At 43.6% G+C, this 72,089-nt stretch overlaps 2 protein-coding genes across 2 annotated transcripts; one reads left to right on the forward strand and one right to left on the reverse strand.

Annotated features, from left to right (window-relative positions):
• Positions 1-11,954: 11,954 nt before the first annotated feature.
• Positions 11,955-14,395, forward strand: LOC123728746 (negative elongation factor A). Its single transcript, XM_045701422.1, has 4 exons — positions 11,955-11,986; positions 12,184-12,500; positions 12,774-12,873; positions 13,612-14,395. The coding sequence occupies exons 2-4, from the start codon at positions 12,303-12,305 to the stop codon at positions 13,794-13,796; spliced, it is 483 nt and encodes a 160-aa protein (XP_045557378.1). The 5' UTR covers positions 11,955-11,986; positions 12,184-12,302; the 3' UTR covers positions 13,797-14,395.
• A 3,738-nt stretch (positions 14,396-18,133) lies between these two features.
• On the reverse strand, positions 18,134-53,495 carry LOC106577820 (cytosolic phospholipase A2 gamma-like). The gene is made up of 16 exons (XM_045701423.1): positions 53,380-53,495; positions 52,852-52,907; positions 48,555-48,662; positions 48,120-48,262; positions 47,728-47,923; positions 47,412-47,511; positions 47,171-47,311; positions 47,001-47,078; positions 42,797-42,838; positions 38,940-39,107; positions 38,679-38,837; positions 36,914-36,994; positions 36,545-36,628; positions 36,098-36,252; positions 34,627-34,801; positions 18,134-18,883 (listed from the first exon to the last, which is right to left on the reverse strand). Exons 2-16 carry the CDS (start codon positions 52,894-52,896, stop codon positions 18,681-18,683), a joined length of 1,878 nt encoding a protein of 625 aa, XP_045557379.1. The 5' UTR covers positions 52,897-52,907; positions 53,380-53,495; the 3' UTR covers positions 18,134-18,680.
• Positions 53,496-72,089: the final 18,594 nt, after the last annotated feature.

Raw genomic sequence — 72,089 nt, forward strand, 5'->3', positions numbered from 1 at the left:
CGGTGATGGATGTCTGATTTCTGATGGTCTTAATTCACCACCACAAATAAACTGAATTTCTCAGTAATTATTTTCTCCACCTTACACTGTAAGTCAACTAAGTCCGTTTTTTTACTCTATTGTAAGTGATTATAGTTCCTCACAGCATTTGACAAATCTTTCCAACAGTCCCCCCTTCAATAATCACCAGGCCTAAATGTCATGCTCTGAGGATCCCATATATCCAGTGGAAATTTCATAAAACACCTGAACACATTTCCCTTTGCCAAATCAGCTGTATGTCTCTAGCTCACTGGCACAGGAAACTCGGAGGATCCTGTCTCTCTTAGTTCCATGCGCTCATTTCTTTAGCTGCCAATGGCTCACGGTGAATCAACGTGCCCATATGGCAGAGGCTGGTGGTCTCCCATCAGTGTGATTTTAACTCTAGGATTTGTATCATTTTAATTCCGATTTGTACTATTAACCACGTGACAATGATTTTGAGAAACGAAAACGTTATTATTGAAATTAAACTGTTTCACGAAATTTCGCAATATGAAAATAATAACTGGCAAACAGATTGGTAGAGATGGTAGGATAAATTGTAAGCTCCCCAAACTTAACTCACGTGCTGCCTAGGAATAGACAGTTGTGAACCGAGCGCACATTTCTTTGTACTGTGTAACTACAAAGGATGTGTATGTGAGAGAGAGATAACAAGAGGGGTGTTGTCACTAAGACTGTGCCTATTAAAACTGAGCACAAATGGACATCTATGCGATCCATTGCGGAGAAAAGCGTTCACCTCAATCCAGCACAAGGGGGCGAGAAGAGAAGAGGAGAGAGGGAGAGAGACCCGACTTAACTCAACCTAAACTCTATACAGCAAGAGAATCTCAGACTCCAAACTCCCACAACTGAATACATAAAAGAATATCATGATCAAAACATGTTCATGTATATCAGTAATGCAACAGAAAATAGTTATTAATAGCAACACAAATTCTTTGTTTTACCATCTCATCAACAGGGGGTACTGGAGCATCTTCAGCACCCGTACTTCCCGCGGCTGTGTTGAATACGTAATAAGAATATGTAATGTAATGCAAGTAAACCACCAAAAGCAAATACATGTACAAGGTAGTAGACAACCAATCATTATATTGGCACATCGCACGCTCACAAATCACCGATCACTGCATTTACAAAAATCCTTTCCTGAATGCAATCCACGATGTCATTCCTACGTTGTGCCACAAGGTGGCAGTATTGCTATACGTAAAAACACTGCGCAACCAACTGTCATACAATCAGAGGGGTTTGTTTATTTATTTCATTTCACCTTTATTTAACCAGGTAGGCCAGTTGAGAACAAGTTCTCATTTACATCTGCGACCTGGCCAAGATAAAGAAAAACAGTGCGACAAAACCAAACAACACAGAGTTACACAGAAACAAACGTGCAGTCAATAACACAATAGAAAAAAATCTATGTACAGTGTGTGCAAATGTAGAAGAGAAGGGAGGTAGGCAATAAATAGGCCATAGAGGCGAAATAATGACAATTTAGCATTAACACTGGAGTGATGGATGTGCAAATGATGATGTGCAATTTGAGATACTGGGGTGCAAAAGAGCAAGAGGGTAAGTAATAATATGGGGATGAGGTAGTTGGGTGTGCTATTTACAGATTGGCTAGGTACAGGTACAGTGATCGGTAAGCTGCTCTGACAGCTGATGCTTAAAGTTAGAGAGGGAGATATGACTCCAGCTTCAGTGATTTTTGCAATTCGTTCCAGTCATTGGCAGCAGAGAACTGTAAGGAAAGGCGGCCAAAGGAAGTGTTGGCTTTGGGGATGACCAGTGAAATGTACCTGCTATAGCGCGTGCTATGGGTGGGTGTTGCTATGGTGACCAGTGAGCTGAGATAAGGCAGGGCTTTACCTAGCATAGACTTATAGATGACCTGGAGCCAGTGGGTTTGGTGACAAATATGTAGTGAGGGCCAGCCGACGAGAGCGTACAGGTCGCAGTGGTGGGTAGTATATGGGGCTTCAGTATCAAAACGGATGGCACTGTGATAGACTCCATCCAATTTGCTGAGTAGAGTGTTGGAGGCTATTTTGTAGATGACATCGCTGAAGTCAAGGATCGGTAGGATAGTCAATTTTACGAGGGTATGTTTGGCAGCGTGAGTGGAGGCTTTGTTGCAAAATAGGAAGCTGATTCTAGATTTAATTTTGGATTGGATATGCTTAATGTGAGTCTAGAAGGAGAGTTTACAGTCTAACCAGACACCTAGGTATTTGTAGATGTCCACATATTCTATGTCAGAACCGTCCAGAGTAGTGATGCTAGTCGGGCGGGAGGGTGCGGGCAGCAATCGGTTGAAGAGCATGCACTTAGTTTTACTAGCATTTAAAAGCAGTTGGAAGCCTCGGAAGGAGAGTTGTATGGCATTGAAGCTCGTTTGGAGGTTTATTAGCACAGTGTCCGAAGAAGGGCCAGAGGTATACAGAATGGTGTCGTCTGCGTAGCGGTGGATAGGAGAATCACCAGCAGCAAGAGCGACATCATTGATATATACAGGGGTATTCAGAGGGGTGGGGGAAACACCATCCGCAATGCAGGTCAGTGGTTAGGACAGGGTCCCCCGTTTTAGTTTTTACCCTAGCACTACACAGCTGATTAAAATAATCAAAGCGTGATGATGAGTTGGTTATTTGAATCAGCTGTGTAGTGCTAGGGCAAGAACCATGCAGGATAAACCATGTAGGGTACATTTTTATGCCTCTGACTGCAATCTGTTCACTTTGCTGCCTCTATTGCTGGACATTTTCTTATAGGCTACATTTGGCTAAATTGCATAGGCCACAAATCTTTTAAGGTATGAAAAACGATGTTTTAATTCCTGTTTAACTAGGCCAAATCCATCTCTCATCTAGCCTGTTTAAAGGGACAATGCAAGTAACATAAATGTTGCTGCATTTTCAATAATGCAGATTGTTTTATTGTAGTCCTATGCCTATATTATCTATGGACAGTCAGTCACCCCTGTAAAACCTACTGTCTTGCAACATAATACAAAGACAAATGAAATTCAACATCAACAATAACCAAAGTAATTCTTAGACCTGTTTAATTTATTGGAAATGCAACAATTTAGCATCACAACAACCCCCCCCCCCACACACACACAGTCTTATGAGGATTTATGGGTCAAATTATCTCCCCAATATTTACAATATCAATAGGATTTAATCCAAACATAGAAACCTGAGGAGAGATTAGGTCTCTACCTCTCCTGTAAAGCGAGAACCACCCACCTAACCCACACTCTCTGTTGTAGGGTAGGTAGAGAAGTAACGATTTGGGGCATGTAGAGACAGGAAAGAGTGAGAGCAGCAGGTGGGAGGTCTTAAAACTGCTAATTGACTGTGTTTGTGTCTCTCCAGTCTCTACGACCCACTGTCCCTGATTATCAACAGCCCACATGCAGGATAGACAATAGAAATAGAAGCTGTAGAAGGGGATGCCTGTTCTACTCATTCTGATTCTGTGAATAGAACACTGTAGTTTTCTCATTACAAACGTTGAGTTTGAGATCCATAGAGTGCAGTTGAGCTCTACCACAGTTTCATGTTTGATGTGTGTTTCATACGTTTTTGCTGACATGAGCACTCAGGGTAAAATGATACTGGTCTCTCTCTCTCTCACACACACACACACACACACACACACACACACACACACACACACACACACACACCCCGACACACACACACACCTCGACACACACACACACACACACACACACACACAATAATAATACGTCTCAAGGGGCCCATTCTATTGATTTCTCTTTTAATCTTTAATCATTTAGACTATAATGGATGGAAACCAGGGCAACTCATCCCATCTCATTATATTGAGGAGTCTTTTCATTGTACTTCAATATCAAACACATGTCCATTTCTAAATATACCCCACTGAATAGACTGCCTTATAAGGTATTATTACAGTAATACGACACTATACTTTCTGCATAATGTTCACAGGAATTTGTCAATTTTAGTAATTATCTTCCATGAGAGCACACACACTGCATTATGATCTGCTTTCCTGCCACTTTATTGTACAATAATGACTGGTCCTAGTGCCCTGTCTCTCCTCCAGGATGTACCACTAACCACCGTGTCCCCTCTAGTGACTGGTCCTAGTGCCCTGTCTCTCCTCCAGGATGTACCACTAACCACCGTGTCCCCTCTAGTGACTGGCCCTAGTGCCCTGTCTCTCCTCCAGGATGTACCACTAACCACCGTGTCCCCTCTAGTGACTGGTCCTAGTGCCCTGTCTCTCCTCCAGGATGTACCACTAACCACCGTGTCCCCTCTAGTGACTGGTCCTAGTGCCCTGTCTCTCCTCCAGGATGTACCACTAACCACCGTGTCCCCTCTAGTGACTGGCCCTAGTGCCCTGTCTCTCCTCCAGGATGTACCACTAACCACCGTGTCCCCTCTAGTGACTGGTCCTAGTGCCCTGTCTCTCCTCCAGGATGTACCACTAACCACCGTGTCCCCTCTAGTGACTGGCCCTAGTGCCCTGTCTCTCCTCCAGGATGTACCACTAACCACCGTGTCCCCTCTAGTGACTGGTCCTAGTGCCCTGTCTCTCCTCCAGGATGTACCACTAACCACCGTGTCCCCTCTAGTGACTGACCCTAGTGCCCTGTCTCTCCTCCAGGATGTACCACTAACCACCGTGTCCCCTCTAGTGACTGACCCTAGTGCCCTGTCTCTCCTCCAGGATGTACCACTAACCACCATGTCCCCTCTAGTGACTGGTCCTAGTACCCTGTCTCTCCTCCAGGATGTACCACTAACCACCGTGTCCCCTCTAGTGACTGGCCCTAGTGCCCTGTCTCTCCTCCAGGATGTACCACTAACCACCGTGTCCCCTCTAGTGACTGGTCCTAGTGCCCTGTCTCTCCTCCAGGATGTACCACTAACCACCGTGTCCCCTCTAGTGACTGACCCTAGTGTCCTGTCTCTCCTCCAGGATGTACCACTAACCACCGTGTCCCCTCCAGTGACTGACCCTAGTGTCCTGTCTCTCCTCCAGGGTGTACCACTAACCACCGTGTCCCCTCTAGTGACTGACCCTAGTGCCCTGTCTCTCCTCCAGGATGTACCACTAACCACCGTGTCCCCTCTAGTGACTGGTCCTAGTGCCCTGTCTCTCCTCCAGGATGTACCACTAACCACCGTGTCCCCTCTAGTGACTGGTCCTAGTGTCCTGTCTCTCCTCCAGGATGTACCACTAACCACCGTGTCCCCTCTAGTGACTGGTCCTAGTGCCCTGTCTCTCCTCCAGGATGTACCACTAACCACCGTGTCCCCTCCAGTGACTGGTCCTAGTGCCCTGTCTCTCCTCCAGGATGTACCACTAACCACCGTGTCCCCTCTAGTGACTGGTCCTAGTGCCCTGTCTCTCCTCCAGGATGTACCACTAACCACCGTGTCCCCTCCAGTGACTGGTCCTAGTGCCCTGTCTCTCCTCCAGGATGTACCACTAACCACCGTGTCCCCTCTAGTGACTGGCCCTAGTGCCCTGTCGCTCCTCCAGGATGTACAACGTGTAGCCTCCACGTTTTGTGATCTTGTAGGAAGCAGTCACTCCCCGTTGCTGACCTATACTTATCTAGAACTGGGCTAATAACTCGCTAACTAGAAAAGAATATCAGCAAATGTGCACATGCAGCTCTGATCTGAACTGATCTGAAAAGCGCGCTCACTCACAGGTGATTGAAAGACCTATTATGGGCTACCCCGGCCAACAGAATTATACTCTGTTACGATTTGGCTCTGCCTACAACAAAATCAGACTCAATCTTGCAAAGTTAGATTTGTTTCGGTTTGTTGCATTGGAAAGGAATGATATAATGTTGATTCGATCACAGAAAAAACGTTGATGTATATAGTGCTAACTAATGGGGGGAACTCAGTGACGTTCAGTCTCTTGTGTCTCTGCGCGGCCTGGCATGTCTTCTGCGCGGCAGTCCTGGAGGAGGTGCGTGGCTGCGCACACACTCAAAATTTACATAGTGGACGCTAGCTAAATGCTAACATGAGCAAGCGAACATAAACTAATTGCAATGACAGATATTCCAGCTCATAAAGTTCTACAACTATCTCAAAAGGCTACTCACAATTTTCTGCATGCACAAAACAAATATTAGACAGCAAGGCTCTTGTTCCAGGAGAGGATTGATTGGCTATGCCATAACCGAGAGGCTTGATCTTGCCGTCTAGCCACTTAGCTAGCAAGTTAGCAAACCAGATACATAGCTGGAGTGCTGAGCTGGAGATCATTTATTTGTCACATCTTAGATAACTTCTAGCTAGTTATAAACAATGGCGTAGCACGTACCCCCGCAGCCCCTGTTGTTCTACAAGACATGACGAGGGGCGTGATTCGGCACAAGGCAAAACCAAGCTCCTTTACCAAGTACTAACTTCAACATTATGAAGCTTGGGCCCAATTCCTAATGGCACCCTATTCCCTATATAGTGCATTACCTTTGACCAGGGCTCATTGTGCTCTGGTCAAAATTAGTACACTATGTAGGGAATAGGGTGCCATTTGGGACTCACTCAACCTTGCTCTCTACAGTGAAGGTATCTAGTCTGCTCCACACAGTACATAGGTAGATGGGCCAAGGTGACTCAACAGTTACAGCCACCTGATTCCTGGGCCCCAGGGCAGTGATAAGAGCGACCTAATGGGTTGTTGTCCTCATATCTCAGTCTGGGTCAGAGCCTGTCCCATACCGGGTCCTGCCTAGACAGAGCAGTCTACTTACACATCCCAAATGACACACTAGTCCCTATATAGTGCACTACTTTTGACCAGAGCCTTACTGGCTACTATGTAGGGAATAGAGTGCCATTTGGGACGCCGTCTACTTGTCTGTTAGCCACTATTCACTTCCCTGCTAATGACAGTGATCTCATTCTGTTCTGGGGGGTTAGTGGGTGCAGATACTTCACTACTATCACTCACTGTACCTGCTGCTTATTATAGCTTTGCTGAGAGAGATACAGAGACAGAGACAGAAGCAGTCAGAGAGACAGTGACAGAGGCAGTCAGAGAGACAGTCAGAGAGACAGTGACAGAGGCAGTCAGAGAGACAGTGACAGAGGCAGTCAGAGAGACAGTGACAGAGGCAGTCAGAGAGACAGTGACAGAGGCAGTCAGAGAGGCAGTCAGAGAGGCAGTGACAGAGGCAGTGACAGAGGCAGTCAGACAGAGGCAGTCAGACAGAGGCAGTCAGACAGAGGCAGTCAGACAGAGGCAGTCAGACAGAGTCAGTCAGACAGATGCAGGCAGAGTCAGACAGAGGCAGAGTGTGTCAGACTTAGGCAGAGTGTGTCAGACAGAGGCAGAGTGTGTCAGACAGAGGCAGAGTGTGTCAGACAGAGGCAGAGTGTGTCAGACAGAGGCAGAGTGTGTCAGACAGAGGCAGAGTGTGTCAGACAAAGAGAGAGAGAAAGATGGCAAGGTAGAAAATGGAAGCATTTGATCGGGATATGGGGGAAGGTTTGCTCCACGTAGGGTCTCCCTTGGGAACTCTCTCTAGCTCGTCAGCTGAGGAAGCTCGCTATACACACAGTAGATAAACGTTCCTTCCATCCTTCCGCTCCCTCTCTTTATTGTTGAGGAAGTCACAGTAGCTGTGGAGAGCTGGGTTAGACATCACCTGGAGAGAGAGAGTAAGAAAGAAAGAAAGATAGATAGAAAGAGAAAGAAAGATAAAGAGAGAGAGAAAGAAAGAAAGAAAGAAAGAAAGAAAGAAGGAGAAAGACAGATAGATGGATAGAAAGAGAAAGAAAGATAAAGAAAGAGATAAAGAAAGAGAGAGAGAAAAAGTTTAATTCCAGTTCTAGTACATTCTTGATTGTCCATTCGAGAGGGGTATCAATCTAACTAGATGTCACTGAGTTTAATCTCTACTAACTTCATAGCAAATTTCAGTAAGTGGCTTATTCATTGTTCAATGACACACCCCAAAAATATGTGAACTGCAAAAGCGCTTCTCAAAAAAATGGTTTTTAATCGATACTGGTAAAGAGCAATGGACCCAACAAGAGGCAAAATGAGATGTTAAAAACATTATTGTTTCTAAAACACTTTACTCCCAGGTGACCAATCATATGATCCGATCTTGGGTAACCAATCATGTGGTCTGATCTTTATGAGTGAGTGGGTGAGACACAGAAAAAAGCACATCTTCCTCTGCCTCACAACATCTTAGACGTTAACAGAGGGTTTTGGTTAGTGATTTACAGAAGAGGAGGGGAAGGGATTTTTTACGAAACCTCCAACTGTAGCAGTGAGAGGACCCGAGTTGTGCATGTACACACACACACACACACACACACACACACACACACACACACACACACACACACACACACACACACACACACACACACACGCAGGCACGCTTAACCCTAACAAAGGGATGATCTGTATCAAGTGTGAACACACACTAAAGCGGACACAAGCTGTTAATGAGCTTTTGTTTAATCTTACACACACACACACACACACACACACACACACACACACACATACACACACACAGCAAGGTTGTGCACTGTCTAGACTAAATGCCTATCAACTGAATTACCTTCATAGGTTTCATCTGAATGGATAGGCAATAATCTTGTTAAGCACAATAAAAAGGGTTATGGAGGGAGGGTGGGTCATATCATAACATCACACCATATTCTCCTACCAATGCACGCCCACGGCAGGAAGCATATTCTTTTCCTATACCAGTTAGAATAAAAAAATCTGTCACATTAAAATCCTGAGGAAAAAATCTTTCCAAATGAAATAGTGTTTAAAGCTTTTGTAATAGCTCTCTCCTCCTTCGATTCCTCCTTACTGCCCTGGTAGAGTCCTCTCCACTTCCTTCAAACCCGGGCTATGATACCCTCACACCCTACTGTCTACTCCCATCCCCATCTACCAGGGTCCTATGACCCCCCTCTCTAGTCAAGCTAGCTCCTAGTTCTCCATGTCTGACTCTTAACCAGCTGATCCCTTCTTCTCAGAGCCAATGTTTCTCAAAGGAGGAGGAGGAGAATAGGGAGGAGGAGGAGAATAGGGAGGAGGAGGAGAATAGGGAGGAGGAGGAGAATAGGGAGGGGGAGAAGGAGGAGAATAGGGAGGAGGAGGAGAATAGGGAGGGGGGAGAAGGAGGAGAATAGGGAGGGGGGGAGAAGGAGGAGAATAGGGAGGAGGAGGAGAATAGGGAGGAGGGAGAAGTTGAGGCTCTCGCTTCAGTTTTTCCAACCCCCTGCCAGCTAGAATGCTAGACTCCACCACCTGTCTCACACAGGTGAGCCAATGGGTACTCTCTCTTCTCCTCCAACACCCCCCCTCTGTCTTGTCTCTCTGTCTTCTCTCCTCCTTTCTCTGATCCTAGCCTATCAAATCAAATTGTATTCGTCACATGCTTTGTAAACAACATGTGTAGACTAAGAGTGATATGCTTACGGGCCCTTCCCAACAATGCAGAGAGAGGAAAAAAGAGAACATAGAAAAATAATAACATGAGGAATAAATATACAATGCGTAACGAGAATGTGGCTGAATGCACAGGAGACCAGTCCGAGTCAATGTGCAGAGGTACAAGGTCGTTGAGGTAGACATGTACATATAGGTAGGGATAAAGTGACTAGGCAACAGGATAGATAATAAACAGTAGCAGCAACGTACTGTATGTGACGAGTCAAAAGAGTTAGTGCAAAAAGGGTCAATGCAAATAGTTAAATAGTTAACCAATAGCTAACCTGACTAATTATTTTGCGATCTTATGGCTTGGGAGTAGAAGTTGTTCAGGGTCATGTTAGTACCGCTTGCTGTGCGATAGCAGAGAGAACAGTCTATGACTTGGGTAGCTGGAGTCTTTGACCATTTTTAGGCCCTACATCTGACATTTCCTGGTTTGGAGTTCCTGGATGGCAAAGATGGGCTGTACGCAGATGCCAAACAGTTGCCATACCAAGCGGTGATGCCGCCAGTCAAGATGCTCTCAATGGTGCAGTTGTAAATGTTTTTGAGGATCTGAGGGGCCTGTGCCAAATCTTTTCAGCCTCCTGAGGGGGAAGAGGCATTGTTAAGCCTTCTTCATGACTGTGTTGGTGTGTGGACCACGATAGTTTCTTAGTGATGTGGACACTGAGGAACTCAACCCGCTCCACTACAGCCCCGTCGATGTGGAGGGGGGGCGTGCTCGAGCCCTTCATTTCCTGTAGTCCACGATCAGCTCTTCTGTCTTGATGACGTTGGGGGTTGATGTCCTGGTACCACACTACCAGGTCACAGACATCCTCCTTATAGGCTGTCTCATCGTCGTGTCGCCAGCAAACTTAAGGATGGTGTTGGAGTCGTGCGCAGCCACACTGTTGTGGGTGAACAGGGAGTAGAGGAGGGGACTAAGCACGCACCCCTGAGGGGCCTCCGTGTTGTGGGTCAGTGTGGCAGATGCCTACCCTCACCACCTGGACGTGGTGCCTCAGGAAGTCCAGGATCCAGTTGCAGAGGGAGTTCAGTCCCAGAGTCCTGAGCTTAGTGATGAGCTTGGAGGGCACAATGGTGTTGAACGCTGAGCTGTAGTCAATGAACAGCATTCTCACTTAGGTGTTCCTCTTGTCCAGGTGGGAGAGAGCAGTGTGGAGTGCAATATACATTGCATCATCTGTGGATCTGTTGGGGCGGTATGCGAATTGGAGTGGGTTGATGTGAGCCATGACCAGCCTTTCAAAGCATTTCATGGCTACAGATGTGGGTGCTACGTGTAGTCATGCGATAGTTATTTAGACAGGTTACCTTGGCGTTCTTGTCCACATGGTCTATGGTGGTCTGCTTGAAACGTAGGTATTACACACTGGGTAAAGAAGAGTTTGAAAATGTCAGTTGCCTCTTTCTTTCATCCTATCTGAAGTTAGTGACCCCCGTACAGAGATAATTACAGCTAAGTGGTATTTAGCTTCTCTAAATCGAATAAATTGAATCGGAATGAAGTCAAATAAACGGGATGGCGCTTCTTGAACCATGGAACCAGCAGCTTAGGAATTAATACTGTGGGATCCCTCTGAGCTTTTACCAGAGACCAAGGCTGTGTCTCAAATGGAACCCTGTGGGCCCTGGTCAAAAGTAGTGCACTATATAAGGAATAGGGTGCGATTTGGGATGCATGACATTAATCGCTAATAAAGATGCACTCCAGGATCTTAAAGCACAACAAATTGTATTCGTAACATATCATGCAAAAATATATAACGATTATGATAATAATAATTTGCAGGACGTAATATATCATACAAACTGGATGACATAGTACACAATTTAATGGCTTAGTATACAAAAAACGGGGACCACTTTTGGCTCATGAGCACCACTTTCAAAACTACTAGCTGAAATTATACAATGGTTTGAGAGTGCATCTTTAGCAGAATCATCTTGAATATGTATAATCTATTAATATCTAATATTCTATTCACATTTGAACTATTACTAATCTATTAATAAAATGTTTGATCTGTAGTTACAGCAACACTAAAGTGGTGTGTATCTTACACACATCACATCACACACGGCCTGGGCTGGCGTGCCTGGTTGTCCCGTCCTGTCTGTTGGCACACTCTCTGTTCTGACAGATGGTGGCGAGGGCTTCAGCTTCCCCGTACCTCTTCCTTCCTACCTGTCCCTTCCTATCTCCCCCCTTTCTCTTAGTATCTCCCCTCTTACTTCCCCCCTTCCTCTTAGTACCCCCCTCCTCTCCGGCCCCTCCTACCTCCCACTTCCTCTGAGTACCCCCATCTAAATAATAATAATAATTATTATTATTGGTTGTCCCATCCTGTCCTAAATAGGTTTGCAAAATACCGGGAATAAGCAGCAATCCTTCCCAGTTCAGAGACACAGCCAGGTGAGACACCTACAGAGCTGTTACTCAGATCTCAGGGTAACCCTCCATTTGGCTAGCCTGGGTATCAGTCGGTTTGTGCTAACATTCCACTCCTTGCACTCCAGACAAGTTTTCTGTAGTTACTCCTATCCAATCTTCTCAGATTGGCAGAGTGATATAGCGATAGTCTCATGTCGATAACTGGTACTTCATTCTAGCGAACGCAGGTGGTTTGGGACGTGACGCCCTGCAGTCGGGTCGCCAGCCTGAGGAGTCAGCCACGCCCGGCGCTGCCGCCACCAGCACCCTCCCGGGCCAGTTCAAACAGAGGACGCCCATGTACAACGCCAGCAACACTGCCACCAGCCCCACCGCCCCCGCCTCGCCCAGCACGCCAGCCAGCACCCCCGCCAGCAGCAACGGACCCCCGGCTGCCGCCACCGCCACGCAGCCCGAGACCCCCACCACACAGCCCCCCCAGCCCCCGACGCCCACGCCCCAGCAGCCCCAGCCCAAGAAGAACCTCTCGCTCACAGTGAGTTGGCTCAAGGCATCATTGGGACTTCCAATATCCACACTAGTATTCTACTTAGAATAACCATTATATTGGGCGAGCGTTCTAATCTGTACTACTTACTATGTGAGACTGCTATGCTTACATACAAACATTGACTGTAGAGATTGTAGTACGGTATGTGGAATGGTGGTTTACTTGCAATGGCTGATGTGTGGTTGTTTTACCTACCTTAGTGGTGTGTAACCTCTGTGCCGCTGTGTGTAACCTCTGTGCCGCTGTGTGTAACCTCAGAGAGACCAGATGTATGCTGCTCAGGAAATGTTCAAGACGGCCAACAAGGTTACCAGACCAGAGAAAGCGCTCATCCTTGGCTTCATGGCCGGATCCAGAGGTACTGTACTGCTTTCTGCAAAATACTCCCTCATTTTAGTAAAAAGTAATAGCTTTTTGCAATGGATTAGAAATATTCCCTGGAGTATGTCCACCTAGTCGTATACTGTGAGTTTAACATACTAGTAATGTTTTTGTAATGTGGATATGTGCAAGCCCTCTGGTGGGGGTCAAATCTAAGTCTAACTGGCTATTTACTCACATGTACATGTGTACACAAACACACCTAACACTCTTACCCTCACTGCTAGTTGAAAATGTCTGACTTCTACCATATCACCACACAACATCTCTAACTGATCTATCCCCTCCTCCTCCAGAGAACCCTTCTACCCTAACACTCTAGAACGTCTGACTGATCTATCCCCTCCTCCTCCTCCTCCAGAGAACCCTTCTACCCTAACACTCTAGAACATCTAACTGATCTATCCCCTCCTCCTCCAGAGAACCCTTCTACCCTAACACTCTAGAACATCTAACTGATCTATCCCCTCCTCCTCCAGAGAACCCTTCTACCCTAACACTCTAGAACATCTAACTGATCTATCCCCTCCTCCAGAGAACCCTTCTACCCTAACACTCTAGAACATCTAACTGATCTATCCCCTCCTCCTCCTCCAGAGAACCCTTCTACCCTAACACTCTAGAACGTCTAACTGATCTATCCCCTCCTCCTCCTCCTCCAGAGAACCCTTCTACCCTAACACTCTAGAACATCTAACTGATCTATCTCCTCCAGAGAACCCATGTCCGGAGCAGGGGGACATTATCCAGATAAAGCTGAGTGAACACACAGAGATCCTTCCCAAGGCGGATGGCACGGGCAGCACCACCATGCTGGTGGACACAGTGTTTGAGATGAACTACTCCACAGGACAGTGGACCCGCCTCAAGAAGTACAAACCAATCACCAACGCCTCCTGAGGAGGCTGCTGGCCTGCCTGTCGGGACTATACATACATACATACATACATACATACATACATACATACATACATACATACATACATACATACATACATACATACATACATACATACATACATACATACATACATTTGCATGCGCAAGCATCAACACACAGACCAAATCCTCCTCTGGTGGACAGGGACTTGTCACACACACACTTGTGCATACACACATGGGCCAAATTCAGTGTGTGAGGGGCTAGGGAGGGTTAAGTGGGAGGGATAGGAGGGTACAGGTTAAGGGGGTATGGCTCCCTCTTTCAAAGTTCCTGCATTGCCAGGCAGGGGGGATACTCAACTTTATTCCCCCCATTGGTTTGTTTTTCTGTTCCCTCAGATTCCTGAATGTTTGGTAAGGGGAGGGGTACAAAGTTATACCTTATTTTGATAAGACAACTTAACACTTGCTTTACTATTAAAGGTACAAGCATGCCACACTATGTCAAGAGAAAGTCGTTATTACAACTGTCTGTGTTTTTCATTGTGAGAAGGTAAATAATGGGACGTTTGCAGCTTACCAAGAAGGGAAGAAAATAAAGTGAAAACATGTTCAGATTCCAGAGTGTTTAACATAAGTCCTTCAGAACATCTCTCTCTAAGATCATGATGATTAGGGTAAAGGTGGTCTATGGTAAAGACGCACTGTTGACAGCTTCGTCCACACTGATCTGTCGGATTACTCTTCAAGACAGGAAGTTCAGGCAACGGGGGTTGCACTAGCATGACGACACCTGTCGTAAGACAATGCAGTCTCACTGGTATTCAGTGGCGGCTTGTCCATTAGCGTGTTGGGGGCGGCACCCTATAGTCCAAAATAAAGTATGTTTAAAACACTCATAAGTGCTGTAGCCTTTACATTTTACGGTTTAAATACACTGCTCAAAAAAATAAAGGGAACACTAAAATAACACATCCTAGATCTGAATGAATGAAATAATCTTATTAAATACTTTTTTCTTTACATAGTTCAATGTGCTGACAACAAAATCACACAAAAATAATCAATGGAAATCCAATTTATCAACCCATGGAGGTCTGGATTTGGAGTCACACTCAAAAATTAAAGTGGAAAACCACACTACAGGCTGATCCAACGTTGATGTAATGTCCTTAAAACAAGTCAAAATGAGGCTCAGTAGTGTGTGTGGCCTCCACGTGCCTGTATGACCTCCCTACAACGCCTGGGCATGCTCCTGATGAGGCCAACTCCTGGACAGTCTGTGGTGCAACGTGGCGTTGGTGGATGGAGCGAGACATGATGTCCCAGATGTGCTCAATTGGATTCAGGTGTGGGGAACGGGCGGGCCAGTCCATAGCGTCAATGCCTTCCTCTTGCAGGAACTGCTGACACACTCCAGCCACATGAGCTCTAGCATTGTCTTGCATTAGGAGGAATCCTGGGCCAACCGCACCAGCATATGGTCTCACAAGGGGTCTGAGGATCTCATCTCGGTACCTAATGGCAGTCAGGCTACCTCTGGCGAGCACATGGAGGGCTGTGCGGCCCCCCAAAGAAATGCCACCACACCATGACTGACCCACCGCCAAACCGGTCATGCTGGAGGATGTTGCAGGCAGCAGAACGTTCTCCACGGCGTCTCCAGACTCTGTCATGTCTTTCACATGTGCTCAGTGTGAACCTGCTTTCATCTGTGAAGAGCCGTGGAGAACGTGGAGAACGAATTTGCCAATCTTGGTGTTCTCTGGCAAATGCAAAACGTCCTGCACGGTGTTGGGCTGTAAGCACAACCCCCACCTGTGGACGTCGGGCCCTCATACCACCCTCATGGAGTCTGTTTCTGACCGTTTGAGCAGACACATGCACATTTGTGGCCTGCTGGAGGTCATTTTGCAGGGCTCTGGCAGTGCTCCTCCTTGCACAAAGGCGGAGGTAGCGGTCATGCTGCTGGGTTGTTGCCCTCCTACGGCCTCCTCCACGTCTCCTGATGTACTGGCCTGTCTCCTGGTAGCGCCTCCATGCTCTGGACACTATGTTGACAGACACAGCAAACTTTCTTGCCACAGCTCGCATTGATGTGCCATCCTGGATGAGCTGCACTACCTGAGCCACTTGTGTGGGTTGTAGACTCCGTCTCATGCTACCACTAGAGTGAAAGCACCGCCAGCATTCAAAAGTGACCAAAACATCAGCCAGGAAGCATAGAAACTGAGAAGTGGTCTGTGGTCCCCACCTGCCGAACCACTCCTTTATTGGGGGTGTCTTGCTAATTGCCTATAATTTCCACCTGTTGTCTATTCCATTTGCACAACAGCATGTGAAATGTATTGTCAATCAGTTTTGCTTCCTAAGTGGACAGTTTGATTTCACAGAAGTGTGATTGACTTGGAGTTACATTGTGTTGTTTAAGTGTTCCCTTTATTTTTTTGAGCAGTATATGTTCCAAACTATTTCAGTTGGCTTCATTGCTCTGAGGGGGGCATGTTTTACCATCCAGGACCGCTACATTAGATTACATTGACAGCTAGCGGTTCTGAGAAGAAATGCACTGCTGCTTCAAGTCTATTGCACCACTTGGGTCGTGGAGCTTTGAACGCCCTAACCACTCTGATCTAACTCCATTCCAACAGCAGGCAGTAATCATGGTCAACAAATGTGAAAACGAATGGGATTTTGGCGCCAACAGGCAGCATCTCGTGGTGGGATGAGCGGCTGTGAGTATACTGTATATGTCATTACAATCTGAAATCAGGAATAAAGTAACCCATAATCAATACAGCACTGACTTTGTGTGGCACCTGACCTTCGGATTGACTGTCATGCTCATGACAGAGGTTTAGGCTACAAGATGAAAGGTTGGTGGAATTCATTTCCAGATTAGCCAACACAGCTTGAATGTTCATTGCTTGCTACTTGATGAGGCCCAATCCTTCAGTAGACTCAGACTGGCGCTTTGCTTTGGTGTATGGCCCTGAATGTTTACCATTTGTATGTCCCAAAATTGTATTCTTATTCACTAATGGAGGAGAGGATAAGGATTTTATTTTTTGCAAGGCAATATAGTTGACAATTAAGCTTTTCTCTGCAATTTCAGTTATGCTGGAACTGTGTTTTTGATCTGCAGTCATTTCTGATTTCTATCAGGACTGGTGGTATTCTGTTATGTCAATCCAGTCAGGCTTTTTAATTAACACATGATTTGGGGCATTTAGTTGAATTTATGGATCTCGCAGCACTGGACCTGTTGAAAAACCCTATTTTCTTGGCGAACTGTTGATTTTCACTGGTTTAATTAACTATAGGCTAAGGTAATGAAATGCATTTCTGTCCAAACATTTCAGCAGGCCGTCCGCCTCAGTCAATCACGAGCAGCCACTCATATGAATGTCCCTAAGACTGATTGGACTGTACCAGAGTAAGTGCTCCTCTGCAAGGCCCGCCTTAAAATGTAAGCAAATTACAAGGCTAAGATTTGTCTCTATCCTTTACTCAAAACAAGTCACTAGAAATGAGCATTTCACCCCCCAAAAACATTTTTTTTCAAATAAATCTTACCTGCTGGGATACAAAACCAGACCATGGGCATGAAGCTTGACCACCAGTTTCAACATAGTTCTGAAACACCCTTTTGTGCTTTCCTGATGGCAGTGAAATTATATACAATCGAAGATGAGTATGTCCATGCATGCTTATTTCAATAATGTAATGGTGCTGAAATGATTGTAACATGGAAAAACCCTCTCTGCACAATTTAATTTTTTATGAATATAGCTATATAAATGTAGATTCCACCTAAATAGACATAACTGTGGGCTCAGTGATAATTCTAATGTAAAGTGTAACAGGAAATTAATAGGTACAGGATAGCAACAACAACTGCCCGAGTTCCACCAGGAACGCACAATCCCTCCATCAGTGCTCAGCCTCTCCGCAATAGGCTGAGAGGCTGGACTGAGGGCTTGCAGGCCTGTTGTAAGGCAGGTCCTCACCAGACATCACTGGCAACAACGTTGCCTATGGGCACAAACCCACCGTCGCTGGACCAGACAGGACTGGCAAAAAGTACTTAATGCAGCTGGCAGCCACACCAGATACTGACTTTTGATTTTGACCCGCCCCCCATATTTGCTCAGGGACACATTCAATTTCTGTTAGTCACATGTCTGTGGAACTTGTTAAGTTTGCTGAAAATAAATGCAGTTGACAGTGAGGACATTTTTTTTTTTTTGCTCAGTTTAGAAAATGACTCAAGTTTAAATCACCCAGTGAAATACTTGAGTAAAGTATATTTTAAACTAAATAATTTAAGTATAAATAATTTCACATTACTTAAATTAGAAATCCAGACGGCACCATTTTATTTTTCAAAGACAGCCAGGGGCACACTCCAACATCAAAAGAAGCATTTGTGTTTAGTGAGTTCTAATCAAGAGGACAATCAAGCATTCCCAGAAGCTTGGTTTGTGCGTAAAAACCGCAAATTCAGACGAAGGGTGTGATGTGTCTGCACTCAAAAATAAAATCAAGGTTTTTAATGCATTAGGGATGGTATACACAGACGGTTCAGCTTTCTCCAGTGTGTAGGTACACATCGTTTTAAATCAGCATTTGTTGGGAACACAGATGAGCAGCACGTGCTTCTAATCAGTCCACCAGATCAGAGGCAGTAGGGACTAACAGGTAGGGATGTTCTCTTGATAAATGCGTGAATTATACATTTTCTGTCCTGCTAAGCGTTCAAAATGTAACAAGTAGGCTACTTTTGTGTGTCAGGGAGAGTGTATGGGGTAAGAAATATATACTTTTCTTTAGGAATGTAGTGAAGTAAAAGTTGTCAAATAAATAGTAAAGTGAAGATACTCCCAAAAATACTGTAGTACTTTACACCACAGATACAGGCCATCGAACCACTGACTTGCGATTCTTTCTGCGTTGGATAGCCATAATGATCTGTACCAGGATCCTGTATTTGTTGTTCTTCAAGTTGTTCTTGGCCTTCTTCAGGAGGTGTTCGATCTCAGGCTCACCGTAGTGCTGGTGCAACGTTGTGTACTTCTCCCTCTCCTTCTTAATCTCCTCCTCGCCTAGGAAGAGAACAGAGAACCTTACAACACAACTTTGAACACAGAGGGTTCTATTTACAGCTGGGGTGTTAAGGTGACGCTAGTGTCAAATACACATACGTTTGCAATTTCGTCATGTAAAAACTGGCATTTTTACAGTAGGCCTAGCCCCACTGGCATTTTCTCGGCAATTGACCTGTCTTATATCAGCTCGCTTGCGCTCAGATGGGAGGAGTGGAAATATTTGAGGTGTGTCGTTAAAAACATGATCCAAAGCGCTAATTTCAGCAACCGCTGATTGGGATATTTAAGACCAACCAAAAGCTGTTTGGGGTGACACACTTCCCATATGCGCATGGAACAAGAGCAATCGCGAAGTAGTCAATAATGTCGATAAAGGGTTTGACTCCTGAGACAGCTTGGAAATAAATCTTAAAATCACCAAAACGTTATTAAAATATTAAGTTTCATAGGAATAAAACGGTGAACTGACATTCCCTTTGTATCTATGAATTGTAGGCAGGCCCACATTTATTTTAGCCATGAGGTCCTGTTTTGGACGTGCGCAAAAACCTACGTGTCCATTCCCATCATGAAACGAGAGATGAGAACCTCGGCGAACACTGGTAAACCTCATATTTAGAAGTTATCTGTAACACCTGCATGTTTTCCGTTTTCATAGTGTCTTTTTTTTATCCTACCGATTACATTTTACATGTATTTAAAAAAAGATTGTTTTTCGTTTAATTGTATTACAACCAATCTTATTAGAATGATTCACCTTCCTGGTTTTATGGTTACAATGTCTGTGCCGCGCATGCAATACATCTTCTGGAGATGTGTGAATGCGATCTGATCTGTAAAATGGTTCCGATTTATGTTCATAAAACATACAGTAGGCCTATTTGGGAGCAGTGTATAATGGTGAGTGGACATTCTCCCTTTATAGTGGATATTTGTCCTGCTACTGTGAAAAGTTTGGATGTGCTGCGTTGTTTTAATATTATATGCCCACTGGGAGAAATTATGGTACCTGTAAGTGTGACAGCCTATTTAAAATGAGTTTTGTTTAGAATTAGTCGTTCTCTTTTTAGGCCTTATCAATAATTAATTGCATTTTGCTTATTGACAATGTTTGGCATGTCCATGCTCAGCCATAATGCAATTTACAGTAGGCCTAGCCCCTATATCAGTGTGAATCCTATTGAAGCCAACCATGTAATTACTTTGAACAATGTGGACAGCAAATGGGTTCAAGTTAATTTATTTAGCAAAGATAGGTTATATTTTGTTTATGTAAGCCATTTAATATACTATAACGGACTAATATTGGAATTGACGTCAGGGCAATACATAAAATACCTTAAATACACAAATGGAAGAAACCACATTTTGCCGTGGAGCACGTTCTGATTGGCCAGTGAGAGGCCAAGCCTCGTCATACCCACAACTTGTTTATTCATCAAAACCCAGTCCTTTTGCGCCAGCAGTGCACTGATACTTTTTGGTTGTGGAAATAGCTAAAATATTTCTTAAACAACCCCAAACCTAAAACGCAGGGGTACTCAAGTACTATTTGAGAAGGTCCGGTCATATAATTTCCTAGCAGTGGCTTGTAGTCATGGATGCCAAGGGAAGCTAGGCTTCCCCAAATATTTGACCAATAAAACATTTTCAATTATGAAATAATTTATGTAATCTCTCTGTGTTTTTATAATGTTTAAGTCAATTTGCAAGTGGCTGAGTCTCACTGGCGAAATCATCCGAGCAGGGGAAACACTGCCCCACTGTCTCAGTATGTGTTGCCCATGTAGTAGCCTATATGTAGCTCACGTTAACTAGCTAGCAAACTTAGCTGGTTCATTGTTGCCCATGTGATGAAGTTAAGCTACTTAGTTAAAATACTTGCTAGCCTATGACAACAAAAAATAAAAGTGTACTGTATGTCAGAGCCATAGACCGTTTTGCCAAAATGAAAGAGAGGAGGATGGAATTGGCGTTGAACTAGTCTACAAGTAGGAGTACACCTGTCGACAACTTCCGGTGAAATTGGAGGGTGCGCAATTCAAATAAATAATCATGAAAATGATGGATATTAAACATTTAGGTACAGACAAGTGTCTTATATCGGTTAAAAGCGTGTTCATCTAACGGCATTGTCCGATATACAATAGGCTTTACAGCGAAAGCATGCCATGCGATTGTTTGAGAACGGCGCCCCACATCAAAATATTTTTCAACCAGCACAGGCTTCATAAAATCATAAATAGTGATTAAATATTAACTTATTTTGAAAATCTTCCTCTGATTTGCAATACAAAGGGTCCCAGCTACAACATGCATGGTCGTTTTGTTAGATAATTCCTTTTTTATATCAAAAAGTCAGTTTAGTTGGCGCCATCGATTTGAGTAATCCACTCGTTCAACCTGCAGACAAAGGAATCCAAAAAGCTACCGCTAAAGTTTGTTAAAAGAAGTCAAAATGTTTCTATTTAATCCTCAGGTACCCTAAAATGTAATTAAACTATAATATTTCATACGGAAGGAAGTATGTTCAATAGGAAAGCAAAATTAGCAGGTACGAGTCCTCTTCGTCGCACAGACTGATTTCCTACTCTGACTCCCAGTACTAAAACTCAAAATTCTTTCTTGTTTGGGAAGAAACAAGCCTGAAACCTTGAACAAAGACTGTTGACATCTAGTGGAAGCCATAGGAATTGCAATCTGGGAGCTGGATTTGGATATGACCCTATACGTTCCATTGGAAGAGCATGGGCTCTCAAAAAAATAATTTTCCGGTTGGTTCCGGTTTTCTTCTACCATATCAATTGTGTTATAGTCTCATACGATATTTTAGCATTTCTACAAACTTCAAAGTGTTTTCTATCCAATGGTACCAATTATATGCATATCCTGGCTTCTGGGCACGTCAGTCAGACAGTAAGTGGAGAAAAATAGACCCTGCTCCTGTTGTCTTTGTGATGACTGACTTGCTGTAACTATGGTTCTAAATAAGTAGTTTAGTAAATTGTCGAAAACATTAACTTGTTTGACCTTGCTGTAGGTGATAACTGGATGGATATCGTCAATTATCTGCACAGTAACAAACCCCCACCTCACAACCCAATCGACCCAAAACTGTTTACACACCTGTTGTTGGCGGAGAGAACATTTTGAAGTTTTAAAGCTAATTTCTACACATTTGTCCATGTCTTATGTGTGTTTATGATACCTGGGATCAAAGCCTGACTGAGTAAAACAAGTTTTGTAAGTATCTGTATTCTAATTCTCTGGGCTCTATTTTTAACAAACCTAACGCCATGGTAAATCTAAGCGTTAGTGGTAGCACTATAGCAGCCATACTCAAATGCGGTCCGGATCCAGACCCATAACAGGGTCTATACGCACCGCGGGTCCGAGTGTGACAACCTCCCACTCTGTCTGCCAAATTCTTTTTCTTTGCTCTTGTTTTCCTTAATAGGATGTCGGTGGGTGGAGCCGGGATGGTTGTCAGGGAAATGGGACACACCTGGGCTTGGGTGTGTCCCGAGGATAAATTCACCTTTCCCCTGTTCATTGAGGAGACTCACTCCATGCAGACACACTGTTATTTTTGGTTGTGGCATTTTGTGGGTTGTTTGTTTTGGCACCTTTCAACGGCCCTCATTATCACCATCTATGTACGCAACTACTCCCTTACATAAGACCACACACACACCCCATAGTTAATTGTATATAGTTTACCTCAGTTAATAAATATATTTTGTTATTCTATGATCTCTGCGTTGTCTCCCTTTTTGTTACGGGCTACGAGCCGGTTCGTGACAAGTGGGGGCTCATCCAGGATTATAAGGTTGGTTCCTAGACATTTTTGCGTATAGTATTTTGTTGCATTATAAGGGATTAATGCTAATTGGGATGCGTTTTGGTTGGTATTCATTGCATTGTCTTATAAGTGTTCGGTATAGTGCCTTAGACGTATCAGTGATTTTGGTTGTCCGGTGATGTCATCAAATGGTGCGTTGAATGGAAAAGTATGCCAATAGGCCTAATTCTAGTGTCGTTAAGCTAACTGGTAAGTGTATTTTGTTTGGGAGAAAATATGGAGTTAGTGTTTGATAAACTCTGTAGGTGCTTTGTTTGCATCTTTTGGTACAGCTGTTTTGAGTTGCGCTGTTTGGTAGGACCAGTGTTGGTTGCCTTTGTTAAACTTGCCACTGCAGTGGATAATTGGTTATGTGCTGCGTTGGAGAGAGTAACATTGGTTAGTTTCCAGGCCCCTGCCCAGGCTGGGAATTCTTGCTCCTCTCGCTGTTGGGACATTGGTTTGAGGAGCAGAGTTCAACCTGCTGTGTACCTCCAATGAGAGATTTAGGTAGGGTAGTGCCACCTGCTACCTGGAGGTATAGCCTTTCTTTTTCCCTGTTAGGCTTAGTGACATGTTCCACTTTGAAATATGTTGGGCATGTTTTTTTTTGTGTGGTGTCTGTGGACGGAGCAGTTGTCCCGGGGGCACATCCGTGCAGTTTTTTCCCCCCCTGCCAGCGGGCTACAGTGCGTAATTACACACCGCAAATCCGCATGAAGACTAGGGTTGAGTTATTGTAGGATTTGGGGAAGCTCCTTATGCATCTCATCTCTATCCTGTGGTACCCAGTGTGATTTGCGTTTCTCTTGTTGTGGTCTGGTGTGCTCAGCAGAGGGGTAGAGCAAGATTATTTTTAGTAGTTACTTGTGACTATGGCGTCTAATGTAGATGAGTTCATTCGCGTTCCATCAGAGGAACTGTTAGAATTATGTACTAAAGAACAGCTGTTGAAGATCACTAATCACTACCAGGTTGAAATAAGTGATAAACGTCAAATTCTGTTAGGTTGATATTGAAGGCCAATCTGATGCAAAGTGGTATAATCAACATTACCACTGTGGCAGCCTCTGACAAGGATTCGCCACCGCCCCAGCAGTCTCCCTGTTTTGTTACAATGGCCTCTCCGTCTGTTAGCCCTAGTAGTCTTCCTTTTGAACAGCAGAAAGAACTGCTTCTGTTACAGCTAGAGCAAGAACAAGCTAAACTGGAGCATGATCGTGTTAAGTATGAAAAGGAATTGGAATTTAAACCGGATTTGGCGTGTGCTAAAATCAAGCTGCAACAAGAGCGGCTAGAATTAGTTAGGGAAGGAAAGATTCCGGGGGAGAGTTTGCTTTGTGAAAGTGACCCTGATTTACCTAGCGGTTGTTCCTCGCTCGGTCGTGCCACGGACACATTTGATACTGTTGAAAACGTACGGCTGTTGCCAAAATGTAAAATTTAATGAGAAGGACCCAGAGACTTTTTTTTTCGTTGTTTGAGGGTGTTGCTGACGCTAGGAGCTGGCCTGATTCTGATCACAGTTTAATGTTGCAGTGTGTGTTGACTGGTAAAGCGTAGGAAGCATATTCAGCTCTTGGTGTAGTCGACAGTGTCAGGTTAAAATGGCTGTGTTACAGATTTACGAATTGATTCCTGAGGCTTACCGCCAACGATTTAGAACTTTAAAAAAGGCTGATAAACAGACTCATGTTGAGTTTGCACGAGAGGTATCTTCACCGTTTAATCGCTGGTGTTTCCAGGGGCTGTGTGATCTGATTTATGCTAGAGCAATTTAAGGACACAATCCCTGATTGTCTAGCCGCATACATTAACAAATGAAAGTGAAGATTCTCTGAAGCTGCGGTTTTGGCAGGTGAGTATGTTTTGACTCAGTGGTTTTGCAGAGCCCCGTATTTGGAGTGAGTGGGGGCGTTCGAAGAGATTGGTTCTCGCCCACTGAGACACTTTGGTTTACGGGCAGAGTTTCATTCATCTAGGGTTGACCCTGGCTCCCGTGGTAAAGCTGACTTTAGTCAAGAGTGTCACTACTGTCAGGGTTCAGGTCATTGGAAAAACGAATGTCCTGTTCTCAGGGCTAAGGGTAAATGCAGTACTTGCGCTAACGGTAAACCTTAGCCTAAGGTGTTAGCAGCGCCTGTCCATCAGTTCGCTCTTTTCACTCCATCTCATGCCCAGGGGCATGTGAAAGTCCCACTTGACCCAGATTATTTACCTTTCATTACGGAGAGTTTTGTTTCTCTGTTAGGAAGTAACAACCCAGTGACGATCCTGAGGGACACAGGTGCCTCTGAGTCATTTGTTAGCCTGTGTTACTCTTCTCTGCTGTGACTGATTCAGGGAATAGTATTTTAATGAGGAGAATCGGGTTGAACATTGTCAATTCCATTGCATAAACTGATGTTGGATTCTGAACTGGTGAAAGGCGAGGTTGTGGTAGGGGTGTGTTCTTCGTTGCCTATTGAGGGTATCAACGTTATCCTTGGGAATAACTTTGCATGTGAGCGTGTATGGCCTGTCGTGTCTCCATCTCTAGTGGTTTCTGCTAAGCCATCGTTTGTAGGGATTCCCGATGAGAGCGCACAGAGTTCCCCAGAGGTGTTCTCTGCATGCGCGGTGACTCGTTCCATGAGCCGTGGCGATCTGGTCACTGCGCAGACTGATGATAATGTTATAAATCTGTCACTACTTTCCATGTGATCCCGTTATCTGTCCCTCGCTCCAATCTCATCAAGGAGCAATGGGCTGACCCCACATTAGAAGAGTTGCGTGACCAAATTGTGCCTGTGAAACCATTGGGAGATGTCGCCCATGTCCTGATGAGAAAGTGGATGCCTCATAGTAGTTGTTTTGTGGGGGAGGCTATTAGTCAGGTTGTTGTACCAGTTAAGTTTTGGGAGTTGGTGTTGAAAACTTCCCACAACGATGTTGCTGGACATCTGAGCGTGAGGCAAAGCTACAATCGCATACCGAGACATTTATTTTTGACCTAGGTTAAAGAGGGATGTTTCTGCGTTCATCAAAACCTTTCACACCTGTCAATTAACTGGTAAACCTAATTAACTTTTTAGTGATAGGGGGCAGTATTTGGAAATTCAGGATGAATGATGTGCCCAAATTAAACTGCCTGCTACTCCGGCCCAGAAGGTAGGATATGCATATCATTAGTAGATTTGGATAGAAAACACTGACGTTTCTAAAACTGTTTGAATGATGTCTGTGAGTATAACAGAACTCATATGGCAGGCAAAAACCTGAGAAAAATCCAACCAGGAAGTGGGAAATCTGAGGCTTGTGGTCTTCAAGTCATTGCCTATCTAACACACAGTGACGGAAAGGGGTTCATTTTGCACTTCCTAAGGCTTCCACTAGATGTCAACAGTCTTTAGAACCTTGTTTCAGGCTTTTGCAGTGAACAGAGAGCGAACAAGAGGACCTGGAAGTTGGTGAGTCAGAAAAGGATATGAGTTCAGTGGCGCGCATTCATGTGAGAGGTAGCTGTGTTCCATAACGTTTTTGAAGACATTGGAATCGTCCGGTTGGAATATTATGGAAGATTTATGTTAAAAAGGCCCTAAAGATTGATGCTATACATCGTTTGACATGTTCCTACGAACGTAAATAAAACCTTTTTTGACTTTTCGTCGTGAAATTTTCAGCGTGCTTCCTACATTTGGAGTAGCTTACTGAACGTGCTAACAACAAGGAGGTATTTGGACATAAATGATGGACTTTATCGAACAAAACAACATTTATTGTGGACCTGGGATTCCTGAGAGTGCATTCTGATGAAGATCATCAAAGGTAAGTGAATATTTATAATGCTATTTATGATTTTAGATGACTCCAAAATGGCGGGTATCTGTATTGCCTGATGTTTTTTTCTGAGCGCCGTACTCATATTATTGCAAAGGTGTGCTTTCCCCGTGAAGCTTTTTTGAAATCTGTCACAGCGGTTGCATTAAGGAGATGTTGATCTATAATTCTTTGAATAACAGTTTAATATTTTATCAATGTTTATGATGAGTATTTTTGTAAATTGTTGTGCTCATTCACCGGAAGTTTTGGAGGCAAAATACTTTCTGAACATCACGCGCCAATGTAAAATGGATATCGATCAAAACATACATGTATTGTGTAACATGAAGTCCTATGAGTGTCATCTGATGAAGATCGTCAAAGGTTAGTGCTTAATTTTATCTGTATTTCTGGTTTTTGTGACGCCTCTCCTGAAAATGGCTGTGTGGTTTTTCTTGTGTTGGCGCAGTCCTAACATAATCTAATGTTATGCTTTTGCCATAAAGCCTTTTTGAAATCGGACAATGTGGTTGGATTAAGGAGAAGTGTATCTTTAAAATGGTGTAAAATATACTGCTCAAAAAAATAAAGGGAACACTTAACCTGTTGGGTCTAGGGGGCAGCATTTGCACGTCTGGATAAAAAAAATGTACCCGATTTAATCTGGTTACTAATCCTACCCAGTAACTAGAATATGCATATACTTATTATATATGGATAGAAAACACTCTAAAGTTTCTAAAACTGTTTGAATGGTGTCTGTGAGTATAACAGAACTCATTTGGCAGGCAAAACCCTGAGACATTTTCTGACAGGAAGTGGATACCTGATGTGTTGTATTGACTTTAAACCTATCCCATTGAAAAGCACAGGGGCTTAGGAATATTTTGGCACTTCCTATTGCTTCCACTAGATGTCACCAGCCTTTACAAAGTGTTTTGAGTCTTCTGGAGGGAGATCTGACCGAACAAGAGCCATGGAACGATGATGTCCCATTAGACACCTGGCGCGTGAGTTCATGTTGGGTACCCTCGTTCCAATACGTTATAAAAGAGTATGCATTCGTCTACCTTGAATATTATTCATGTTCTGGTTAAAAAAGGCCCTAATGATTTATGCTATACAACGTTTGACATGTTTGAACGAACGGAAATATATTTTTTCCCCTCGTTCATGACGAGAAGTCCGGCTGGCTTACATCATGTGCTAACGAGACGGAGATTTTTGGACATAAATGATGAGCTTTTTTGAACAAAACTACATTCGTTATGGACCTGTGATACCTGGAAGTGACATCTGATGAAGAGAATCAAAGGTAATGGATTATTTCCATAGTATTTTCGATTTTAGATCTCCCCAACATGACGTCTAGTCTGTATGGCAACGCGTATTTTTCTGGGCGCAGTGCTCAGATTATTGCAAAGTGTGATTTCCCAGTAAGGTTATTTTTAAATCTGGCAAGTTGATTGCGTTCAAGAGATGTAAATCTATAATTCTTTAAATGACAATATAATATTTTACCAATGTTTTCTAATTTTAATTATTTAATTTGTGGTGTTGACTTGACTGCCGGTTATTGGAGGGAAACGATTTCCTCAACATCAATGCCATAGTAAAACGCTGTTTTTGGATATAAATATGAACTTGATAGAACTAAAAATGCATGCATTGTCTAACATAATGTCCTAGGAGTGTCATCTGATGGAGATTGTAAAAGGTTAGTGCATCATTTTAGCTGGTTTTATGGTTTTGGTGACCCTGTCTTTGACTTGACAAAACATTACACACAACTCTTGTAAATGTACTGTCCTAACATACTCTAAATTTATGCTTTCGCCGTAAAACCTTTTTGAAATCATAAAACGTGGTTAGATTAAGGAGATGTTTATCTTTCAAATGGTGTAAAATAGTTGTATTTTTGAAAAATTTGAATTTTGACATTTATTTGGATTCAAATTTGCCGCTCTTGAAATGCACCTGCTGTTGATGGAGTGCACCACGGGTGGCACGCTAGCGTCCCACCTAGCCCCAAGAGGTTAAACAACACATCCTAGATCTGAATGAAAGAAATAATCTTATTAAATAATTTTTTCTTTACATAGTTGAATGTGCTGACAACAAAACCACACAAAAAGAATCAATGGAAATCCAATTTATCAACCCATGGAGGTCTGGATTTGGAGTCACACTCAAAATTAAAGTGGAAAATCACACTACAGGCTGATCCAACTTTGATGTAATGTCCTTAAAACAAGTCAAAATGAGGCTCAGTAGTGTGTGTGGCCTCCACGTGCCTGTATGACCTCCCTACAACGCCTGGGCATGCTCCTGATGAGGTGGCGGATGGTCTCCTGAGGGATCTCCTCCCAGACCTGGACTAAAGCATCCGCCAACTCCTGGACAGTCTGTGGTGCAACGTGGCGTTGGTGGATGGAGCGAGACATGATGTCCCAGATGTGCTCAATTGGATTCAGGTCTGGGAAATGGGCGTGCCAGTCCATAGCATCAATGCCTTCCTCTTGCAGGAACTGCTGACACACTCCAGCCACATGAGGTCTAGCATTGTCTTGCATTAGGAGGAATCCTGGGCCAACCGCACCAGCATATGGTCTCACAAGGGGTCTGAGGATCTCATCTCGGTACCTAATGGCAGTCAGGCTACCTCTGGCGAGCACATGGAGGGCTGTGCGGCCCCCCAAAGAAATGCCACCCCACACCATGGCTGACCCACCGCCAAACCGGTCATGCTGGAGGATGTTGCAGGCAGCAGAACGTTCTCCACGGCATCTCCAGACTCTGTCACGTGCTCAGTGTGAACCTGCTTTCATCTGTGAAGAGCACAGGGCGCCAGTGGCGAATTTGCCAATCTTGGTGTTCTCTGGCAAATGCAAAACGTCCTGCACGGTGTTGGGCTGTAAGCACAACCCCCACCTGTGGACGTCGGGCCCTCATACCACCCTCATGGAGTCTGTTTCTGACCGTTTGAGCAGACACATGCACATTTGTGGCCTGCTGGAGGTCATTTTGCAGGGCTCGGGCAGTGCTTCTCCTGCTCCTCCTTGCACAAAGGCGGAGGTAGCGGTCCTGCTGCTGGGTTGTTGCCCTCCTACGGCCTCCTCCACGTCTCCTGATGTACTGGCCTGTCTCCTGGTAGCGCCTCCATGCTCTGGACACTACGCTGACAGACACAGCAAACCTTCTTGCCACAGCTCGCATTGATGTGCCATCCTGGATGAGCTGCACTACCTGAGCCACTTGTGTGGGTTGTAGACTCCGTCTCATGCTACCACTAAAGTGAAAGCACCGCCAGCATTCAAAAATGACCAAAGCATCAGCCAGGAAGCATAGGAACTGAGAAGTGGTCTGTGGTCCCCACCTGCAGAACCACTCCTTTATTGGGGGTGTCTTGCTAATTGCCTATAATTTCCACCTGTTGTCTATTCCATTTGCACAACAGCATGTGAAATTTATTGTCAATCAGTGTTGCTTCCTAAGTGGACAGTTTGATTTCACAGAAGTGTGATTGACTTGGAGTTACATTGTGTTGTTTAAGTGTTCCCTTTATTTTTTTGAGCAGTGTAGTTGTATATTTGAGAAATTTGAACTATGATATTTTTTTGTTTTGAATTTGCCGCCCTGATATTTCACTGGCTGTTGAATAGTGTGAACCGTGAGTGTGACAGTAGCGTCCCACGTAGCCCAGAGAAGTTAACCTTTTAGGGCTAGGGGGCGGTATTTACACGGCCGGATAAAAAACGTACCCGATTTAATCTGGTTATTACTACTGCCCAGAAACTAGAATATGCATATAATTATTGGCTTTGGATAGAAAACACCCTAAAGTTTCTAAAACTGTTTGAATGGTGTCTGTGAGTATAACAGAACTCATGGCAGGCAAAAACCTGAGAAGACTCTGTACAGGAAGTACCCTCTCTGACCAACTTTGAAAATTTAGGATCTTTGCTCTAACGTGACACTTCCTACGGCTCCCATAGGCTCTCAGAACCCGGGAAAAAGCTGAATGATGTAATTCCAGCCGCTGGCTGAAAAACTTTAGCGCCTTGGGTAAGTGGCCGATCAGAGGACCATCAGACTGAGGCTCGTGCACGAGGGGATCCCATGTTTTTATTTTCTCTCTCTTTGAACGTAAACACGCTTTCCCGGTCGGAATATTATCGCTTTATTACGAGAAAAAATGGCATAAAAATTGATTTTAAACAGCGGTTGACATGCTTCGAAGTACGGTAATGGAATATTTAGAATTTTTTTGGTCACGAAATGCGTCGTGCGCATCACCCTTCTTTACACTTCGGATAGTGTCTTGAACGCACTAACAAAACAGAGGATATTTGAACATAACTATGGATTATTTTTAACCAAACCAACATTTGTTATTGAAGTAGAAGTCCTGGGAGTGCATTCTGACGAAGAACAGCAAAGGTAATAACATTTTTCTTATAGTAAATCTGACTTTGGTGAGGGCTAAACTTGGTGGGTGTCTAAATAGCTAGCCCTGTGATGCCGGGCTATCTACTTAGAATATTGCAAAATGTGCTTTCACCGAAGAGCTATTTTAAAATCGGACATGGCGAGTGCATAGAGGAGTTCTGTATCTATAATTCTTAAAATAATTGTTATGCTTTTTGTGAACGTTTATCGTGAGTAATTTAGTAAATTCACCGGAAGTTTGCGGGGGTATGCTAGTTCTGAACGTCACATGCTAATGTAAAAAGCTGGTTTTTGATATAAATATGAACTTGATTGAACAAAACATGCATGTATTGTATAACATAATGTCCTAGGTGTGTCATCTGATGAAGATCATCAAAGGTTAGTGCTGCATTTAGCTGTGGTTTGGGTTTATGTGACATTATATGCTAGCTTGAAAAATGGGTGTCTGATTATTTCTGGCTGGGTACTCTGCTGACATAATCTAATGTTTTGCTTTCGTTGTAAAGCCTTTTTGAAATTGGACAGTGTGGTTAGATTAACGAGAGTCTTGTCTTTAAAATGGTGTAAAATAGTCATATGTTTGAGAAATTGAAGTAATAGCAATTCTAAGGTATTTGAATAACGCGCCACAGGATTCCACTGGCTGTTACGTAGGTGGGACGATTTCGTCCCACTGGCCCTAGAGAAGTTAAGCTATTAAGCCGGTACCACTGTTTCCTATTCACGTAGTCAGGCAACCTTTTGAGTATCTGATTATTGACTATGTTGGCCCTCTGCCTCACTCGAAGAATGGTAGTAGTGGTCTGTGATCACTGTGATGTCAGACAACTAGGTTTCCTGCTGCCTATCCTCTCCGTTCTATCACCACTAAGTCTGCTAATAGCTTTGACTCAGTTTCTCGCTGTTTGGAATCCCTAAGGTTATTCAGAGTGACCAATGTTCTAATTTCACCTCTTATCTGTTTGGTCACGTTTTCCAACAGCGCCATGTCGGGTGTAATGCCTATTGTGGTCTACACCGACCATAACCCTCTCACCTTTTTGAGGTCTATGATGTGTCCTAATCAGAGGATAATGAGATGGTGTTTTTTTACAGGCATTTCATCTCGATGTGCGGCACATCAGGGGTACTGATAATGTCGTTGCTGACGTGCTCTCTCGTGCGCGCTGTTCCTGAACGCGTCTGGTCCTATTGATCGTTGGACACGCGTTTTCTCATATGCGTGGTCCCAGAGGGTATGCGTGTCGTCCACGTGACTGGCCACTGTTTATTTTATCTATTTTGTATTGTCCTGTCGCTCCTGTCATCTATTCTCTGCTGTCCTCATTTTCTTCTTTCCTCTTAACCTTTCTGGCGCAGGCGTTCTGCTAGCGACCCACATCGACAACATCCGGTGAAATTGCAGAGCGCCAAATTCAAAATACAGAAATAGTCATAATAAACATTCATAAAAAATACAAGTGTTATATATCGGCTTAAAGATTAACTTCTTGTTAATCCAGCCGCTTTGTCAGATTTCAAAAAGGCTTTCCGGCGAAAGCATACCATGCGATTATCTGAGGACAGCGCCCCGCTTACAAAAGCATACAAACATTTTACAACCAAGTAAAGGAATTACAAAAGTCAGAAATGGCGATAAAATTAATCACTTACCTTTTGAAGATTTTCATATGGTTGCAGTCACAAGAGTCCCAGCTACACAGTAAATGTTTGTTTTGTTCGATAAAGTCCCTCTTTATATCCCAAAAACTCTGTTTTGTTGGCGCGTTTTGTTCAGTAATCCACTGGCTCAAAGGCGGTCAAAACATGCAGACGAATACATCCTAATAGTACCGGTAAAGTTCGTCGAATCATGTCAAACGATGTTTATAATTAATCCTCAGGTTGTCAATTATGTAAATAATTGATAATATTTCAACCGGACAATAGCATATTCAATAGAAAGGAAAAACAATGAAGGGCGCGCACTCAGTCATGCACGCAAACCAGCACTGCATGATTCTACAGTCCACTGACAGAAAGGTCTCATTCTTCTTAATTTTTCAGAAAACAAGCCTGAAACAATGTCTAAAGACTGTTGACATCTATTGGAAGCCATAGGATCTGCAATCTGGGTCCTAACCCATTAGATACTCTATAGACATTCAATTGAAAACTACCCACGTCAAAAAATCCACTTCCTGGATGGATTTTCCTCAGGTTTTTGCCTGCCATATCAGTTCTGTTTTACACAGACATTATTTTAACAGTTTTGGAAACTTCAGAGTGTTTTCTATCCAATGCTAGTATATGCATATCCTGGCTTCTGGGCCTGAGTAACAGGCAGTTTACTTTGGGCACGCTTCTCTTCCAGACGTCGAAATACTGCCGCCAAGCCATAAGAGGTTTTAAAGGTTGGTTCCTGTGCGCAAAGGTTTCTGAGGTCTGGGGAGGATGAGGTTGGCTGGGGCAGGGTGATAGCGTTTATCAGGGCAGTATTTTGTTTGTTTATGTTTGGTTAGTGTGATGTTCCGGGGTCCTTGGTGGTCCCTGATTTTATGGGGGTGTAGCCAGGGACACCCCTCATCCCTCATCACATCTACGTACGCAAACTTATTTCCCTCATTAAAATGCAAATCAATTTATAACATTTTTGATGTATTTTTTCTGGATTTTTTGTTGTTATTCTGTCTCTCACTGTTCAAATAAACCTACCATTAAAATTATAGACTGATCATTTCTTTGTCAGTGGGCAAACGTACAAAATCAGCAGGGGATCAAATACTTTTTTCCCTCACTGTACATTACTGACTACACACAGCATTGTTAATTGTATATAGTTTTCTTTAGTTAATAAATATATTTGTTATTCCTTGATCTCTGCATTGCCTCCCTTTTTGTTATGGGCTACAAGCCAGTTCGTGACATATTGACCCCGTTCTGGGTCCGGATCGCGCTTGAGTATGGCTTCTATGGTGCTACCGCCAATGTTTAGATTTACCATGGCATTAGGTTTGTTAAAAATAGAGCCCAGAGAATTAATACAGATACAACACTTAGAACAACTTAGAGACAGAGACTGAGACAGAGACTAACATGCTGACCACACTGCTCGTGTCGCGTGCAGTATTCAATCATTTCACCCACAATGCTTGCGCGCTGCAAGTCCTGCCTTTCTCATCTCCTGATTTGGTTTTTAGTAACATATACCCACGTGGGTGATTGAAAGGTGAACTGAAGTCTACACTCCAGTCCAGCCCAGCCCGGTAGTGGTAATGCACCTTAAAGTGCATTATGGCAGGTAGCCTAGTGGTTAGAGCGTTGGACTAATAACCGAAAGGTTGCACGATTTGAATCCCTGAGCTGACAAGGTAAAAATCTGTTGTTCTGCAACCAGAACAAGGCAGTTAACCCACTGTTCCTAGGCCGTCATTGAAAATAAGAATTTGTTCTTAACTGACTTGCCTAGTTATATAAATGTAAAGTAAAATAAAAATACTAATTCCATCATAAAAAACAGACAGTGTGTGCAGATAAACAAGAAAAAGACATGACACAGAGAAAAACAAAGAGACAGAAAATAAGAGAGAGGTCAGAATATGGTGTAGTCAGAGAGACAAGTATGAAAGACAGATAGACACTGACTACTATGATGACTACCACAGACCTTTGCAGTTCTGCAGGTTGAACAGGGGCATGTGCATGATGGTGGGCTCTTCAGGGCGTCGCCCCTCGAAAACGTAGCAGCCCTGCGGACGGTCTTTCTCATCTCTCACACTCTCCTTCACCGGGGGAAAGGGGACCTTCTGCTGAAGTGCATACTTTTTGGCACTAAACACCGTCTGTGAGGAGCAGGATCAGTAGTATGGTTATGTCAATGTCCTTCTCCTAACCAGCCTCTAGTCCCTACTCCCTAGGCCCTACTTCCAAGTCACAACTACCTACTTCCTAGTCACTATTCTGTAGCCCCTACTCCCTAGTCCCTAGTTCCTACTCCCTAGGTCAGGGGTGTCTCTCATTCCATGGCTGGCTGAGTGGCTGCGGGTTTTAGTTTTTCCTTTCAATTAAGACCTCCACAACAAGGTGAGGGGAGTTCCTTACTAATTAGTACCTTCATTTATCAATCAAGTACAAGGGTGGAGCGAAAACCCGCAGACACAGCCCTCCGTGGAATGAGTTTGACATGTGCCCTAGGCCCTACTTCCTAGTCACTACCTCCTAGCCCCTACTCCCTAGAGAGAGAGCAAGAGAAGGGAGAGAGAGGACAGAAACACCATTAGACCCAACCAAATCATGAAAAAACAAAAAGATAATTACTTGACACATTGGAAAGAATTAATACAAAAACAGAGCAAACTAGAATGCTATTTGGCCCTAAACAGAGAGTACACAGTGGCAGGCCCAAACTTAAGGAAAACTTTGACTATGTACAGACTCAATGAGCATAGCCTTGCTATTGAGAAAGGCCACCGCAGGCAGACCTGGCTCTCAAGAGAAGACAGGCTATGTGCACACTGCCTACAAAATTAGGTGGAAACTGAGCAACACTTCCTTACCTCCTGCCAAATGTATGACCATATTAGTGACACATATTTCCCTCAGATTACACAGATCCACAAATAATTCAAATCAAACCCAATTTTGATAAACTCCCATATCTACTGGGTGAAATACCAGTGTGCCATCACAGCAGCAAGATTTGTGACCTGTTGCCACAGAAAAAGGGCAACCAGTGAAGAACAAACACCATTGTAAATACAACCCACATTTATGTTTATTTATTTTCCCTTTTGTACTTTAACCATTTGCACATTGTTACAACACTGTATATAGACATAATGACATTTGTAATGTCTTTTTATTCTTTTGGAATTTCTGTGAGTGTAAGGTTAACTGTTAATTTTTATTGTTTATTTCACTTTTGTATATTATCTACTTTACTAGCTTTGGCAATGTTAACATATGTTTCCCATGCCAATAAAGCCCCTTGAATTGAATTGAGAGGGTCACTACTATCTAGGCACTTCATGTTCTTCTGAAAGGCTTGAATAGGAATAAGTGTGTGTGTGTGTGTGTGTGTGTGTGTGTGTGTGTGTGTGTGTGTGTGTGTGTGTGTGTGTGTGTGTGTGTGTGTTTGCCTCAAAGGGGTCTCCCTCGCTGAAGTCCAAGGAGATGATGAGGTCAACCTCCCTGGATGGGCGCAGGACGGGGGGGTAGGGAGAATTCATCTTTAACCCAGCATCTACCAGGTGAATCTTCTCTTTGGATGCCATGCTGCTCGGAACGTTAGTATCTGGGGAGATGGAGGGAAAGGAGGGGTAGACAGAGAGGGAGCGTAGAGAGGGGGGTAGAGAGACAGACAGTGAGGGGGTAGAGAGAGCAAGGGGGGAGAGAGTGTGAGGGGGTAGAGAGAAATGGGGGGATTAGAGAGATAGGGGGAGCGAGAAGAGAGAGGAGTAGAGAGGGGGGGTAGAGAGAGAAAGAGAACCAACCAAGAAAGTAGATATTTTGAAGGGAAACATCAGATCCTGATGACTGATACTAGTTATGTTATCATGTTAGGAAGAGGTCTGATGTTACTGTACTTTGGAACTTGAAGAGGAAGTTGGACGTGGTTCCCCATTCCCATGTTTGGACCAAAGGGAAAATGTTCTTTACAATCCACAACCCTTGGGGAGACACACACACCAATTTAAAATAATTCATATCAACTGGTCAAAAATAATCTCAGTGATGGAGAGAGTATACAGTCTGTTCTATATCCTTCCTTTACTGGAGTACACACACACATACTGGATAGAAAGGTAATAGAAAGGTAAAGGTAAGTTTTTTCTTGAACTGCATTGTTGGTTAGTGGCTTGTAAGTAAGCATTTAACGGGAAAGTCTACACGTGTTGTATTCGGCGCATGTGGCAAATAAAGTTTGATTTGATTTAATGAAAAAAAAACTTTACCATCGGGGAACTGGGAGATTGTAAATGACATTTTGTCCGTTGTGTTCCTCAACTCCGCGGACATCCCTTCATTTGCATGGTCTGGCATGTAACACATGTAACACACAGTTTGAAAAAGCTCATGATAAAAATGAAGCTTCGTACGTCATTGATTTCATACTTTTGATAAAGTAATACACACATTGGCACAATGGTTCAAAGTTAGCTGCTTAGAGACGTCGACACATGCCTCAGAGCTCCAGTATCAAACATAACATCACTAGTTAAGGTTAGGCCTTAACTTTGAGTGGTTAGGATTAGGCATTAACTTGGAGTGGCTTGGGTAAGTTGTCAATGGAAGGTACTATCAAAAATGTGCATTAGCAACAAGAATTAGCAAACAAAAACACTTAAAGGACTTTTGTCAAAATTGACCCGAAACTGATTTGAACTCCTGACGTTCAGGATTCAAGTCATTGTTGTACTACCACTCACCAACCCCAATCTAACACCTGACAGGCTAATCTTCAGGATTCAAGTCATTGTTGTACTACCTCTCACCAACCCCAATCTAACACCTGACAGGCCAATCTTCAAGATTTAAGTCATTGTTGTACTCCCACTCACCAACCCTAATCTAACACCTGACAGGCCAATCTTCCATATGTATCCCTCTTGTTATTGTCTGATACGTGCGTGCACACACACTTAGCCAGTAACCACTATCATGTACAGCAGGAACACGTATCCTATAAGTGACTGGGTGGCTGGACATGATGCTGAACCACAGGGGGCTGGTGGCGGGAGAAATCGGAGCATGGGTTTATTGTAATGGATGAAACGGATTGAGAAATCGTACCAAACACGTGTTTGATATGTGTTTGATACCGTTCATGATGCCATTACCAAGCATTACAATAAGCCGTCCTCTGAGTTCTCCCTCCACCAGCCTCCCCTACTGGAGCTGTACTAGATACAGATGTCCACTGTTTATAACTACCTAGTACCATAAACCCTCTTACACTAAGACCATATTACCACATAACCATACTGCATTTTACATCCAGGTCCCCAAACCTTCTGTAAAAAACTCAGCTCCAAGGCATCAGCTCAGTGAACTAACAGGGTCTTGAGTCATGAAGCCAAAGTCAGGTAATAGAAGTGGTACTGTGGAAGCTAGTGTTACCTGAGCAGGTGCAGGGTCTAATGCCTCTAAGAATAAAAGTACTACATAGTGTTACCTGAGCAGGTGCAGGGTCTAATGCCTCTAAGAATAAAAGTACTACATAGTGTTACCATGGCAGGTGCAGGGTCTAATGCCTCTAAGAATAAAAGTACTACATAGTGTTACCTGAGCAGGTGCAGGGTCTAATGCCTCTAAGAATAAAAGTACTACATAGTGTTACCATGGCAGGTGCAGGGTCTAATGCCTCTAAGAATAAAAGTACTACATAGTGTTACCATGGCAGGTGCAGGGTCTAATGCCTCTAAGAATAAAAGTACTACATAGTGTTACCTACCTATAAAGGGTTCTTTGGCTGTCGCCGTGGGAGAACCCTTTGATAACCCGTTTGGGTTTCATATTGAACCCTTTTAAGTTCCATATAGAGCCTTTTACACAGAAGGTTATGAATGGAACTTAATGGGGTTCAACAGTACATGGAACCCATAAAGGTTGTTCAAAGTGTTCTCCCACATGGACAGCCAATAACCCTTTTTATCTCAGAGTGCAGGCTGTAGTCAAATGGTTTAACCTGGTGTTGGAGCAATATTATGCCATTGTTACCGTAGCGTTTGTCCTTCCAGTCTTTTGCCCAGCTGTCTGAGGTGAGGATGAGCTCCAGACTGACTGTCTCTATGAACTTCTTTCTCTCCTCCAGGCTGGTTCTCTTCCACCTCTCAGAGTCCATGTTCCACAGCATCTCGCCCTTACTGCTCACAAGACCTAAAGTCATTATGCACATAGTTCATGATGTGTGTGTGTGTGTGTGTGTGTGTGTGTGTGTGTGTGTGTGTGTGTGTGTGTATGTGTATGTGTGTGTCTCACCATTCAGTAGCTGTCCCAGTGTGGTGATGACTTCCCTTGTCTTCAGTGGATCTGGGTCCTCAGCGTACTTGATCAGCACAGACACACACCTCACCACTTGGGAGGGCACACACTCACGCACCTCTACCTTCCCTGTACTCTCAAACTCCAACCTCATGCTCTCGTGCCCTGCAGAACAGAACAGGTTGGTCACGTGTAGAAGAGGTGATTTGGGAACACAACCTCCTCTCATGATGAGGTAACCCTGCCTGAGACATGTAAAACTCATGTGTCGCCCTCGGACCTTGAGGATGTCCTCTTGGCCTATTCCATTCCAGCCATTACAATGAGCCTGACCTTCTATAGCCCCTTCCACCAGCCTCCTCTGGTCAATTTACCTCCCCACACCGGCTGGAATGCGGTTTTAACTAATCAGCATTCAGGATTAGACCCACCCGTTGAATAATGTCTAGTATTGCCCTGTAGTTTGTCTGCTATTGTCCTGTAGTTTATTGTCTATTATACAACAGGTGGGTCTAATCCTGAACGCTGATTGGTTAAAACCAGTTTCCAGCCGGTGTCGATTCCACGGCTAAATCTATGACATTAAAATAGCTATTTACTCTGTTCCATCTGGCTACGCAATCCACTGTCTCATCAGCCCAGCCAGGCAATTTATAAACTTGATCTCTACTATAAAAAGCATGTTGACATAATCTCACATTTAATTTAGACTAACATTTAGTTTTCAACAGCAGAGATTTGTATAAACATTGCTGTCTATCTCTGACATTTGCAACATTGTTTCAATTTACCAATTCGATCTCCAGCTGCCCCATAGTAATGAACGAGTATACAATGAAATATCAATTGAAAACAGGTCAAACGAAACAAAGTGCAACTAGTTTGCAGTCTTTTCAGCTTCAGTATGAAGTGATTTTGTTAGCTGTCTTGTTGGATAGCTCCTCTGAACAACAGTGGCCTTGACAAGTGAACAAATTTCTATGCCATGCGAAATCACGCCTCATTAGCCCACTGTTATGGATGTACGCAAATAATGTCACTAGAAAACAGCTTAATTAAACAAATCCAAATGCGGCTACATTGCTGTTATTCTGTCTTTTTGCCATGACTGTAATTAGCCGTAGTTGGCTAGCTAGCAAGCAAGGGATAAGAACGTCCAAAACTTGGGTCCCTCCACAGCCTCATAGAGGATCTAGATAATTTTTCTAACCTCTCTGGATTACAACCAAATTGTGATAACTGTACTATATTACGTATTGGATCACTAAAATATACTAGTTTTACATTACCATGTAGTTTACCAATAAAATGGTCTGACGGTGATGTGGATATACTCTGTATAAATATCCCGAAAGAAAGAAATTATCTCATTCCAATCATTTTAATAGAAAGTTAGCAAAAATAGATAAGATCTTGCTACCATGGAAAGGTAAATACCTTTCTATTTGTGGAAAAACCACCCTGATTAACTCTTTAGTCATATCCCAGTTTACCTATTTGCTTATGGTTTTGCCTACACCTAGCCAACAGTTTTGAAATTATATGAGAAAAAAATATAGAATTTTATTTGGAACGGCAAGCCAGACAAAATTAAACAGGTCTATTTATATAATGAATATGAATTTGGAGGGCAGAAGTGATTAAATATTAAAGCATTAGACCTCGCACTAAAGGCTTCAGTCATACAAAAGTTATACTTAAAACCAAACTGGTTCTCTAGCAAATTAGTAAGAATGTCTCACCCTATATTAAAAAAAAGGCCTTTTTCCCTTTATTCAGATTAACCTCTCACTTTCAGTTATTTGAAAATATTGCTATTTTTCAATCTATTTTTTATTTTTTTATTTCACCTTTATTTAACTAGGTAAGCTAGTTGAGAACAAGTTCTCATTTACAACAGCGACCTGACCAAGATAATGCAAAGCTGTGCGACAGAAACAACAACACAGAGTTACACACAAGTGTACAGTGTGTGCAAATGGCATGAGGAGGTAAGGCAATAAATAGGCAATAAATAGGCCATAGTAGCAGAGTAATTACAATTTAGCAGATTAACACTGCAGTGATAGATGAGCAGATGATGATGAGCAGATGAAGGTGTGTAAGTAGTGATACTGGTGTGCAAAAGAGCAGCAAAGTAAATAAAACAATATGGGGATAAGGTAGGTAGATTGGGTGGGCTATTTACAGATGGACTGTGTACAGCTGCAGCGATCGGTTAGCTGCTCAGATAGCTGATGTTTAAAGTTAGTGAGGGAAATGTGTCTCCAGCTTCAGCCATTTTTGCAATTGGTTCCAGTCACTGGCAGCAGAGAACTGGAAGGAAAGGCGGCCAAATGAGGTGTTGGCTTTGGGGATTACCAGTGAGATATACCTGCTGGAGTGCGTGCTACGGGTGGGTGTTGTTATCGTGACCAGTGAGCTGAGATAAGGCGGAGCTTTACCTAGCATAGACTTATAGATGACCTGGAGCCAGTGGGTCTGGCGACGAATATGTAGCGAGGGCCAGCCGACTAGAGCATACAGGTCGCAGTGGTGGGTGGTATATGCGGCTTTGGTAACAAGACGGATGGCACTGTGATAGACTGCATCCAATTGGCTAAGTAGAGTATTGGAAGCTATTTTGTAGATGACATCGCCGAAGTCGAGGATCAGTAGGATAGTCAGTTTTACTAGGGCAAGTTTGGCGGCGTGAGTGAAGGAGGCTTTGCTGCGAAATAGAAAGCCGATTCTAGATTTGATTTTGGATTGGAGATGTTTGATATGAGTCTGGAAGGAGAGTTTACAGTCTATATACAATCAATCAAATGTATATATAAAGCCCTTTTTACATCAGCCAATGTCACAAAGTGCTGTACAGAAACCGAGCCTAAAACCCCAAACAGCAAGCAATGCAGATGTAGATCCACGGTGACTAGGAAGAACTCCCTAGAAAGGAAGAAACCCAGGAAGAAACCTAGAGAGGAACCAGGCTCTGAGGGGTGGCCAGTCCCCTTCTGGCTGTGCCAGGTGGAGATTATAACAATAATCTTGGTTGGTTGCAATTTAAATGTAATGTTTAAATCCACCAGAAAAGACAAAACAAATAATACACCAGATAAGGTGGTTAAACTGAAATATACTAATTGATTAAAAAAAATAAAGTATCATCTTTGTAGATGATATCATCAATACGAGTGGAGTGATGTCATACATGCAGCTAACAAAACATATGGAAATGTCTGCTCTACCCAAAATTACAACCAACTAATTGCAGCGTTACCGCAAAAATAGAAGGAACTTTTTTTAAACTGTATTTAACTAGGCAAGTTAGTTAAGAACAAATTCTTATTCACAATGACAGCCAAACCCAGACGATGCTGGGCCAATTCTGTGCCGCCCTATGAAACTCCCAATCACGGCCTGATTGGGATACATCATGGAATCGAACCAGAGTCTATAGTGTCTCCTCTAGCACTGAGATGCAGTGCCTTGGACCGCTGCGCCACTCAGGAACCCATAATTGGTTAAAGAAAATTGTGATAAATAAAAAAGTATACCAGTTTAATTTAAGGACCAAAAAATTGACAGCCGTGCCATATAGATTGCAAAATAGTTGGGAAGAGATTTCTGACGTACCGATTCCATGGCACATGGTTTTTGAACTGATACGCAAAATGACGCCGGATTCAAAACTTTTCAATTTCAATTATTATACAAATTCTTGCAACCAATAGAATGTTATTTATATGGGGGATACAACCTTCCCAGCACTGCAGATGTTGCTGTGAAGAGGAGGAATCATTAGATCATTTGTTTTGGTACTGTCCATACGGCCATAAGCCCAGGAATAGCTGAAGAATTGCAATATTTACCTGGACCTGACCCTGACCCTGCAGATGACAGTACTGGGGGATCTGAAAAGTCATAGTCAATTGATCAATAATATAATAATACTTTTAGCAAAAATGTTTATTTTCAATTTACAATCTGTAAAAACAATGAGAATAGAAAGGTTCAGAACTTTTGTGAAAGATCATAGCACAGTAGAAAAATATATGGCAAATAGAAATCCAATATGGATGGTGTTAAGAGATAGGTGGAAGGGGTTAAATGGAGCTGAAGGTTGGGACTAATAACAACAAGATAACTAATGTAAAACATACTGTGCCCGTAAAATGTATACAGGTTAAGAACTTTTTTGAAAAAGCACAATTTGAAAGATATGGCGAATGGAAATCAAACCGGATGGACATCAGAAATAGATGGAAGAGGTTGGGAGTAGAGGAGGGACAGGAGTAACATATATGTATATATAACTATTGTAAAAAGACTGTGTCCATAAAATGTATATAGTATGTATAAACTGGAAATACAGGCCTAAGAATGGTTGTTCACTAGTTTGCTCCAATTGGGGGAGGGGTGGTAGGGTTGAAGAGTAATAAAGGACATTTCTATATTTTTTTAAAGGTACAGTTGAAGTCGGAAGTTTACATACACCTTAGCCAAATACATTTAAACTCAGTTTTTCACAATTCCTGACATTTAATCCTAGTAAAAATGCCCTGTTTTAGGTCAGTTAGGATCACCACTTTATTTTAAGAATGTGAAATGTCAGAATAATAGTAGAGAGAATTACTTATTTCAGCTTTTATTTATTTCATCACATTCCCAGTGGGTCAGAAGTGTACATACACTCAATTAGTATTTGGTAGCATTCCCTTTAAATTGTTTAACTTGGGTCAAACATGTCGGGTAGCCTTCCACAAGCTTCCCACAATAAGTTGGGTGAATTTTAGCCCATTCCTCCTGACAGAGCTGGTGTAACTGAGTCAGGTTTGTAGGCCTCCTTGCTCGCACACGCTTTTTCAGTTCTGCCCACAAATTTTCGATGGGATTGAGGTCAGGGCTTTGTCATGGCCACTCCAATACCTTGACTTTGTTGTCCTTAAGCCATTATGCCACAACTTTGGAAGTATGTTTGGGGTCATTGTTCATTTGGAAGACCCATTTGCGACCAAGCTTTAACTTCCTGACTGATGTCTTGAGATGTTGCTCAATATATCCACATAATTTTCCTCCCTCATGCCATCTATTTTGTGAAGTGCACCAGTCCCTCCTGCAGCAAAGCACCCCCACAACATGATGCTGCCACCCCTGTGCGTCACGGTTGGGATGGTGTTTTTCGGCTAACAAGCCTCCCCCTTTTTTCCTCCAAACATAACGATGGTCGTTATGGCCAAACAGTTTTATTTTTGTTTCATCAGACCAGAGGACATTTCTCCAAAAAGTATGATCTTTGCCCCCATGTGCAGTTGCAAACCATAGTCTGGCTTTTTGATGGTGGTTTTGGAGCAGTGGCTTCTTCCTTGCTGAGCAGCCTTTCAGGTTATGTCGATATAGGACTCGTTTTACTGTGGATATGGATACTTTTGTACTTGTTTCCTTCAGCATCTTCACAAGGTCCTTTGCTGTTGTTCTGGGATTGATTTGCACTTTTCGCACCAAAGTACGTTCATCTCTAGGAGAGAGAACGTGTCTCCTTCCTGAGCGGTATGACGGCTGCGTGGTCCCATGGTGTTTATACTGCGTATTATTGTTTGTACAGATTAACGTGGTACCTTCAGGTGTTCGGAAATTGCTCCCCAGGATGAACCAGACTTGTGGATGTCTACAAAAAAAATTCTGAGGTCTTGGCTGATTTCTTTTGATTTTCCCATTATGTCAAGCTAAGAGGCAATGAGTTTGAAGGTAGGCCTTGAAATACATCCACACTTCCAATTGACTCAAATTATGTCAATTAGCCTATCAGAAGTTTCTAAACCATGACATAATTTTCTGGAATTTTCCAAGCTGTTTAAAGGCACAGTCAACTTAGTGTATGTAAACTTCTGACCCACTGGAATTGTGATACAGTGAATTATAAGTCAAATAATCTGTCTATAAACAGTTGTTGGAAAAATTACTTGTGTAATGCAGAAAGTAGATGTCTTAGCCAACTTGCCAAAGGAGTGGTTGAAAAAGGAGTTTATGACTCCAACCTAAGTGTATGTAAACTTCCGACTTCAACTGTATGTGTGTATATATATTTGCAAAAAAATATATGGGAGTTTGGAAGTGATGAAGACATTTACATTGATGGAAGCTATAATCTATCTGCAAAATTAATGCTGATCACAGCCAATATGGCAAAAGATCATTTAGAACAAACGACTGGGTCGCGTCCATAGATAAAGAACAAAAAGACTGAACGGCTGGGTCGCGTCTCTAACAACTTAACCGGCCGGCCGGCTTGGGTAGCAACCCTAGATTTGTGTTGCGACTATATCTTGTGGAAGGATGAAATAGTATTAATAAATATATCAAAATAATGTTTTTAATAAAAATATGTCAATCATTATTTGAATATGTAGCTACCCCATTGTATAAAAGTGATTATGCCCTCGAAGCCGGTATTTGGAGGATATATTGGCACAGTTTGCTGACCTCGGCTTTGTCTCGAACCTAACAACTCCCGTGCCAAAATATCCTCAAACACCGGCTTCACTGGCATTATCACTTAAGTATTGTCCTTTATTTAACTAGGCAAGTCAGTTAAGAACAAATTCTCATTTTCAATGACAGCCTAGGAACAGCGGGTTAACTTACAATGGGTTCATTCATCCCCCTCCTCTCCTCTGTAACTATTCCCCAGGTCGTTGCTGTAAATGATAACGTGTTCACAGTGAACTTACCTGGTAAAATAACGGAAAAATAAAATAAAAAATGACCTTGTCAGCTCGGGGATTTGATCTTGCAACCTTTTTGTTTCAAGTCCAACACTCTAATCACTAGGCTACCTGCCCCAAAGTAGTGTCTAGTAGTGTCCTGTAGTTTATGGTCTAGTAATGTCCTGTAGTTTATGGTCTAGTATTGTCCTGTAGTTTATGGTCTAGTAGTGTCCTGTAGTTTATGGTCTAGTAGAGTCCTGTAGTTTATGGTCTAGTAGTGTCCTGTAGTTTATGGTCTAGTAGTGTCCTGTAGTTTATGGTCTAGTATTGTCCTGTAGTTTATGGTCTAGTATTGTCCTGTAGTTTATGGTCTAGTAGTGTCCTGTAGTTTATGGTCTAGTAGTGTCCTGTAGTTTATGGTCTAGTAGTGTCCTGTAGTTTATGGTCTAGTAGTGTCCTGTAGTTTATGGTCTGGTAGTGTCCTGTAGTTTATGGTCTAGTATTGTCCTGTAGTTTATGGTCTAGTATTGTCCTGTAGTTTATGGTCTAGTAGTGTCCTGTAGTTTATGGTCTAGTAGTGTCCTGTAGTTTATGGTCTAGTATTGTCCTGTAGTTTATGGTCTAGTATTGTCCTGTAGTTTATGGTCTAGTATTGTCCTGTAGTTTATGGTCTGGTAGTGTCCTGTAGTTTATGGTCTAGTATTGTCCTGTAGTTTATGGTCTAGTATTGTCCTGTAGTTTATGGTCTAGTAGTGTCCTGTAGTTTATGGTCTAGTAGTGTCCTGTAGTTTATGGTCTAGTAGTGTCCTGTAGTTTATGGTCTAGTATTGTCCTGTAGTTTATGGTCTAGTATTGTCCTGTAGTTTATGGTCTAGTATTGTCCTGTAGTTTATGGTCTAGTAGTGTCCTGTAGTTTATGGTCTAGTAGTGTCCTGTAGTTTATGGTCTAGTAGTGTCCTGTAGTTTATGGTCTAGTATTGTCCTGTAGTTTATGGTCTAGTATTGTCCTGTAGTTTATGGTCTAGTATTGTCCTGTAGTTTATGGTCTGGTAGTGTCCTGTAGTTTATGGTCTAGTATTGTCCTGTAGTTTATGGTCTAGTAGTGTCCTGTAGTTTATGGTCTAGTAGTGTCCTGTAGTTTATGGTCTAGTATTGTCCTGTAGTTTATGGTCAAGTATTGTCCTGTAGTTTATGGTCTGGTAGTGTCCTGTAGTTTATGGTCTAGTAGTGTTTTGGAGTATTGTTTTACATTTTTTTGTGTTTCTTTTTGATTGAAGGTGATTCTCTTCGTTGTTGTTGTTTCTTTGTGTGTCTGTACTGTGTCTGTTCCTGGGTTGCAGGCTAACTAGCATGCTGTACTGTAGCTTACCTCCAAATAAGCTCCAGATCTTTTTTACCACATAAGCATTGTTCACCTGCCTGTCTGCAAAGGAACTCCCACAGATACCTGCCCAGCAACAACAAACAAACAACAATAAATTGATGTGTGTGTGTGTGAGTGTGTGTGCACGTTTGCATGTGTGTCTATGCGTTCTCCACCTTGCAGCAGAACCATGTCCATTTCCTTCCTCTTCTCTCTCAGAGTCCCGCCTTCAAACTGGCTCCCAAGACAGGAAGTGGGGACAAAAGCGCCCAATCCGGAGAAGCCGCTCTCGTAGGGGGTCATCTCAAACCACACCCCTACAGAAAGTTGGTAAATTACAGAAATGTACACTCATTGGCTTTGTCTGATTCGGAAAGTTCTGAATTTCCAAGTTTGCATGAACCCTGCATAAGTCACCTTTAGTGTCATCCTGTCTGTGGCAGTCCAGTTCTATGGCGCTGTAGATGGGGTAGGGTTTGGTGATGTTAGTATCTTCAGAGAGACAGCGAGTGTGCATCTGATACAGGAGAGAGAACAATGGGGAAGAGATGGGGAGTGGAGAGATGGGGGGGTGGAGAGGCAGGGAAAGATGGTGGGAGGGGGGCAAGAGAGAACAACGGTGGTGAAGAGATGATGGGGGGATACAGAGGCAGACACACACACACACACACACACACACTGGCAAACAGACAGATAGACACACACACAAACACACACACAACCATACACTGACCTCTTTCATGAAATAGCAGGCAATGAAGGCGCCCCAGAAGTCAGTGAGGTTGAAGTCCTGGTTTTGTTCTTTCCTCAATTTCAGCCACTCCACAGCTTTGCTCCAGTCCACCGTAGAATCCTTCAGCTTCTTTATCACCTCATCACAACGCTCACTCAACGACAAGGCTGGATTGCTGTACAGAGATGACATGCACCTGTGTGTGTGTCAGTGAGTGGGTGAGTGAGTAAGAGGGTGTGAGAGAGAGATGCCTCATTTGTTTCAGCACATTCAAAATTAACTTTCCTGCTAAGAATAATTGTGTGTGTGTGTGTGTGTGTGTGTGTGTGTGTGTGTGTGTGTGTGTGTGTGTGTGTGTGTGTGTGTGTGTGTGTGTGTGTGTGGGTGTGTACCAGGTGGTGCCTGACACCCCACACATGTAGAGGAGGCTGCCCAGCAGGTTGTCCTGTGCCAGTTGATGCAGAGATCCCAGCATGCCCACTGCTGCCCTCTCTCCTCCACCTGACCCCAGCAACGCTATGTTAGGAACATCCTCCTGAGAAATGGGGAGAGAGAGGGGAGGAAAGAGAGAGATATAGAGAGAACGAAAGACAGACAGACAGACAGAGAGAGTGAGACCGAGAGAGATCAAATCTAAAGGATTTCACATCAGTGTCCCATCATACAGTGCGTTATATATGGATGATGGGGGGGGGGGCTAATAGCAGGCAGCTGGAGACATGGGAGTGGGGAGGGGGCTCCATATGTAGCTGGCTGTGGAGACAGGAGTTAGAGAAAGACCATGTGTACCAGAGAGAGTGATCGATAGAGAAGACAGGACTACCCACCAGTTCACAATTGATACCCTGATCTTTCAGCCACTTCTTAATCAGAGTCTTCCTCAACGTCACGTATTTTATCTCTTCATCATTGATGGAGTGAGACAGACGCACAGTCTGACAGAATGAACGAGAGACGGAAAAAACTGTACAGGATATTATTTCATAATGATACAGTTTGTTTTAATTGAGCCATAACATTTATAAAGTAACATGGCATTTCAATTGAAAGTTATTTTAAGATAATTAAACATAATTCTGACAGTTTATACTCTTACTTTGTCAGAAAAGTAGATTTTATTCCTTAATTCTGGATGCATATTCATAGCTATGTATTACTGTACAGTGTGGTATGTTGCAGACTAATGTCATCCTCATATTCTGAGTTTCTTATGAGTACAGTATACAGTGCCAGTCAAAAGTTTGGACACACCTACTCATTCAAGGGTTTGTACTATTTTTTTGTACTATTTTCTACATTGTAGAATAATAGTGAAGACATCAAAACTATGAAATAACACATATGGAATCATGTAGTTACCAAAAAAGTGTTAAACAAATCAAATTATACTTTAGGTTCTTCAAGGTAGCCACCCTTTGGCTTGATGACAGCTTTGCACACTCTTGGCATTCTCTCAACCAACTTCACCTGGAATGTTTTTCCAACAGTCTTGAAGGAGTTCCCACATATGCTGAACACTTATTGGCTGCTTTTCCTTCACTCTGCGGTCCAACTCATCCCAAACCATCTCGAGTGGGTTGAGGTCGGGTGATTGTGGAGGCCCGGTTATCTGATGCAGCACTCCATCACTCTCCTTCTTGGTCAAATAGCCATTACACACCTGGAGGTGTGTTGTGTCATTGTCCTGTTGAAAACAAATGATTGTCCCACTCAGCCCAAACCAGATGGGATGGCGTATCGCTGCAGAATGCTGTGGTAGCCATGCTTGTTAAGTGTGTCTTGAATTCTAAATACATCACAGACAGTGTCACCAGGAAAGCACCCCCACACAATCACAACTCCTCCTCCATGCTTCACGGTGGGAACCACACATGCGGAGATCATCTGTTCCCCGACTCTGCGTCTCACAAAGACACTGAGTTTGGAACCATCCTCATCAAACCAAAGGACAGATTTCTACTGGTCTAATGTCCATTGCTTGTGTTTCTTGGCCCAAACAAGTCTCATCTTCTTATTGGTGTCCTTTAGTAGTGGCTTCTTTGCAGTAATTCTACCATGAAGGCCTGAATCACGCAGTCTCCTCTGAACAGTTGATGTTGAGATGTGTCTGTTCCTTGAACTCCGTGAAGCATTTATTTGGGCTGCAATCTGAGGCGCAGTTAACTCTAAGGAACTTATCCTCTGCAGCAGAGGTAACTCTGGGTCTTCCTTTCCTGTGGCAGTCCTTATGAGAGCCAGTTTCATCATTGCGCTTGATGATTTTTTGCGACTGCACTTGAAGAAACTTTCAAAGTTCTTGACATTTTCCGGATTGACTGACCTTCATGTCTTAAAGTAATGATGGACTGTCATTTCTCTTTGCTTATTTGAGCTGTTCTTGGCATAATATGGACTTGGTCTTTGACCAAATAGGGCTATCTTCTGTATACCACCCCTACCTTCTCACAACACAACTGATTGGCTCAAATGCATTAAGAAGGAAAGAAATTCCACAAATGAACTTTTAACAAGACACACTGTTAATTGAAATTCATTTCAGGTTATTACCTCATGAAGCTGGTTGAGAGAATGCCAAGAGTGTATGAAGCTGTTGTCATGACGTTGCCCTGGGGGGGAGGGGGGGGTAGGTTTATGACTCCCATAAATACCTTTCCCCTTTTTCCTCTCTACTCTACTGATGTGACTATTGAAAATCCCTTGGTTAACATAGAGATTCTGGGGACATCAAAAGGTGGGAAATGGAACCATATTTCGGTAATCCAACCAGTTGAAAATATGCGTTGGTACTTAATGAATATGATGTCAGATCAGTTGGCATCTGAGACATTCTTACAGTTTATGTCATCCTATCATTAGTATCTTGGAAAGTCTACACATTATAGTTATCAGATTCACATGGAATTGTTGTGCAATTTAAATGTTTAAATATGAAACTATTTGTGAAAAGATGAAATGTAATTTTAGCTTCCAAATGAGAGAATTGGGTTTTCATGAGTGAACTATGCTCAACTCAGTGGCCCCGCCCAAGTGAAGAGACATTGGTTATAAACTATGAAACACGCCCTTCTCTCACCTCCTATATAAAGCTCTTGACGAAAATGTAACTTCCTGTTCCGAGGACGACGGTCCCCACGTTGAAATGGCTCAGATAATAACCTAATGAAATTAGCATCGAATTTTAACGTGAAGATGACGATATACACGCCGAAAGGATGAATTTCGACTATATCAGCCAGAATATAGCATGAGTTAAAAGTATGGCAACTTGGTATGGCAACACAGGAAGCGGCGCAGGTCCTAATCCAGGCACTTGTCATCTCCCGTCTGGATTACTGCAACTCGCTGTTGGCGGGGCTCCCTGCCTGTGCCATTAAACCCCTACAACTCATTCAGAACGCCGCAGCCCGTCTGGTGTTCAACCTTCCCAAGTTCTCTCACGTCACCCCGCTCCTCTGCACACTCCACTGGCTTCCAGTTGAAGCTCGCATCTGCTACAAGACCATGGTGCTTGCCTACGGAGCTGTGAGGGGAACGGCACCTCCGTACCTTCAGGCTCTGATCAGGCCCTACACCCAAACAAGGGCACTGCGTTCATCCACCTCTGGCCTGCTGGCCCCCCTACCTCTGCGGAAGCATAGTTCTCGCTCAGCCCAGTCAAAACTGTTCGCTGCTCTGGCACCCCAATGGTGCAACAAGCTCCCCTCACGACGCCAGGACAGCGGAGTCAATCACCACCTTCCGTAGACACCTGAAACCCCACCTCTTTAAGGAATACGTGGAATAGGATATAGTAAAAAAGATATAGATGTACTATTGTAAAGTGGTTGTTCCACTGGATATCATAAGGTGAATGCACCAATTTGTAAGTCGCTCTGGATAAGAGCGTCTGCTAAATGACGTAAATATAAATGTAAATGGTATGAACTTTGAACTCTTATTCACTCCAGAAGTGATACCTCCTAGCCATTGGAGTTAGCAGCAGTCGCTAAACGTGGGCTAGGAGAGGACGGACAGAGTAACCAGTCTACCACGCTCCAGTTCACCACTAAACATTCTTCAGAGATCCATAAAGGACAAACCGGCCTTCCATCGATGACCAATCTACCGAAGCGCAGCTGAGAGTAAATATTTATTGTATTCTCCTTTTTCAAATGGGTGGTCATTTACAATGCATAAGATACTGTATTTACGATAGCATAGCTTCTCCCTTTGTTACTCAGTCTTCCCGCTCTTTCACTCAAACCCAACCCCCTTTCATTTGTGTAACCAGCCATCATGTCGGCTCCGTCCACCAGGGACGTTTTCTTTATGACATAATTTGTAATCAATGTATGTTCCATTCGGTATATGTAATTCTGTGTGATTACTTAGGCATTTAGTAAATAAATAATTAAACCCAATTTTGTATTGCTGGTTCAACTTGTTAGCCAGGGTTCGTGAAGATAACCAAGAATTTACCACTTTCAGATGAGACTAAACAAGGTGACAATTAAATATTGACTGCTACTGATGTAAAAGATTACTAGGTCTTTAAGAGTTTATTCAGGAGATAACAGCACTATAAACATTCTTTCATGGTGCCCTGACTTTCTAGATAATTATCTATCTGATTAGCTTAATCAGGTAATATTAATTACAGAGAAATTATTTTATAGAATAGCATGTCATATCACTTAATCCTGCATAGCCAAAGACACAACACTGTCATCAAAGTAAAGGGTGGCTACTTTGAAGAATCTTAAATATAAAATATATTTTGATTTGTTTAAGACTTTTTTAGTTACTACATGATTCCATATGTGTTATTTCATAGTTTTGATGTCTTCACTATTATTCTACAATGTAGAAAATAGGAAAAATAAAGAAAAACCCTGGAATGTGTAGGTGTGTCCAAACTTTTGACTGGTACTGTACATAAACATAATGAAGTAAGCTTCCTTTCATTGTGATACAATTTGGTGAACTTCATATTGACAGCAACAGAAAAGGGCTTTATTCAATATATATTTTAGCGATATCCACTATGCAGTAGCATACCATTTCAATAAGAAGGTATTTTTATAGTATTGTGGAGTTTCTTTCAGACAAATGTCCTATTCTATATTGTGAAGATGAGTTTCTTACCTTAAGAGTATCTTTTGGTTGCAACATTGCTCTTGTTGAATTCATTTACACAGATCCTTTAAACACAAACCAATCCCTTTGTTATTATCCATGTCAAAGGGTCAGAAAACTCTTGATAACATGTTATATAAATTAATAACATTACTGTGATAGTCAATTACTCAAGGACATAGTACTCAGTTGAAACCCAAAGGCACTCTAATATATATTTTCTATGTCCTAAACACATCTATCAATGTGACTTCAAAACTAGAAGCCAAAGACTCTAGACTGATTTGAATAAAGGTCACCTGCATCATTCTATTACACAACAATCAATCCCATTAATTTATATAGCACTTTTTACAAAGACAGATTGTCACAAAGGGCTTTACAACAATATGATATTATACAATTTCTTGATTATTTATATATATATATATATATATATATATATATATATATATATATATATATATATATATAATCAATAAAATAGTAAAACAACACACAAATGCTACATGCAGTTTATAGACAGAGAAGTCTTACCAGAGATGTATAGTGTAGTACAGCAGACTAGTCCAGTCTTAATCTTCACCTCCAGTTGATCTCCTCTTGATCTCCACACTCTAGTCCCATCCTCTGTCATCTTATATAGGCCCAGACACACACACACACACACACACACACACACACACACACACACACACACACACACACACACACACACACACACACACACACACACACACACACACACTCTGGGAGTGACAGATACTGGGATAATATCTAGGAGACACCTAACTGTTGCTCAGGAACACATAATTAGTGACACTTCCTTGTGGAACTGGAGTGGTAGGATTTTTGGGGGATGATTTTCTTATACTGAACATAACCAGTAGACCGACACCTATAACCATTTTTTTTCGCTAGTACCAACATGTCACTTCATTTTTTTTTTTTAAACGTCACTCAATCCTCAGTGTCACTCAGCCTTCCTGATGTACAGTTGAAGTCGGAAGTTTACATACACTTAGGTTGGAGTCATTAAAACTCGTTTTTCACTCCACAAATTTCTTGTCAACAAACTATAGTTTTGGCAAGTCGGTTAGCACATGTACTTTGTGCATGACACAAGTAATTTTTCCAACAATTGTTTACAGACAGATTATTTCACTTATAATTCACTGTATCACAATTCCAGTGGGTCAGAAGTTTACATACACTAAGTTGACTGTGCCTTTAAACAGTTTGGAACATTCCAGAAAATGTCATTGCTTTAGAAGCTTCTGATAGGCTAATTGACATCATTTGAGTCAATTGGAGGTGTACCTATGGATGTATTTCAAGGTCTACCTTCAAACTCAGTGCATCTTTGCTTGTCATCATGGGAAAATCAAAAGAAATCAGCCAAGACCTCAGAAAAAAACTGTAGACCTCCACAAGTCTGGTTCATCTTTGGGAGCAATTTCCAAATGCCTGAAAGTACCATTTCATCTGTACAAACAATAGAATGCAAGTATAAACACCATGGGACCACGCAGCCGTCATACCGCTCAGGAAGGGACACGTTCTCTCTCCTAGACTTGAATGTACTTTGGTGCGAAAAGTGCAAATCAATCCCAGAACAACAGCAAAGGACCTTGTGAAGATGCTGGAGGAAACAGGTACACAAGTATCTATATCCACAGTAAAACGAGTCTTCTATCGACATAACCTGAAAGGCCGCTCAGCAAGGAAGAAGCCACTGCTCCAAACCGTCATAAAAAAGCCAGACTATGGTTTGCAACTGCACATGGGGACAAAGATTGTACTTTTTGGAGAAACGTCCTCTGGTCTGATGAAACAAAAATAAAACTGTTTGGCCATGATGACCTCGTTATGTTTGGAGGAAAAAGGGGGAGGTTTGCAAACTGAAGAACAACATCCCAACTGTGAAGCACGGGGGTGGCAGCATCATGTTGTGGGGGTGCTTTGCTGCAGGACGGACTGGTGCACTTCACAAAATAGATGGCATCATGAGGGAGGGACAATTGTGTGGAAATATTGAAGCAACATCTCAAGACATCAGTCAGGAGGTTAAAGCTTGGTCGCAAATGGTTCTTCCAAATGAACAATGACCCCAAGCATGCTTCCAAAGTTGTGGCAAAATGGCTTAAGGACAACAAAGTCAAGGTGTTGGAGTGGCCATCACAAAGCCCTGACCTCAATCCTATAGAACATTTGTGGGCAGAACTGAAAAAGCGTGTGCGAGCAAGGAGGCCTACAAACCTGACTCAGTTACACCAGCTCTGTCAGGAGGAATGTGCCAAAATTCACCCAATTTATTGTGGGATGCTTGTGGAAGGCTACCCGAAATGTTTGACCCAAGTTAAACAATTTAAAGGCAATGCTACCAAATACTAATTGAGTGTATGTAAACTTCTGACCCACTGAGAATGTGATGAAAGAAATAAAAGCTGAAACAAATCATTCTCTCTACTATTATTCTGACATTTCGCATTCTTTAAGGTACTGTTGAAGTCGGAAGTTTACATGCACCTTAGCCAAATGCATTTAAACTCAGTTTTTCACAATTCCTGACATTTAATCCTAGTAAATGTAAACTTCCGACTTCAACTGTACCTTAGATGCTGCTACAGTATATACAGTATTTGCCCTGACAGGTATGTAAATACTGTGTCTGTTTTTTGTCATGTTGTCATGCTACTTTGTGATTTGTGAATATCCTCAATGACTGGGCCACCAACAACAATGTTAACATTGGAGCACATGCGAATAAGACTTGATTTATGTGTGTCAAAAGTCTCATTGTTTACTAATTGTCTCATTTAATTATGAAGTGATCAGGGGTGAAAGTAGAATGAATTACTTCCCGGTATGGGACCTCTGTGTGCTCGCACTTGTCAAACAATCACTTCAAAGGTCTCCTTTACTAGGCTACCCACACACATTCATCTTTACTAGGCTACCCGCGCACGTTCATCCACTACCAACATACAGTATATGTATTTACAGCCTCCAAACAGTGGTGAATGGGAACAGACATCTGTTACACAAAACATCAAAAAGTTAATGACATTTGGTGATTGTCATTAGGCCAGAATTTATGCATCCACTGCTGTCCGCACACATCTCAGCCGCTCATATCTGCCTTCAAAAAATGTCAATGTTGTCGTCGAACAAAATCACATGTTGGAGCGTAGGCTATACCACCAGTTTTCAAGTCCATTCGTTCAATTGTCTGACTGGCGTTAATTATAATGGTTTAATAGCCTACAGTTGTCTTGACATTTTGTTTTCATTATAGGCTCATGTTTTATCGGTATGGCGCACCCCAACTATTTATTTTGCCGGGATGCGATACCGGACCGTACTGCCTTACTTTCACCCCTGGAAGTGCTATAATTTGACATTTCTGAATGGTCAATGCCATTTATATAAACGGTGGGAAGTTAGCTTAATGAAAGTAGCTGATGCGGTTACTAAAACAGCGATACCTCTTGAATGACAGTAGATATTTCTGTTCTGATTTCAGATTTGAATGGTAGACAAGTAGACCAAGATTTAATAACCTATTTTAGAAACACCCACTGTTTTGTTCACTTTCCCAACAAATTAGACTAATACTTGGAGCTTATGATATCTTAGTCTACTTGTCTGCTTTACAAATGAGCAATCAGATAGAGATATATTCTACCAATCAGGAGATACAGCTGTTTAAGTATATATTTTATTCAGGTACCTCTCTTTTTATTAAACCTTTGTTTCCTCATATCTGTCAGAACATTAACGTTTTTAAGAAATACAGATGTATCATTCAAATCAAGTGTTATTGTAACGGCTGTCTTCTGTAAAAATGGACCAAGGCGCAGCAGGTATGTGAATACTCATCTTTAATTAAAATAAAGGAGTAGAGCATCCACTGAACAATTCAAACAATATATAAGACAGGAACAGTTTTGCAGGCACACAACACGCAGTGCAAAAACAACTACCCACAAAACCAAGTGACAAACATACTCCTACATATATGACTCCCAATCAGGAACAACGATCCCCAGCTGTTCCTGATCAGGAGTCACAAGACCAACACAGAACAATCACACACACAAGACTGCCACGTCCTGACCCCAAAACTACAACAACAGCTCCATCTGCTGGTCAGGACGTGACAGTACCCCCCCCTCAAGGTGCAGACCCCGGAATGCACCTAACAACGAAAAACCACCAACAAACAAAATCCCCAACAAAACCCATAAACAATAACCCCTAAACAATAAGGGAGGGAAGGGAGGGTGGCTGCCGTCAACAACGGCACTGTGCTACACCCTCCCTCCCCAACCCACCTATCCTGGAGGTGGCTCCGGTGCAGGACGTGGACCCTGCTCCACCCTCGGCGTCGCCCACTTCGGTGGAGCCGATAGCTGCGCCAGGCAGACGGACCCCTCGAGCCGGGCCGGAGGGCAGGAGGGCCCCTCGGGCTGGGCCGGAGGGCAGGAGGGCCCCTCGGGCCGGGCCGGGGAGCAGGAGGGCCCCTCGGGCCGGGCCGGGGAGCAGGAGGGCCCCTCGGGCCGGGCCGGGGAGCAGGAGGGCCCCTCGGGCCGGGCCGGGGAGCAGGAGGGCCCCTCGGGCCGGGCCGGGGAGCAGGAGGGCCCCTCGGGCCGGGCCGGGGAACAGGAGGGCCCCTCGGGCCGGGCCGGGGAGCAGGAGGGCCCCTCGGGCCGGGCCGGAGGGCATGCGGGCCACTCGGGCTGGGCCGGAAGGCATGCGGGCCACTCGGGCTGGGCCGGAAGGCATGCGGGCCACTCGGGCTGGGCCGGAAGGCATGCGGGCCACTCGGGCTGGGCCGGAAGGCATGCGGGCCACTCGGGCTGGGCCGGAAGGCATGCGGGCCACTCGGGCTGGGCCGCAAGGCATGCGGGCCACTCGGGCTGGGCCGGAAGGCATGCGGGCCACTCGGGCTGGGCCGGAAGGCATGCGGGCCACTCGGGCTGGGCCGGAAGGCATGCGGGCCACTCGGGCTGGGCCGGAGGGCATGCGGGCCACTCGGGCTGGGCCGGAGGGCATGCGGGCCACTCGGGCTGGGCCGGAGGGCAGGAGGACCACTCGGGCTGGGCCGGAGGGCAGGAGGACCACTCGGGCTGGGCCGGAGGGCAGGAGGACCACTCGGGCTGATCCTGACAGGCCGGGCACCCTGGCAGATCAGGGCAGGCGGGCACCTCTGGCAGAACCGGGCAGTCCGGCCACTCTGGCAGAACAGGGCAGTCCGGCCACTCCGGCAGAACAGGGCAGTCCGGCCACTCCGGCAGAACAGGGCAGTCCGGCCACTCCGGCAGAACAGGGCAGTCCGGCCACTCCGGCAGAACAGGGCAGTCCGGCCACTCTGGCAGAACAGGGCAGTCCGGCCACTCTGGCAGAACAGGGCAGTCCGGCCACTCTGGCAGAACAGGGCAGTCCGGCCACTCTGGCAGAACAGGGCAGTCCGGCCACTCTGGCAGAACAGGGCAGTCCGGCCACTCTGGCAGAACAGGGCAGTCCGGCCACTCTGGCAGAACAGGGCAGTCTGGCCACTCCGGCAGTTCAGGGCAGTCTGGCCACTCCGGCAGTTCAGGGCAGTCTGGCCACTCCGGCAGTTCAGGGCAGTCTGACCTCTCTGGCGACTGTTGACTGGCGGGCAGCTCTGACGACTGTTGACTGGCGGGCAGCTCTGACGACTGTTGACTGGCGGGCAGCTCTGACGACTGTTGACTGGCGGGCAGCTCTGACGACTGTTGACTGGCGGGCAGCTCTGGTGACTGTTGACTGGCGAGGCTGGGTTGACACACTAGACTCCTGATGCGTGGGGCTGGTATAGGACGTGCCAGCCTGGAGACACGCACCTCCATGCTAGTGTGTCTGGCGGGAAACACCGGACCGAAAGGGCGCACTGGCGGTCTTGAGCGCAGGGTTGGCATCACCCGTTCCGGCTCGATGCCTACTTCGCCCTGGCACATGCGGGGCGCTGGTACCTTGCCTACCGGCCTGAAAATCCCAGGCCTCACCACAGCCCCAACCCCAAAGCACGGGACCTGTCCAGTCTGCCCTACAAGGGTACGGGGAGCTGGCCTGGGGCTGTAATCTCGCCCCGCCAAATAGCCCTTGTGCCCCCCTAAAAAATTCTTGGGGCTGCCTCCAACATTCCTCCCTCACTTGCCTCTGTCCTCTTCGCCGCTGCTTGGTCCTTTGGTGGTGGGTAGTTCTGTAACGGCTGTCTTCTGTAAAAATGGACCAAGGCGCAGCAGGTATGTGAATACTCATCTTTAATTAAAATAAAGGAGTAGAGCATCCACTGAACAATTCAAACAATATATAAGACAGGAACAGTTTTGCAGGCACACAACACGCAGTGCAAAAACAACTACCCACAAAACCAAGTGACAAACATACTCCTACATATATGACTCCCAATCAGGAACAACGATCCCCAGCTGTTCCTGATCAGGAGTCACAAGACCAACACAGAACAATCACACACACAAGACTGCCACGTCCTGACCCCAAAACTACAACAACAGCTCCATCTGCTGGTCAGGACGTGACAGTTATTTGCATGTGGAAATGTCATGGGATGCATTTGCTCCATTGTTAACATTGTTGTTGGTGGCCCATACTTTCAGGGTATTCACAAATTAAGTGGCTTTACGCATCCTCATCATAAGCTTCACAGACACTGCTGGCTTGCCTACTTCTACATGCCATCACCCTACATCCTCTATTCCTAAAGATGGTGACTTGAAGCATCATTGTCAAAAGCTCCACAAACCCTGCTGCCTGCTTCAACTTGCCATCACACTGCTTCCTCCATTCCAGAAGAGGGTGGCTTGAAGCATCATTATCAAACGCCACAAACCCTGCTGCCTGCTTCAACATGCCATCACACTGCTTCCTCCATTCCAGAAGAGGGTGGCTTGAAACATTATCACAAACGCCACAAACCCTGCTGCCTGCTTCAACATGCCATCACACATTCCTGAAGAGGGTGGCTTGAAGCATCATTATCACAAGCGCCACAAACCCTGCTGATCCCAACTCTGTTTTGCACCACATGGAGTGCAGCCTAGCAGGTACCCCTCCTTTGTTATAAAACCTTAGTTTTTTCATATCTCTCAGAACATTAAAGTCTTTAAAGACTAAACAGAACCATGTGGGGATCTGGCCTTGAGCTTGGACCCCAAGATGCTGATGCAGCTTTAATTAGGGGTCCTTGCACCGTTCTTAGCACATTTTTACTAAACAGTATGTTGTAAAAAGGATGTAGTACAATTAGTACATAGTATGTAGTTTTAGTAAGCAGTAGGCAAGACAGATTTTGGACACAGGCTCTGTAGTAGTCTAAAAACAGTTTGTGAAAGAACAGTCGTTGTGTTCCAAGATGGCCACTCCACTTAGGTCTATAACGGCCATTTACAATTTGTCAAATGTAATGTAACTCTGCAGGATTGTGGAACCCACCAACAGTAACTGGTACTACTATTAGGCCTACTTCTACCACACTGCACAACAAAGGAAAAACGCAGTGACTACTGATTTGGTCAAATCGTTGATCTGTTGTAATGGTCAGGTACAGTATGATATCTGATTAATGTGGTATTTAAATCAAATCACATTTTATTTGTCACATGCGCCGAATACAACAGGTGTAGACCTGCTTACTTACTAGCCATTAAGCAACAATGCAGAGTTTTTAAAATGTAAGTAAGAAAAAATGTGCGTAATAAATTGAAGAGAAAATAGTAAAACAATAAAACAACAATTAGGCTCTATACAAGGGGTACGGAGTCAATGTGCAGGGGTACAGGATACTCGAGGTAATTAAGGTAATATGTATATGGTTAAAGTGACTATGCATATATAATAAACAGAGTAGCAGCAGCGTATGTGAGGCGTGTGAGGGAGTGTGTGTGTGTGTGTGTGTGTGTGTGTGTGTGTGTGTGTGTGTGTGTGTGTGTTGGGGTGTAGCATGTGGTTAGAGTCCAGGGAGTGTACATTGAGCCTGTGTAAGAGAATCGGTGCACATTGTTTTTATATATAAAATGAGGGGGTCAATAGTCAGAGTAGGCATTTGATGAAGTGTTCAGCATTCTAATGGCTTGGGGGTAGAAGCTGTTAAGGAGCCTTTCGGTCCTAGACGTGACGCTCCGGTACCACTTGCCTTGCGGTAGCAGAGAGAACAGTCTATGACTTGGGTGACTGGACTCTTTTTTGACAGATTATTAGGGCCTTCCTCTGACACTGCCTGGTGTAGAGGTCCTGGATGGCAGGAAGCTTGGCCCCAGTGATGTACTGGGCCGTACGCACTACCCTATGTTGCAGAGCAGTTGCTGAACCAAGAGGTGATGCAACCAGTCAGGATGGTGTGGTTTTATGGCCAAAAATGCCGCTGTGGAAGCACGGCATACGAATACTTCCACCAATGTCAGAACCCATCCTGATCACTGATGCTCCTCTCCCCAGTTTAATGCCCTCTCCACCTGGAGTCCACAGGAAAGGAGGAGAGAAGACAATGGGGGAAGAAGTAAACCTTGTCCGAGCCAGAACGGCCCACAGGGCAGGAGCCCATATCCCTTTTCTATAGAGTGAGGTAGCCTGATATGGCAAGAATTGAACACTTAACATAACAGGCCTGAGCTTCTTCCTGGTATCCTATTACTATGACATCTATCTGTGTTGTTATTACATCAGCACAGTCATAATGTTATTACATGTTACAACCATGTTATTACCATGTTATAAGCACTATAATGCCACACCTGAGCTGCCACCTGGGGGATAGCCTCAGCCCCCCTTCAGCAGGGCCAGGGGAGTAGTGTCCCCCACGGAGAGCACCCCTCGCCGGGACACCAGACCTGCAGTGTTGGGTATGCCTGGAGGACAAAGAGAGAGGGGGGTGGAACATTTTAACTATGATAATAATTCATGAAAATGAATACAAATATTTGGATAGTGAAATTACTTGGGCCTGTTATGTTTGTGCACTAAGCTGGCAGACCATACAGACATTCAGACTAAGTAATAAGTATATTTGAATAGGGACAGATGAACTTCACTGATACGTATCTAGTGCAAACATTAAAAAATATATATATTTATTTAATGGTGTTGAGACAGGGAAAGTTGTTGAAAGTTGAGAGCTGTTGTGGTGAGACTATAGGTCTATAGTAGAGGATCTGAGTGCATGTGTATGTAGGGTAGGTTTACCTATAGCAGTGTTTCCCAATCCTGTATACACATTTAGCTTTTGCCCAAGTACTAACACACCTGATTCCACTAATTAAGGGTGAGTTGATGAGTGGAATCAAGTGTGTTAGTGCTAGGGTGGGGGAGGGGAGGGAAGAGGGAGTTGGGCCTCTCTCTTCTTCTACCTCTCTGTTATGAACCAGAAACAAGGAGCCAGTGAGATGTCTCACTTTCTCTTCCATCTCTGATCTAACTCCAGGCATGCAATGTGAATGTGTTATGGTTCTATGATCCATGTTTCAATATGCTTTGTGTTGTAGTCACGACAGACAAATATATATAGTTAAGCAAACTTTACTAGGCATGTTGTCAACCAGCACATTAATCAAGTAAGTAACAACTGGTTTCCTGTGTAACATCAATATGAGTAACATCAATATTGCTACATGTTCTCTTTTTAATTTTTTTACAACAAAGGCAGACTCCACCTAACTTTGGCTTGTCGTCCATGTCTGCAATAAACTGGAATGTGAACTGAATGTTTGTTTACTGTCTCTGACTGTCCATTAATTTTTTATTTTTTTTACCTTCACACATATTCTTTCAGGTGTATAGGTCCTACCACACCTTGTGTGGGGAGTGTTGATTACATCAGGAGGTGCTTGACCTGAGATGTTTGGATCTTCTTGTTGAGGTGCAGCGTTCACCTCTAGGTTGTGTTCAGCACCCTGCTGGGCATCAGCTGGTGCTCTGTTTACTGGCTCTGTGCCAGGCTCCTCAACAGTGGGGAAATCCTCCTCTATGTCTCTGCTCTTCCTCAGGTGTCGCCTGTTCCTCCTGAAGACTTGTCCCTGTTCTGTCTTCACCTTGTAGGACCTTTGCTCCACAGGTCTGACTACTGTGGCCCTCTGCCACCACTGTTTCTGTCCTGTGAGTGGCTGAACTCTCACCCTGTCCTCTCATTGCAGTTCTGTGAGATCCTTAGCAGAGGTGTCGTAGTACTTTGCCTGTTTCTGTTGTCTTTCTTTGAACTTTTCCAGCTGACAGTTTGCCATCCCCGGTCTCAGAAGATTTTCACTCATTATAAGTAGTGTCTTCCCATGAGCACCATTGCAGGGCTGCTGTATGTTCCTTGTGACGGGGTATATCTGTGATCCAGCATAGCCAGGTATGGGTCAGCATGCTCTCTTTGCTTTTGATATCAGTCTTTTGGCTGTTTTCACTTCCAAATCCACTTTCCAATTACTTTGCGGGTATCCTGGAGACGATGTTTTGTGTGTAAGGGAAGACCCCCTCCAAATGGACAAAAATGAATGGGAACATATTGGCACTGTACGAATCATACACACGATGTACAATACCACTCATTTGGACGCCGTTTCATCCAAATCATATTGCAAATGCCAAGTGTCACACCGCAAAAATCCAATAGATGGCGAGCGCACTCCACCGTACCTTTTTCATATTGCAAATGTAACACAAGTCAAGTCCCAAGAGTCAAATTTTGAAAAAGTGATAAAAAAAAATAAAAACAATTATCACCCCCTTAAAACCTGTTAGGGCTAGGGGGCAGTATTGACACGGCTGGATAAAAAACATACCCGATTTAATCTGGTTACCACTCCTACCCAGTAACTAGAATATGCATATACTTATTACATATGGATAGAAAACACCCTAAATTTTCTAAAACTGTTTGAATGGTGTCTGTGAGTATAACAGAACTCAAATGGCAGGTCAAAACCTGAGAGATTCCTTTACAGGAAGTGGCCTGTCTGACCATTTCTTGAACTTCTTTTCCATCTCTATCATTTACTAAGGATCTCTGCTCTAACGTGACACTTCCCACGTCGTCCATAGGCGCTCAGAGCCCGGGAAAAAACAGAATGTCGTCATTCCAGCCCCAGGCTGAAACACATTATCGCCTTTCTCAAGTGGCCGATCAAGGGACACTGGGCTTATGCGCGTGACCCCGACCGCCCCCGCCTTTGGGATTTTTTCCTCTGTTTGCCGAAAAGGAGATTCCCTGTCGGAATATTATCGCTTTTCTACGAGAAAAAAGTCGTAAAAATTGATTTTAAACAGCGGTTGACATGCTTCGAAGTACGGTAATGGAATATTTAGAATTTTATTGTCACGAATTGCGCCATGCGCGCGACACTTCTTTACTATTTCGGATAGTGTCTGGAACGCACAAACAAAACGCCGCTATTCGGATATAACGATGGATTATTTTGGACCAAAACAACATTTGTTATTGAAGTAGCAGTCCTGGGTGTGCATTCTGACGAAGACAACAAAAGGTAATCAAACTTTTATAATAGTAAATATGATTATGGTGAGTGCTAAACTTGCCGGGTGTCTAAATAGCGAGCCCGTGATGCCTGGGCTATGTACTTAGAATATTGCAAAATGTGCTTTCACCAAAAAGCTATTTTAAAATCGGACATATCGAGTGCATAGAGGAGGTCTGTATCTATAATTCTTAAAATAATTGTTATGCTTTTTGTGAACGTTTATCGTGAGTAATTTAGTAAAATGTTAGCGAATTCCCCGGAAGTATGCTAGTGTGGTTAGATTAACGAGAGTCTTGTCTTTAAATGGCTGTAAAATAGTCATATGTTTGAGAAATTGAAGTAATAGGATTTTTAAGGTTTTGAAAATCGCGCCACAGGCTGGCAGTGGCTGTTACGTAGGTGGGACGCAAGCGTCCCACCTAGCCCATAGAGGTTAAAGTGCTTTCTGGACCGTTTTTCGAAATTCTTTAGATTTTTTTTGTCAATTACACATGTATAAGAGCTGTATGAACATACTTTTGACATATTTTATTGACGTAATTTTTTTGTTTGTTTTTGCTTGTACATAAGGCATATGTTTTGTCCATTTGGAATATGATTTCATAGGAAGTCAAAAGTGACATTTTTTTCCTTTTTTTTGCCAAATGCCATAAGATATGTACAAATGAAATATCCAATAATTTTTTTGTCAATTATACATGTATGAAAGTATTGAATGTGCCAAATTACAGCAAATATCCAATAGATGGCGAGTGCGCTCCACCGGGAATTTTGTTATTGCAAATGTAACACAAGTCAAGACCCAAGAGTCAAATTTTGAAGAAAAGGGGTTTTTTCCGAAAACGTATCACCCCCTTAAAAAAGTGCATTCTGGACTGTTTTTTGAAATTCTTCCTTTTTTGTTGTTGTTGTCAATTACACATGTATAAGAACCGTATGAACATACTTTTGACATATTTTATTGACATCATTTTTATTTTTTTTATTTTGCTTGTACATAAGGCATAAGTTTTGTCCATTTGCAATATGATTTCATAGGAAGACAAAAGTCGAAGTCAAAAGTCACTTTTTTTCCCTTTTTTTGCAAAATGCCATTAGAAATGTCCAACTGCAACATGAAAGTATTGAATGTGCCAAATCAGGATGTTTGTCCATTTGCCATGTACGATCATAGGAAGATGGTTTCCAAACCCAAAAGTCAGTGAACCATGTCCAAATGGCATTTATACTGCCCAAATGATATATAGCCCTATGTTAACCTCTTACATCTAGATGTTTCGCTAGCGGATCGCCTCGCCAATATCCAATGATAGAGCGTGGCGCGAATTACAAACACCTCAAAAATCCCAAAACTTCCATTTCTCAAACATATGAATATTTTACACCATTTTAAAGACAAGACTCTCCTTTTTTTAACCACATTGTCCAATTTCAAAAAGGCTTTACAACGAAAGCAAAACATTAGATTATGTCAGGAGAGTACACAGCCTGAAATAATCACACACCCATTTTTCAAGCTAGCATATAATGTCACAAAAACCAAAACCACAGCTAAATGCAGCACTAACCTTTGATGATCTTCATCAGATGAAACTCCTAGGACATTGTTATACAATACATGCATGTTTTGTTCAATCAAGTTCATATTTATATCAAAAACCAGCTTTTAACATTAGCATGTGACGTTCAGAACTAGCATACCCACCAAAAACTTCCGGTGAATTTACTAAATTACTCACGATAAACGTTCACAAAAAACAACAATTATTTTAAGAATTATAGATACAGAACTCCTTTATGCAATCGACCACTTTCCAAATGCGCTACAGTTTTTCGCCCAGGGACTGCAGAGTCATCATTCCCCATTCTGGCGCCTTCTGAGAGCCTATGGGAGCCTTAGAAAATGTCACGTTACAGCAGAGATCCTCTATTTTCCATAAAGAGGCTATAGAAGGCCAAGAAATGGTCAGAGTGCACTTCCTGTATGAAATCTTCTCAGGTTTTGGCCTGCCATATGAGTTCTCTTATACTCACAGACACCATTCAAACAGTTTTATAAACTTTAGGGTGTTTTCTATCCAAATCAAACAATTATATGCATATTCTAGTTTCTGGGCAGGAGTAATAACCAGATTAAATCGGGTACGTTTTTTATCCGGCCGTGAAAATACTGCCCCTATCCTAAACAGGTTAAGCGTTAATGCCACACGATCAAGGTTAGGCTTGCACAGATCGGGAGGACCTCAGGAACGTTCCTGGGGTCGAATTGTGCTTCTAACCCTAACGGTTCTCTCGCTGTCACCCAAAAGCACCTGCAATTTAGGGCCAGGCTTCATTATGGGCCTACTTTTTTTCAAGGTCGCTGCGCTCAGACCGAGCGAGCTACGGTCAAGCGGGGCATCTCGTTGAACTCAGCACAGCCTAGAGATAATGGTAATGCCATTGCAGGCTCTGTGTGTCTTTAAGCACCGCACTGTGTCACTCCATCCTTGCTGTGTGTGTATATGTGTGTGTGAGAGCTTTTCTTTGACATCTGATGGGATAAATGACTGATTTACAGTTCATGAGGGTTACCTAGTCACACATATGAAGTTTTGGAAAGATCTGACCTTTTTAACCCTTCGAAACAGCCCCTATGACACCATTTTAAGGCACTTCTGGTTGACACAGGAAGCTGAAAGTGAACACATATCCTCCTTGGGTTAGGCTCTTATAGAATATTGAGTTTTAAGTCTTTACGCTAACTTCTTAAGGTATAGGGGGCAGTATTTTCACGGCCAGATGAAAAACGTACCCAAATTAAACAACCTATTACTCAGGCCCAGAAACTGGAATATGCATATTATTAGTAGATTTGGATAGAAAACACTCTGAAGTTTCTAAAACTGTTTGAATGGTGTAATTTCGTCCCAACTCCCCGAGAGAGGTTAAGAACTGACTTATTTACAGAGGGTTGAATGAGTTTGTGTTATTTCAGAAAATCACAGAAATCTCGCAGAGCTCCGAAACCCACCTTAACGGATTCATCTGAACACGCTGCAACTGGATCTGTAATTTTTTTATTTATTTTTTATTTTTTGAACATCACCAATTGTACATTGTACGATTTCTCTTAAATGACGATAGATAAATGTCTGGTTCTTTTTTTCCTGACAGCGTAGGCTCATGTACTTTGACCTGAAGCGGTCAAATTAGCGCTCTATTTTCGTTTTTGACCTTTAATCCCAGAAAATTGGCCTCAACTCAAAAAGCGTTGAGGCCTAAAATCCATCTTGATCGGGGCCAACTGCCCATTATGCCAAACCTATGCTCGCCAAGTTTTGTCTTTGAAGTTTTTTCCGTTTAGGAGAAAAGGCCACGTCGTGATTGGTGATGTTTTGTACATTTGCAATATGATCCATTCGTCCTCTGCTGTTATTTTCCGGGACAGGTGAAAAATGACCAAAATTTGAACTTTTTATTAAACGGAAACCGAACGTCCGAGAGACTTCGTTCGATGACTTCCCGGAAGATCCGGCCCCGGTGCACGGCCCGCCGCCGTCCGCCGATTTTACAAACGTTCACGGACGTCTAGTAAGGGACCGTACATTTGCAATATGGACTTCCTCATCAGTCATACAGCAAGTGCCGAAATGTGCGCTTCATGTATGTAAAGTCCCAAGCCTTGCTGAAACTTCGGAACTCGTCTGAAGAGTACTGGGGACCATTGTCTGAGTAAAGGATGTCAGGTATCCCATAGCGTGCAAAGTGTCTTCAGTTTTGGAATGACTGTCTGACTGTGTGTTCTCCAAATGGTCCACTTCCCAGAAGTTGGAGATATAATCAACTGTGAACATGTCGTCTCAGTCATTGAACTGGAACAGGTCAGTCCCTATTTTTTCCCAGGGACGCTTTGGTGCTTCGTGTGGCCTCAACGTTTCTTTCTGCTACCTCATACTCCATGCATTGCTGGTGCTACATTGTGCCATGTACGTTCTCAGCTGTGCATTCATGCCTGGCCAGTAGACACACTTGCGAGCTCTTCTCAGACATCCCTCTGTTCCTATGTGTGAGGAATGGATTCTCTGCATTATCTCTGACCTGAGGGCAGTAGGCACAACGACTCGCTCACCTCTGAAGATAACTCAATTTTTCACACTCAGCTCATCGCTGTTGTGAAAATACATGGCTACTTCCAAGGGTACATGTCCTTTCACTTCAGGCCACCCCTGCAGGATCACATTTTTCACTGTCTGGAGCTCCCAGTCCAGCTCAGTGGCTCTCTGGATGTGCTTTAGTCTCTTGCTTGACACAGGGAGGAAGTGTATCATATTGATTGATTCCACTTGGACCTCCACAGGGCCTCTGTTGTCTTGTTCTGTGAGGTACGCCCTGCTCAGGGTGTCGGCCAGTACCACATGTTTTCCCGGAACGCATCGGAGACCAACCTCGTAGTTTTGGAGTCTCATGAGCATGCGTTGTAGTCTTTTTGGTGCGCTGAGGAAAGGCTTTGTCATGATGCTCTAGAGGCTTGTGATCTGACTGCACTTCCACAGTTCGTCCATATGTGAATTGGTGGAACCTCTCCATGCCAAATGCCACTGCTGTTACGCTCGTCGATTGAAGAATTAGACCAAGGTGCAACGTGGTCAGCGTACATCTTTCTTTATTAGATGAACACCAACAAAACAAAAGAATACAAAAACGAACGTAAAGTTCTGCAGGCTTCACAGCAGCTATACAAAAACAAGATCCTACAATCTCAGGTGGGAAAAAGGGCTGCCTAAGTATGATCCCCAATCAGATACAACGATAAACAGCTGCCTCTGATTGGGAACCATACTAGGCCAACAAAGAAATATAAACATAGATTTGCCCACCCAAGTCACACCCTGACCTAACCAAATAGAGAATAAAACAGACTCTCTAAGGTCAGGGCGTGACAACTGCAAGCAGCTCCTTCTCTATCTGTGCATACCCTTTTTCAGTCTCTGTCAGGGCTCTGCTGGCGTATGCTATTGTTTGTCCTCCCTGCATCAAGGCTGCTCCTAACCCACTGTCTGAAGCATCACACTGTAGTACAAGTTGCTCTGTTGGGTTGTAGTATTTCAGCACAGGGGTCTGTGCAATGGTATCCCTGATTTTATTGAAAGTCTGCTCATGTCTCTCTGACCACTCCCACAGTGAGTCCTTGTGTGTTAGCTGTCGCAGTGGCTCGCAGAGCCCTGTGGCGTGGCTGCAGAACTTGGCTAGGTAGTTTACCATGCCGAGGAAGCACTGCACCCCCTGCACATCTGTAGGCCTAGGCATCTGTTTGATGGCTGTCACTTTTCCTGGGTCCACTTTCAACCCCTCTGATGTTAGCAGGTGGCCAATGTAGGGCATTTCCTTCAGCCTGAGCTGCAGATTCTCCGGATTCAGCTTGATATTGAGCTTCTTGCATCTGTCCAGGAGCATTTTCAGGTTTTTGTCATTTTCCAGTCACTGCTTCATCATTGTCTCCTTCTCCCACAATCAGGATGTCATCTGCAATGATTTTGACTCCTGGAAGACCTTCCATTGCCTGGTTCAACTTCCTCTGAAAGATCTCTGGGGCTGGACTGATTCCCATTGGCATGCGCAGCCACCTGTAGCGTCCCATGGGAGTAGAGAACGTGGTGAGATAGCTGGATTCCTCCTCCAGTTCCACATGCCAAAATCAGTTTTTTACATCACAGACAGAGAACACGCGTGCTCTGTTCAGATCTGGCAGCACGTCTTCAACAGTGGAAGTGGGTAATGGCTCCTCTTGAGTGCCTTGTTGAGAGGTTTCAGATCAATACACACTCTTAGTTTTCCAGATGGTTTCTTCACTACCATCAGGCTGCTAATCCAATTGGTGCTTTTTTTCAACTGCTTTTATCATCCTTCTTTTCTCGAGACCACTGAGCTCCTCTATGAGTGGTTTATATAGTGCTACTGGCACACTTCTCTTCGGCAGCTGGACAGGCTCCACTCGCTCATCAACTTCCAGCTTCAGTTTGCTGGGTAAGCATCCATCTCCCTGGAATACATCAGAGTAATCCTGTTTAATTTGCTCTTCAGTCCAGGTTCCTGTTGTTTTCTCGATGGCCAGGATGTTGTGATGCTGCACAGTAATCAACTCCATTGCCTGGATAGCCTTACTTCCTAGAATGGGCCTGTGCACATTCTTGTTGACTACGATGAACTCGGTGGGTTTTCTTATTGCGTGGATTGATCACTTTAAGTGTGCACTTCCCCAGTGGCGTCAGAGTACTCTTGTTATACATCACCAATACCTGACTGCAGGGCTCTATGTGACTGGCTTTTATGAGGTTTGCAGGGATAACATTACAACTAGCACCACAATCTAGCTGAAATCTGACTGACTTTTTATTGACCAGCATGGTTACAAAGAGAGCTGCATTGGGGTCTGTGGTTTTCTCCTGCACCACGTCGATGCTCTCTGACTTTGGCCCTAGTGTGATGCACAGAACATCCTCACCGCTCTGAGTCAGCTGACGCATTTTCCATTGCCAGGACTCTGTTTCTCTTTGCTGGTCCCTGCACTTTTGCAAATTGTAGAGAAGTGATTCTTTTTTCCACAGGATTTACATTTTTGTCCATATGCAGGGCATTTTTCCTTTTTTCTCTCATGTGTCCGTCCACAATATCTGCATTGTATAATGCTCTGTCCCTCTGTAGGGTCTCCTCTCCCTCTCGGCCTCTCTTTCTGTGTTACTGCATGCACTGCTACAGGGCCTTGCACATGACTTCAGCTCTCTGTCTGGACAATTTCTGCAGCTCTTCCAATCTGTATGCATTTCTCTAAACTGAGATCAGTCTCTCTGAGTAAGCGCTCTCTTAAGTGTGGGTCACACGTGCCACACACAATCCTGTCCCTGATAAGAGAGTCTGTGATTACTCCAAAGTTACAGGTGGCCACAAGAGTCCTCAATTCAGTGAGATATTTGTCTAAACTCTCATCTTGTCCCTGACTTCGCATGAAAAAATAATCTCTCTGTTTCATTTTTCTTGGGATCACAAAATGCATCCAGTGCTGCAATTACTTCCTCAACAGAGAGATTGTCTTTTGTACTGCCCACACATAGGGTCTCACAAATCTTGTAGTCATCAGGTTTTTCTCTCATTGTAAGAGCCATGTACAAATTGAATTCCTCTTTCCATCTTTTCCAGGTCAGTGCTAAATTACAATCATCAAAGTCTATTTTTCCCGGAGGTTTCAGTGCATTTTCCATGGCGATTTAGTTATAGAATGGAACGTTAGCTACTCACGAATCTGCTTGTATCCAATAGCCAGCTAGCTTTTAGCATAGAGTCACTCACGATAGCCAGCTAATGTAGACATTTGGCGCAATGACTAGCCTGTAAACGCGGCACTGCCTCCTGGGCAGTGTTGCCAATTTAGCGACTTTGTCGCTATATTTAGTGAGTATTCAGACCCCTCTAGCGACACATTTTTAAAAAATTGACTAGCGACAAATCTGGCGACTTTTTCTGGTGTTAGTGGAGACTTTTGGAGACTCTGACGTGAAAGCACGTATCATTCTTACTCTTCTCAATGAGCAATGGGTGCTGCCATGGGCCCCACTTCCGTCCCAAAGCATTCACAGGTGGCCCAGTCCTCGCGCATCAGTCCCTCCCAGCTGCAGTCAGAGCAGGAGATGTTCACCCCTCCGCGTCCAGACTGCAAATGAATCGAGCATGCGGAAAGCCGCTGCTGGCTGAACCCGCGCTGGCTTA

The sequence above is a fragment of the Salmo salar genome, chromosome ssa18, assembly GCF_905237065.1.
Source record: "Salmo salar chromosome ssa18, Ssal_v3.1, whole genome shotgun sequence".
In the NCBI taxonomy this organism is placed as follows: Eukaryota; Metazoa; Chordata; class Actinopteri; order Salmoniformes; family Salmonidae; genus Salmo; species Salmo salar.

What these genes read in the sequence shown, in the direction of transcription:
- LOC123728746 (XM_045701422.1), top strand. Translation starts at nt 12,303, where the DNA reads ATGTACAACGCCAGCAACACTGCCACCAGCCCCACCGCCCCCGCCTCG. An exon ending in AGAAGAACCTCTCGCTCACA is followed by an intron (nt 12,501 to 12,773) that starts GTGAGTTGGCTC and finishes GTGTAACCTCAG; the next exon opens with AGAGACCAGATGTATGCTGC. An exon ending in CTTCATGGCCGGATCCAGAG is followed by an intron (nt 12,874 to 13,611) that starts GTACTGTACTGC and finishes TATCTCCTCCAG; the next exon opens with AGAACCCATGTCCGGAGCAG.
- LOC106577820 (XM_045701423.1), bottom strand. Translation starts at nt 52,896, where the DNA reads ATGAATTCAACAAGAGCAATGTTGCAACCAAAAGATACTCTTAAG. An exon ending in AACCAAAAGATACTCTTAAG is followed by an intron (nt 48,663 to 52,851) that starts GTAAGAAACTCA and finishes TCATTCTGTCAG; the next exon opens with ACTGTGCGTCTGTCTCACTC. An exon ending in CTTCCTCTTCAAGTTCCAAA is followed by an intron (nt 36,253 to 36,544) that starts GTACAGTAACAT and finishes CCATCTCCCCAG; the next exon opens with ATACTAACGTTCCGAGCAGC.